The 72,089-nt window shown below is 38.3% G+C and overlaps 1 protein-coding gene across 1 annotated transcript; it reads right to left on the reverse strand.

The window, feature by feature from the left end:
* Window positions 1-19,951: 19,951 nt before the first annotated feature.
* On the reverse strand, window positions 19,952-39,241 carry LOC135479219 (ras-related protein Rap-2c-like). Its single transcript, XM_064759013.1, has 2 exons — window positions 38,350-39,241; window positions 19,952-21,873 (listed from the first exon to the last, which is right to left on the reverse strand). The coding sequence occupies exon 1, from the start codon at window positions 38,919-38,921 to the stop codon at window positions 38,361-38,363; it is 561 nt and encodes a 186-aa protein (XP_064615083.1). The 5' UTR covers window positions 38,922-39,241; the 3' UTR covers window positions 19,952-21,873; window positions 38,350-38,360.
* Between the last annotated feature and the right edge of the window lie 32,848 nt (window positions 39,242-72,089).

Here is a 72,089-nt window from a genome sequence, read left to right on the forward strand (position 1 = left end):
CATTAGATTCACAATGTCTTTAAATAGATTGTTACCTGGAATGTAGCAGTCAACAATTTCCAACGACATAATGCAGTGTTAATTTTATGCCTTTCAGTCACTATACGACACACAGGGTTTGGGTTTAAACCCAGCCCTAGGTAGAGAGTTTGTGGATTCCCCTGCTCTCGCAGGTTTAATAGCAAATAACGGTCGACGACTCTCTTGTGTCAGTTTGAGAAATCTGAAGTTCGTTTTGTCTGTGAGCCAAAACAGTAAATCAGCCGTCAACGAAGATGGACGTTTCAGATCAATAATCCCAAGGCGAATTTCCAAAACACAAACTACTCTTTCTGCTACTTGTCTTCCACCAATTTGTTATACATACCTACACCGCATGTGGGGAAGTTCGCCAGTAACTTGCCAATGGTCCGTGGTTTACCTAGGGAAATCTGGTTTGCTCCATCTGTAAAATTGACTGCTCTCATAAAATTTAAAAACTATTGCGTATTGGGTTAAGCCATTGTTAAAAAATAGATAAATAAACAATTTGCTCGCGCACTCACTTTGGCATTCAAAATTGCTAGATCCGTACAATCACAAAGTCACATTCAAGAAATTAATTTGTTGATTCTAACAGAAAGCCTGTTGCCTGAGTGATGCTAGAATGAATTCTTCTTTTGTAACAGATTATTCTGTTAAATATATCACTCATGTTCTATTAATTCTAAACATAAAGATTCTATTAGACTAACCGGATAATATGTCATATTATTATGTGATAGTAACACAATATATTCTAGCATCAGTCAGACCACAGATTTTCTGTTCAAATTAACGGATTATTTTTTAGTGTATGTGACAGTCTTGTGTCAATTCAACTATGTCCAGGAGACATTGGCCGCATGAAACTGATCTACACTTGTCAATGTTGATGCTCTATAAGATATGGTACTAGGGATCGTATAAGCTGCTACTATTTGAGCATTTATACGAAATGTTAAACAAAAAAGCCTAACTAAGGTGAACTGAAAAGAGGTCGGATTTCATTGAGGACATGACACTTTGCCCACGTGACACTTTGCCCACGTGACACTTTGCCCACGTGACACTTTGCCCATGTGGCACTTTGCCCACCATAAAACATGGTCGCGGTTGCTCAGGTTTTAATCTCCATGCCCTTGTCGTTTATATGGAATTTGTCTATGTGTTTGCTCAAACCAGAAATTGCTCACTGTCGTATTTTGCACTTTTAAGGAAATTTTTCAACATCTGTGTAAAGATGCCATTTATGCCATTAAAGTGATTGATTCAAATCGAACATTTTGCCTCTTTATGTGATATTAACACAGGCTGGATGAGAACTGTTCATTCCGTGGATTACAGCTTCTGCTCTGAATGGCGAGATGTTTCCGTGTATATCGCATGGCATTTCAGCTATAGGCTCTGTTGGCCGGTTTTGAGAAACCCAGTATATCAGTCCACGCAAAAGAGTTCCAAACTACATGAGTTCTTATGAATCGCACAGTGCGAGTGGTCGCTTAACGTTTCACGCCTGTTCTCTCAAGCCAGTTCGAAGATTTGTACGATGATATGATCTCTGGTGTTACGCTGCAGTGTGCTGACTAAATCATTAACTTATTAAGTACATTTGACGTATTGCATTAAAGAATAAAATGTTTGGGCCGATTTGTATTAGTCGGACAACGTTTCCAGCGTTTTGGAAAGAATGATTGAATGTTTATGACAATACGCCACATTTTCAGTATTGCGGTCACAAACCGTGACGAGAACGTGTTATAGAATTAAGAAACAGTATACGGTAGAGCTTCAGTCATATGCAAACGCCAACATTCAAAATCAAAACAAAATCAAGAAATAGGTGTTTTTGAAACCAGTGAAACAGAAATCTGATCAGAATATAAAAAAGTGGATAGAAAACGAAGAGAGGTGATCAGCTGTTCTAATTACACAAGACAACCACAGACGCATCATCAACGGCGCTGTCTTCTCCAACTCGCACTGTGATGTTTGGTCAAGCAGGGGGAACATCTTATGAGATGGAGTTTAATCTTGAGTGCAGCCACACCAGTGAGACAGCACTATAAATGTGTACCGTCATAGGAAACGATCCTCTCACAAGGAGACACCATAAGGGTGTGACCAAAACAATACTGAAAGCGACTTTAAGCCTGAAAAACTGTCAACGAATCTATCGTAACATAGCAAATGGTTTTTTTGTGAATCATTTTAAGATAAACTGCTTTCTCATTTCTTTCAATTAAAATCATCGTGTTCACTTCGTACCTTGTCAAATTTGCAAGGTTTAGTTGAAAGGGAGGTTATCTAACGTTACGACAGACCCATGTAGTTAGCACCTGTCTGCAAGTCCTAAATGAAAATCAACTCTGTACTTAAAACCTAACGCCAAATGTAAAAATTTTACTGCCTAAAGCAAAAATTAACTGTTAACCGATGTACGGATTGTAGACCAGCAAATGGTAGAGTTTATATAAATCATTTTAACATTGGCTACGCCCCATTTGTTTCAGTGAAAGATTTGATCATGTCTCAGTTGTTTTACTCTTATTATTAGCCTCCATTTAAGTCGTTTCATGCCATGATATAAAGGCCAAGAGAAACTAATTTTCCTGCGGATGAATTCCATTACAGCCTCATTACCTCCTACAGCCCTTAAACGGCGAACCTGAAATTGGTGTACAATACAAAATGGCGACAGGCCATGAAGCCAAAATACTTGTATTATATTTTTTGTTTTGGGCGTAAATGTGACTTACAGGCATGTGTGGAACTGTGCTAAATGACGACGGCATGATCCTGACAGCCAAAAGATTGCACAATATTCCATGGGACATAATCCAGGGCTCCCAGAGTAATTAGACAACTTTAAATTGGCAATAAGTCTTGGCGGTGGACTGTTTTTGACCCCCCTGTGAAGTGTTCAATGATGCCGTTTTTCTGTTTGCGATTAAGCGTGGGGGTCTCAGTAGGCGATTTCGAGGGTAGCGCTGGTGTCGAACTAATCCTTAATTTGTGTTCCTACCTCAAGCTGTTACCTACTTACGCAACCCAGCGGTTTCTGGCCCCACACAAATCGATTTAATCACTTTGCAAATTTTAGTATTTTCTTTCTCTAATTGCCTGGAACATATGGTCCGTAGGTTATATGGGTATGTATAACAAGTAGATATATACATAGGTATGATATATGTATAGAGCCACGTAATTGCATGCATTACACGTTGAGCCAGGCAAGACAAAATCAGCAGGTAGAGAACTACTCTAAGTAACACATGGTCTGAGCACAAACCTGGGTGAAAGAAGAAACAACGCCTAGAGTACAATATAAAAGACTTATACAGCATAGAGAGTAAAACCAGTGTGATTGTTGGCAAATGGTCACACGTAACCGGTGAAATATGGCCTCTCGTCAAATTACCTCAGTCAGGGTTTTATTCTAACTAATCATAAACAAAAGCAAATTAGAGTCCCCCTAGTACTATGGTTTTAGCAAAATTAGGCCAAAAATGCAGTGATGTTGATTGAAATTTATTAGATGTCACTGGTCTAGAATTACCCAAAATGCTGTGTTGTCACATTTAATGTATAACCACACTAAAACACTGCAAAAGGACCAGGTCGCGGGGATGCTTAGTCCACTAGCAGAACAGAGTCACCTGTGTCTCCAGGTACATTGTATCTGGGACATCCACACCGTCGTTGTGCAACTGTTCTTTGACCACGTGTTGCATATAACGGTCTTAACATGATATTTGCAGATCACTATTCGAAGCACGCGCAATAATCAATGTTTTCTCAAAGACACCTCGTCTGGCAGTGCATGAACCACATTTCGTGAATTCTTCGCCTTGTCAAAATCTCAACAGTCCCGCGGTTTTCTACATGCCCATCAAACTCTAAGCGGCAACACTTGGTGGAGTGCTCCGTGAAGAAAACAAGGGAGGAACCCAACGCCCCAGGAATTTATTGACGCAATATTTATAAGCGGGCATTCATATTAAAATTCTTAGAATCGTTTCAATTGCGCAAGTCTGTCGATTAGTATTTATTCTGAGCATGCAAACACCCACGAAGAAGCGAGTTACATATGTTAATATTTACCATTATACAGATGGAGATTGTATATACGAAAAAAAAAACAAATTTCTGAAGTAACCTTTCCTTTTCCTGACACAGACAAAACATTATTGAGAATTTTTTTCATTTGTTATTCATTTACTTATTCATATATTGTGTTTTTTTTAGTTTGATTGGTGTTTAACGCCGTATATACACTTATGAAGTTTTTCGCTTAAACGACGGAGGTTATTTTTCACTTAAACGACGGAGGTTATTTTTCACCTAAACGATGATTGTAATTTTTTTAGGCGTGAAGGAAACCGGAGTGCCCTGAGGGAATCGAATCAGTTTTCTTATTCATTATATACACTTATTTAAGAGACCATAATTTTATTCAACATTTTTTTAAAATTGGGTCTTGTATTATTATGGTCGGTGTGTAACTCCGTATAGGCCTGCGTTCGTGCATTTTTTAAAATTAAACCGTCAATGGAGGTTATTTTTCACTTAAACGAAGGAGGCTCCTTCCCTGGAAGCGATGAAGAACACCACCGCACCTTGCCAGGGAGCGAAGAGGAAAACCACCACACATCAATGGAGCAAAGGGGAAAACCACCGCACCTCAGCAGAGATGGATAAGAGGGAAAACCACCGCACCGCGTCGGAGGTCGAAGAGGAAAATCACCGCACCTCGCCGAAGATCTAAGAGGAAAACGATCGTATTTAAACATTTACATGAAGATGCAGTTAGAATACTGACTGAGAAAATTGACAAGAGGCCGAATTTCACCGGTTACGCGTGGCTATATTTGACAACTAATTTTATATCACACTGTCGTCGATGCTCTGGTTTTACTTTTTATACTGCAAGTTTTTTTATATTAAATGATTCAGAAGTTTTCAATCGTTACTACCAACGGCTTTCCACCCATAAATGTACACGTATCTTAAGTATTTAGAATTTTTAAATACCATTGATTTTTAGAATTAAGCTGTTTTCCATCTTGTAGACCAATAAAATGTCATACAGAGCTTCATTTCAATTAGTAAAGTGACTATTTGTTGCCATGTGTTTTAAGGAATGTCAAATGACAATGGTCTTCAAACCTACCCCATTTAAAGGGCGTTGATCGTAACAACAATTTAAAGCAATAGCTATTTGACATTGTTATCATTTTATAATAAAAAGTGCTGAGCTTTTGAAAACGTGCCCATCTTAATAATTCTGTTCACAGCATGTATAAATACGGGCGTAATTATTTGTGTTGAGAGTCGAAAAGGATTCCCCTTTATCTTTTTCACTTTAAAGGAGAACAATATGAATGCCAACCAAATTTCGGCCTGTGTTATTTTATATAATATTTACTACATTCATGTATAAATAGTTGTAAACGAATAATGCAGATGAGTTAAGGAATGGTGTCAAAGGTCACCGCTTCCAGGCGTGGAATAGAACCAATAAATGATAAAGCCTTCAAACTACGTTAAACATCAGTTTCATCAGCGAATAAGCAAATCTTAACAATTCATCACCCAGTATAAAGTTTTTGTCTGCAAATTTTAATTAACAAGATGCGTACATTGTATGTACAGCTGTGAAATTGTTATGTTACGTACAAAAAGTTCAAACGCGTTTATAATAGGTCATCTTTGTCTGTGCACGAGAGTATATGGGTGATGTAAAAATATGTTGTAAGCTCTCAGGCCAACACAAAAATCAAATCAGATCCGGGTTCACGAGATGTACTCATTGTAAGTAGGTTAAAGTTATATAAGGAACAAAAAATAATAATGTAAATTTGTATTTTCTAGTTATTAGTATAAAAGTTTTATACCACCCACAACCATACGTACAAGGCTGTTTAACACGATTTTAAAATTTAGATTGCTTTGAACTAACCAGCAGTAAAATCTAAACTAACCAACTTTGTTGTACAGCAACAACCTCAAGTCACGTTCCCACATGTGTCCGTTTGAGAGAATCATCACGTCTCAGAATGCAGTTTTTTCATAGAGCAACCTCTAATTTACATCTTCATCACACTACCTTTATTTACAGGTAGAAGGATTGCACGTGCAGAAGCGACAGCCTTGCTCGCCGCCCCCCCCCCCCCCCCCCCAGTTTTACCGGTCGTTTCTTTACCATACGATCTGCTGATGAGATTGTACATCAGACACTTTGTCATCTCAGCTGGTTGGGTTCATTTTTCGTCTTACACATCGAAAGACATTTTCTCTCTGGATTCCTTTAGAACTGTCAAGATCACATCATAATTTGGCGAGTTGAAGGAGTCAGGTGTGAAAGTTTTGCCTTGCAAACGTCTAAAGAAAACTCTTTGCTTAAATGGCCTTGAAGCACCCAGCGAAAGGTCATAGGTTCCCCCCTGCTCTGTTCAGTTTCCTCCCATAACAACGCTGACAGTAGTCGTATAAGTGAAATATTCTTCAGTATGGCGTAAGACACAAATGAAACAAATAGATAAATTTTGGTACATATGTTACGAAAAACGCACCCCTCTAAACACATATATGCATAATAAAGTATTTATAAACTTAAGATTTATTTACTTATTTGATTGGTGTTTTACGCCGTACTAAGAATATTTCATTTATACGACGGCGGCCAGCATTATGGTGGGTGGAAACCGGGCAGAGCCCGGGGGAAATCCACGACCATCCACAGGTTGCTGCAGACCTTCCCACGTACGACCAGAGAGGAAGCCAGCATGAGCTGGACTTAAACTCACAGCGACCGCATTGGTGAGAGACTCCTGGGTCATTACGCTGCGCTAGGGCGCTAACCAACTGAGCCAAAAAGGCCCCGATAAACTTAAGAGCGCAAAGGATAAATGCATTGATTTGTTATGCAGTACTTCCATGGCTGTATTGGTTCATTGATTTATTATGCAGTACTTCAATTGGCTGTATGGGCTCATTGATTTGTTGTGCAGTACTTCAGTTGGCTGTATTGGTTTATTGATTTATTATGCAGTGCTTCAGTTGGCTGTATTGCTTCATTCATTTATTATGCAGTACTTCACTTGGTTGTATTGGTTCATTGGTTTATTGTGCAGTACTTCAGTTGGCTGTATTGGTTCATTGATTTGTTGTGCAGTACTTCAGTTGGCTGTATTGGTTCATTGATTTATTATGCAGTGCTTCAGTTGGCTGTATTGGTTCATTGATTTATTAGGCAGTGCTTCAGTTGGCTGTATTGATTTATTGATTTGTTGTGCAGTACTTCAGTTAACTGTATTGGTTTATTGATTTGTTGTGCAGTACTTCAGTTGGCTGTATTGGTTTATTGATTTATTATGCAGTACTTCAGTTGGCTGTATTGGTTCATTGATTGGTTGTGCAGTGCTTCAGTTGGCTGTATTGGTTCCTTGATTTATTATGCAGTACTTCAGTTGGCTGTATTGGTTCATTGATTGGTTGTGCAATACTTCAGTTGGCTGTATTGGTTCATTGATTTATTATGCAGTACTTCAGTTGGCTGTATTGGCTCATTGATTTATTGTGCAGTACTTCAGTTGGCTGTATTGATTTATTGATTTGTTGTGCAGTACTTCAGTTGGCTGTATTGGCTCATTGATTTATTGTGCAGTACTTCAGTTGGCTGTATTGGCTCATTGATTTATTGTGCAGTACTTCAGTTGGCTGTACTGGTTGATTAATCAGCCTATTTAATCCACGATGCCATCTTATGGAATTCATTTTTTAGCAGTTCTGATCGAAGATTGCAGAACCTCTTGGATTCTTGGGAGAAAACAATAGATTTGAGCATGTGTGTGGAAACTTGAATAATGCCTGCAAAGAGTTGGCTCAAGTTATTATTGTGCACAATTTATTCCTGTGTAAATCATGCAAAGAAATATTGGTTCAAGGCCTACAGACTCATGTGTATAAGTCCTTCGGGCATTCGTATGGAATGTTTGCAACAAAAACTACGCTATGGCCCACAACTGTATGCACACCACCTTTCCTTCTCACTGGAGGAATATTATCCTGCCTGAATATGCACAAGTCACGTGACCGAATTTGTGTGAACCCGTATGCAAAAAATATATAGCTTATACGTAGACTATATGGCTATATCGATAAAGTATGGCATGGTTATAAGAGATCGTCATCTAATAACCTTTTTGGAGGGGGGGGGGGGGAGATATTATTTCCTCAGTGGGATAAATTATATTAAATAATGGTCAAAGCTGGGTTTATGGGTGAGGAAATATCGGCGGGGAAATATGCGCAGGGAAGCACCTGCCATATAGTACTGCAGAATTTCAGACTATACATCCTGAACAATTAGTATTGCTAGAGGAATACCAGGCGGGCTAGACAGTTCAATTGTTTACCTTTCTATGCAGGTGTGGTATAACTTTGGTGTGCAGTCGATGCAGTGTCGAACAGGTGTCCCAATATATAACGTTTAATACAGGCCCATGATGATTTCTAATTAAACTTCCTGTCTCGCAACTCAGTCGGCATAGTTATGACAAATCGTTTAATCTTAATTTACGCACGCAAGCATGGTGAACGTCATTACTTTGGGCGGGTACAAATGTGTTGCCGGTACCCTTGCGAAAATCGGGTGTGAATTAGGTTTGGTGGTGGAATTCAAACTGTGACGGGAACGGGGCCACTTTGCAATCGCCTGAAGACAGCATTGTCTTCCTGCACAGGGCGACGGTTCAAACGCGACAGGGGCGCAAAAGGAACACGGCATTGAAACACGATTAGACGAGGAGCGAACCGTGGCGGAAAATGACGACGTAACGCGGACTGGGTGTCGCGCACGCGCGTTAGACTATAGCCCATTCATAACAGTGTCACGACCCCTGCTGCGAAAGTCGTTTAACAAATGCGGAAAACGGAGGTTAGGTGAACTCACACATAAAATTAATTTCTGTTAATTCACATGGGATTAGAAGACCACACTTTAAAGCGGTATATGCAGCTTAAGATGTGGGGGAACTTTGACAGCTTCCCTATGTGACTGATCACAGTATGAATTAAGAGATGAGATGTTACAATTTTCTTCTTGCAGCCTGACGCGGTATCCCGCTTAGTTCCGCGAGAAGTATTAAAAGCTGTTTCCGTTTTAGTGTAATGTTTTTCACCATATGTTCTGTCACTTTCTTGTGTAAATATTCGCTCATACACTTGTTGATGAATCAGGAGAAATATTGTAAATAAAAATTATCCCCACACGAAATGAACGATCTATTATGTGGTTTGTTCATTTGCAGCGAACAAATTAAAAAAAATACTTCATTTTTTCATACCAGCACACCAACCTTTACACCGGCTGATCCACCAGCCAGTCATTAAATTACGTCTTTCCCCTCTCCAGTGATGAAACCAACCTTTACGTTAAAATATACTTATTTACCTTACAACCAACCTTTTAGTCAAACACTCACCTGTGAGTTACAACCAACCTTTCGGTTAAACATTCCCCTGTGAGATACAACCAGCATTTTAGTCAAACACACCCCTGTGAGATACAACCAGCATTTTGGTCAAACATTCACCTTGAGATACAACCAACCTTTTAGTCAAACACTCACCTGTGAGTTACAACCAATCTTTTTGTCAAACATTCACCTCCGAGTGACAACTAACATTTTAGTCAAATACTCACCTGTGAATTACAACCAACCTTGTAGTCAAACACTCATCAGCTTATCACTTACCAGTCTTACAGTCAACTGTCAACATATCGCACACCAGTGTTACACCCAACTGTAAACCTACCACTCACCAGTTGTCAACCTAAAACTCACCAGTCTTGCAATCAACATGTCGCTCACCAGTATTGCAAACAAGTCAACGCTTAACTCACCAATTTTGCAACTAAGTGTCAATTTTTCGCTCACCAGTCTTGCAACTGTCAACCTATCAATCACCCGTCTTGCAGTCAGCTGTCAGCTTATCACTCACCCATCTCGCAGCTTACTGCTAACCTATCACTCACGAATGTGCTGCTAACCATTCAGACTACCACTCACCAGTCTTACGGCCAACCATTCACCATATCATCACCAGTCTTACGGACAACCTTTCAGTCAACCACTCACCAGTCTTACGGACAACCATTCACCATATCATCACCAGTCTTACGGACACCCTTTCAGTCTGTCAGTCACCAGTCTTACGGACAACCATTCAGACTGTCACTCACCAGTCTTACGGACAACCATTCAGACTGTCACTCACCAGTCTTACGGACAACCATTCAGTCTGTCACTCACCAGTCTTACGGACAACCATTCAGACTGTCAGTCACCAGTCTTACGGGCAACCATTCAGACTGTCACTCACCAGTCTTACGGACAACCATTCAGACTGTCACTCACCAGTCTTACGGGCAACCATTCAGTCTGTCACTCACAGGTCTTACGGACAACCATTCAGACTGTCACTCACCAGTCTTACGGACAAACATTCAGACTGTCACTCACCAGTCTTACGGACAAACATTCAGACTGTCACTCACCAGTCTTGCGGACAACCATTCAGACTGTCACTCACCAGTCTTACGGACAACCATTCAGGCCAGCAGCGAATCATTCATCCTGAGCTAATAATATATAAATTTTGTCTCAAAGTGTGTCACTGACATACTAAACCGGATGTACTCTTGTTCTTAGACTCTTTTAAATCTGTAGAAGAACACCATCCTTGTAATTTTACCACATTCCAACTTTGTGCCGTTTCCCATGTGCCGTTTTTGCATCATAATTCTGCACTGAACATCATATGCATACATCTGCCACCGGTGCCACATTCGCATATTCAAAGGAGTTTGATAGAGAAATGTCACACCTGTTCTGAAAATATTACTAATAAGGATATAAATATTTTCCCATGTTGTCACAAGGTCCCACTGAAGGTCAGGAAACGCCTGTAGACGTCTGTCTAAAGGAATAAAACTGAATAGTTCAATCTGACTCTCTGGTGTTTAACGCAGAAGTCAGGAATACTCCACCAGTTTCGTGGGTAGAGGCAACCAGTGTGCCCGGAGCAAACCATTGGCCTTGCGCAAGTAAGTGACGATAATTCCCAAATATACTTAGACCAGTCTCGCACGGCCCTGGAAAAAGAAATCACTTTGGTGTATGCTCTATTTTCAGTGGTACCTGGTATATCAGCCTGAAACTTCCATGAATCAAAACGGTAACATTCATTTAGGACTCTCCAGACATGATAACTTATAGTCCTATATGTGCGACAGCGTTTTCCATAAGAACGCAGTGACAGATTGTTTTCTTATCTAAAATGACTTTCATATAACAACGTAGTTTTAGTCTGGTTTGGATTCGAGTGAGTGAGTGGGTGGTTTGGGGTTTAACGGTTTAAGGTTTGGAATCGACAATTAAACAGTTGTTCTAACAGTATGTCTGCTTGTCGGTATATCTGCCTGTCTGTCGGTTGGCTGGTCGAGCAGTTAGTCGGTACAATTTGGACAAACTTGATATCTTTTAACAGCTGGAGGCCTGGGTGTAAGAAAACGACTTTTTACGGGGTACTGCATCTATTACATGTACATACATTTTTTGTTTTAACGTCCTTTTTCACATTATTTTGGTGATATCACGACAGTGTCTCCGAGTTGCAGACCGGACCCAATGCCGACATACTAACAGAGTTGGCCATGGTGCTGACTAGTACTTCGCCAATCCACTTGTGCTGCGCCAATGTTCGAGCCTTAGTAGGCTTTCGTGTACGCGCCATGGGCCGTTACAAGTTCCTGTATTCCTATATCAGATAATACAGTTTAATATAATGTGTTGCATTCTGAAAGACAGCTGTAAGGGAAAGGTCTGTGCACGGTGAAATGTTTTTACATTTCGTCTTAATTCTTTTGACCGCTTACATGACATCTCTCAGCTAGGTGTACCAAACCCTTAATTAACTTAGCTATGTTTCATTCGATTAAAGGGGAACAACCACTGTGCACTGTGGGCATAATCGTGTAATCGAGTTATCTCCCATGATACTTTGTGAAACAGAGGCGAAATAATGAAAACAGACTTTTGTGTTAATGCTGTTTTTCGAATATCATGTTTTGCAAAAATCTTCAAGACATAAATCTGAGAATTCCTCAGTCTTCAAAAAAGTTATTAAGTGGAATGTACTAGTACACTGTACCTGGAACTGAACTTCGCTGCCAGTTCAGATGACTTTTGTTATTTCATTCTTAATTACAAATGTTTGCGAGATTGTTGTGATGCTTTTCTATTGGGAAATGTTCCAGTGTTTGGAATAAGGCAAAACACAGTTCCTCTTCTTTTTTTTTTTGGCATTTAATGGTACGAGATATAGTTATAATTCTTGGCTGTGGCTTCTATACACCGGTATGCTATTCAGTTTCCGTTAAGTGATGTAAGGCAATAGCATAAAGATATGGAATACAGTTTAGAAAATTTCTGACAACACAAGCATCCTGAATTGATTGCTACATTTCATACAATCAAGATCAGATGGTTTAATCTTAGGCTAAAGATTAAGTGAAATCAGTGTCAGACCTAACGGACTAAGGGAGATAACTCTAACATGACTTTTTATACCTAGCCAATGTTACCACAAGTCTCAGGTGTGCATCGTTTTCTGTGACAGCGAATAAGCAATACTTTAATTTAAGCATACCTATACAGAACTGCCTCCAAGACCAAAAGTCCAGAATAGTTTGCTATGGTTTGGATATGATTTGAACATGGTCTCTTACGCTTGAGGTCCGTGGGATATGTGTATATTGTTCATTTTGTTTCACACTGTAATTAATTAATTTATTAATTTCAAAAAATGTGTCGCTCATTGGTCTACTGGGTGATGCCCTACTGATAAAACCACGGCCGTTCAACCCTTCTGACCGAAAGCCGCAGCCAAGGTTACCAACGCCGTGTGGATTTCCGCACGCTACCTCAATCACTGGTCAATATTCTTGAATACGGCGTAAACCCCCCCCCCAATCAAATACATAGATCAATCAATCAATCACTGATCAAGGGATCGCCGTATTTCGACTGATTGATCGTCATAAATGCCCTGTGCATAAGTCCATTTTCATTTATATACGATTATTCAACTGTTTTCTTTTCATGCAATAAACTCAAAATCACTTCTACAATAGTGGTCAGTTCAATGAGTTGAGGAAACCAGAGGTTTTGGGGAAGCCTAACCAAATATTCCGCAGTAATCTGAGAGAGGTAGCGGACTGCGTTTTCGTTGATGTAACGGATTAATCCTTTTCTGGTTTCGGGTTAATTCGTTATCAACAACAGATTAATTCGGAGTCCCACGTCTTTCAAGGAACAAATAAGGGCCTATAACGACATACATGTAGAATTTTTTGTAGGGTAAACTACTGATCTTTACCAAGACTCATTTTCCCATATGCAAGATATGGACAAGTGGTCTACATGGAACGAGCTGTCTTCTGTGGCAAACCATGAGATGACTTGGACGCATATTCACAATTAAGGCTATCATGTTAAAAGGGCTATCATGTTAAAAGGGTGATATAATCCATGTATAATCTGTTCAGGTTAAACACACACACACACAAAGGCACGCACACGAACACAAACACACGCACACAAACGCACGCACACACACAAAAATACCCAGATCGTTTTCATTTACGGATACATTTTTTATTGAAATCATTTTCGAGGCGAGGATGCCATGTCCCCCGTGATGTGACCGTATCAAAACACAAAAAAATAAATAAAAAAAGTAGAGCAAAACCAAATATATAGGAATATGTAACTAAAAAAATAAGAAAACCAGAAACGCTGTCTCGAGTTCTTTAAATAACGAGTTGGTGCACAACAGCTTAGAAGCGATTTGTGGGCTGCAAATGTACATAGTACTGTAACAGGCCTTGGTTCTTCAACAACATGAACTGAATCTCTTTATGTGATAATACCTTGTCTACAATCCACTGCTCTAATGTAGTATTTTAAAGAAAATTACTACCAATAATTTGTAACATTTTTGCAGTTATAAACAATTGCCAGAGTAAAATACAGAAGTGAGATCTTGAGCCTTGGTGTGTTCCATGCACCATAAATTTCTTAAAATTGGGAAACGTTTAAAACATGAACAAAAACAAAAAAAAAATTCATCCAAAAAATTTTCATCATCTCTTGCATACAATTATCAGTTCATGTCTTATTCCCAACTGAAGATCTGAACTGAAGGCCCAGTTTCACAAAACTTCCGAAGTTCACGAAATTGCGCAGTTGGCAGTTTTTTCCGAAGTCCAGCATCAAGTGTTCCTCGATAAAACTTATCTCAAACACTTGGCAAGTATAGTATGTTATGCTGATTAAACAAAACACTTCTCTTTAAGCACAAGAACTTAAGACATTTTGTGAAACCGAGCCAAGATTCACGTGAGTTTAAAAGAAAATGAGAAGATTGGAGTGCATATGAAGACTGAACATCAAAGTTAACCACTTTTAAAGCACCTTTGATATTTTGAAACAAGTATTCAACAGATAATGTTATAGATGTCATCGATTTATTGTTAAACTGGTTTTCACCAATACCTGAAGCAGCATCTTCATGTTTTACAAAACATTTCAGCTCTGGTATGATGGCACCTTAAAGCTCTGCATGGCATATGAAGACACAAAACCATCATCTTTTATTCACAATCTTATCATAGGTAAAAAGACCTCTGTTTTCGAGATGTTACATGACATTGATGCCTAAGATATGAACTACATTAACAATAATAGCCGCAGAAGCAGTAGGCTGGCTATAAGAATTGTTTAAAGAATGCCATAGTGGTGTTTTTATTTTTATAGGGAGCAATATAAACTACATTTCTCTTTAGTTTGCCCATTTAAGTGCATATTAAACAGCAAAAAAAAAAAAAACAGAATCAAAAAAAAGTATCACTTTTGGTGTTGACAATTGATAGCATTTTTTCAGTAAAATATCATCCTACAGCTACTTTCTAACCAAACCTCAAAACATCTTTCTAAGGTTTGTTGAACTCTTAAAGTCAGAGAAAATGAGTATGGTGAATCACCTAAAATTTTATCCATGACTAACTCGGACATCTTGCCGATTCTAATGATCTTAGAAAGGTGGTTTGGGGCTTGTTTGGAAAATAAGACTATGCCCAAAAAAGGAAATCATAGGTTTCACCACTAAAAATAATGAGGTGTTCACATGCCTCTAAAAATGCAGTTTGGGGTTGAAACTTTATAGGTCCTTTTACCATAACATAGAAAGATCAGGTGAATCCAGAACATCATGTCACACTGGAGAGACTGACACACTGATGGTTTCCACAGGTATCAATACAGGTACAAAACATGGATAATTACAGGCTAATGCCATTCGGAAAACTGGATCACTCTTCAAAAATGTCCCAGGCATTATAGTAAAACAAGTGTAGAAAAGTACAAAACAAAATGGTCAGATGTACAAGTATGGTGAAAATAAATTAATGACCAAAAAACAAAATATTCAGGTTGTAATATTTGTGTTCATGAAATGTAGTACAGTTGCTTAAAAAATACAGGTATTACAAAAAGCGAGGATGACAACACTGTTTATGTCCCCTTTTTCCTACATGTCCTCATATTGTTGAAGGTGGCTTAGAAGGTGCATAGTCACTACAGGATATAAAATGACAGCTTTGTCATAGGTTAAGGACACCTGTATCCATGTTTTTACTGTTTTTAGCAAAGGTCCACACCGAAATCACCCCCTGCCCTCCCCCCATTTCCATAGGTCCCATTTTACTTTCCTTTGTCACGCAGTCATAATTGTTGATCAATAATAATAAAAAAAAGCTAACATATTATGATAACAAATTGAGCCGTATTTACATGTACATTTTCATTGAATATATAATAATAATGAATTATCACACATGGGTGGCAAGCAGGTAAAGGGAGGGAACTCTAACACAGATAATTGGTGAGAGTGGAGGACCATAACCATTGTACCTGTCTATAATTGCCTTTGTATCAGTCGATGACATACTTTTATAAAAAAGCCTTTACAAGTTCTTGTATGACTAAAACCCCCTGGCATGTAACCCTTTATCTATACAGCCAGAAGCCTGTTGACTTACCAATACAAGACATTTAGGTACTTACAAGTCAAAGAATAAAAATAGAAATAAAAAAAAAAAAAAAAAAAACAACTCTCAAAGCAAAGCTGATATGCAATGGACAAGGTAGAGGTTTAGATTGTCTTCTTTAGTTGGTGGGGATTTACAATCATGTAAAGCAAAATAAACAGTAAGTTATGATTTCAGGAATTGCCAGCAAAAATCAAACAATGCCAACACACAATGAAAATTGCATTTTCCCCCATTATCTTAGATTACAAGAATTAAGAAAACAATTGATACATAATATTTCTGTGTAAAGAAAAACCGACTACACTGTACAAAGTCTGACGACTCATTTGAATCAATCTCGTAGTAATTGTATATAGATCAAATATTTAACAGAAAAATGACATGCCTAGTTTCATGGTCTCTTATCACCAATCCTTAATCAATGCCACACATACAAAATGTATGTATACAAGTACTGTAAATACCAAATAATTTCACATCCTATTTCACCAACTGATTTACCCTGAAATACTAACTTAGTTAAAAAATCTGTGAAATTTTTGTGTGATTCACAGTAAGTAACGTAAAGCATCGAGTGATTTTTAACCAAATAATCGACACAAAGTTCGTTGAACAGGGTGAACAGTTTGTGAAAAATACATGTATTTTGTGTACAGTCCCACAGCTGCAGGTTCAGGCACTACTTTCCCCATGAAACCAGCACAGCTGTGTTTAACTTCATCCAAACAAAAATGTTTCGTGCAGAATAACTAAAACTTATATTCTGAGTATAATAATGCTGATTGGAAATTCATTATGGAAGCACAGAATAGAATACCTATAGTAATGCATGTGGGCTGAACTGCTTTTCTTACCTCATACATCAATGGATAATGTGAATCCGACATAATTTCACTTATGATTTAGATTTTATGATCTCTAAATCATTATTGTTAGGAATAGAAGCAATCCATCACACATGCTGTTTTTAACAAGCAGGTGTCTTCTTCATAGCCACTTGTGTACATATATACAAGAGCAGAGGCTTGGAGCAATGCCAGTTATTCCCAATGACAGCTGAAGTTATCTCCCTTAGAGTACCTCGTCGGTAAAAGAATGTACATGTAAAATGAACCAAGTGGTTTTCTGTGTAAATTAATGCCCATAGGCTTACAAGTAGTAAGCACGTACCGGTAACAGGTTTCGTTTGGAAATGTGAAATGTTGAAACTAACAAATTAATATGATACCTTTGATATTACAAATATTAAAATTGTTCTTAACTCCATGTGTTTTTCAATGTGAGCATTTCATGTGTACTACAGTTTAAATGTAGTTTTACAAAAATATAAAAGCATGAAATTTTTCTCACAAAAAAGTATGTGGGAAACCAACTTTGAATCATGCTACAATTTATAATTTACTGCATTATTCCCTTCTGTTATCAGAATCATCAAACATTCGTCATGGATTGATTCATAAGATTTATTCTACTCTTCAAAATATAATTCCGCCAAGTGTCGGATGTGCTTCTGGTTCGGATCGTTATTGACATTCTCAGAGAAAGATGTTCTCTGCTTCTGTGCCATTGTAAATGAAGGACATGCATAACTTTTAAGCATGAGTAAGGTGAGATGTTTCTTTTGATGACAGGCAACATCATGGCCATGTAGCATTTGGCGTGGCATAATATATAATGGTAGTATTATGTCATTCATTCACATTAGCTCAAAACTTAAGTACAACTTCTTGTTTGACTCGGAGGAACTTGCACGCTTGTTTATCTGCATGGTTAAGCTTGAATTACATGCCTAAATATGCCTGAACATGAGTAGCTATACATATATCTGGGTCCTGTGGGACCTTTTGTTAGATGCCAAGCTGGGTCACCACCTTTAGTTTCAAGACAACAGTGAGGGTGCCTGATCGCTTTAGGTCATTTTAGTCACAATGATTAATCAAGTTTTCCTGATTCAGATGGCTGATTGGAAATCAGAATTATTTTAACACGATTGTTCAAATGAAGAGTTCAAACACAGTTTTCTGTCACTATAGTTGTGAAATAGTAATGAATGTTTCTGAATCACAAAATGACAGAATTACACGGTAAAATGAACAGGAAATCCATGATGCAAATCCAATATGTTAACGACGAGTGGACTGAGTTGTCAGCAGAAACAGAAACTAATGCCTCCATGTAATCGGGATAAACAAATGAACTGTTGCAGTTCAATGCCACATTTGCAATATTTCAGCCTTATCGTGGTGACACTCATAATTATAATTTCGTCACGTGTCATTAAAATGGGGTGGTCTCCTTAAGATGCAGCAAATGCACTTAAAATGGTCCGTCGTGTAATAGTGCAAAGATTGCAGAAGATGAATGAATCAACATAACTCTACACAGAGATACCATGATTCCAGCAGCGTAAGAATACGTTCCTATTTGTGATGGTTTGTGCAGCTTATGGCGCATGTTTTCAAAAACCAGTCACAAAAGAGCAAAGAAAGCGTGAAACATTACACAGAAGAAAACAGAAAGTGTGAAAAATATGGTAGATATATTATACAGTAGAATCACAAAGTGAAATACATGTATTACATATAAAAAAAAAGCGAAAGTGTGAAATACAAGTATATGCACAACAGAAATCAGAAAGTGTGAAATAACATGCATTTGGAAATAGAAAGTGAGAAACTTGAAAAAACAGAACACAGAAAATGAGAAACAGAAACATTGTTCATAACTGTGCAAAACAGTGAGAATTAACAAACAGCAGAGAATAGAAAGACAATTACCTCATAACAGAAAATAGAACATACAGATACATACAACAGAACACACAAATTAACAAGTATCACACTGCAGAGAGTTTGAGAAACACTACAAGACTAGAGCGTAGAAAAATGAGAAGCATCACACAATACATAGCAGAGCATGGAAACCCAGATATAGGACACAACTGAACAGAGCACAGAAATTATGAATCATTACAAAACAGAACGTAGCAGTGCACAGCTTAAAACCGGCTTCTTTACATAACAGCTTGCCGACACCGATATCCATGCCTTTAGAATGGAAAATAGTACAAACTCTTATGAAAAAAATGTTGCTTCTGTTGTTCACTTTTGCAAGTTCATAGTGGGCATTTTTGTTAAAACCTGTGCATGTACACATATGTATGTAGTTACACATTCACTGCACCAGTCATTCTCCTCGAAAATACTTCACACATTAGTCATCCTCAGAGAAGTGATGTGCTTCTTAACTTATTATGCAAATGAGAGCCACCACTTAAGTCACATGATCAAGTTATCTAAGATTTTCTACAACTTTCAGATGTACCTGCACATGTAGCTGGATCACATGGTTTAATAATTTTTCTTGTCAAAACAAACAACCCTTTCTGTATTCATTTCAAAAGAGCTCTAAAATTCTCTCCAGTGTGTTACCATAGTTACTGGTAAACTAAATTGCCAATGGTGTCAAAACCTGTTTCAATGGTCTGACTGCATACTGATCACTAATTATCTCATTATTGTATATCATGATCATTTTATCATTATCAATATCACAAGTACAACCCATTTGTTGGTGCATTTTAATCGATTAATATGACGCACAAGCAAATCGTTAGGAGTTGTTACTCTAACTTATATTCACTTTGAGGACATCACCTTGCATTTATAACAAAAAAAAAATTGGACACAGAAGAAAATTAAAAAAAAGTCCAAAAAAAAAAAAAAAAAAAACCATAAAAATATAAGGAATATCTTTCAGGATGTACAGGTTACAGAGTAAATTTGGCATGAGCCCAAATGAAATTCACATGATCATCTACAGTTATACTCCATCATCCTGAGGCCTCCAAATCCGGGATTGTTATACTGTTTGTTTTGTAACAGACTTAAGGCCAAGTACAAACAGTACATGTGTTCATGTATCAAAACAAACAAATCAGACATTTATCACTGTGCATGTACATCATGCTTCAGTCCAAAAAGCCCACAAGTAAAAAATTAGAGGAAAATGTGGATGGCCACCTGTCATTACTGCTGTTCTTACAGAAAAAAAAATTGAGAGTCAAGGGATATGCCTTCAGCCATTGCTGGATAAAGGCAACTGATAACAGCAAAAAAGCAGGATTGTAAATGGTTCAAGTACATAGTAAATCTGTCAGAAAGCGAATTCATATTTCTCTGAATGTCTACAATGGCCTCTGTAAGAAAATCTTACAAGTATTTCTATGCTACTCCCAACACAAATAGCTGTTAACTGCATATGTACGCTTGAAGACATCTCAGATATTAAATGAACTAGACGTTCATACATAATAAGGCTGAATTAAAATATAAAAGAATAAATAGTGGCACAGACTATTTAAGGTTAACAGTTACCCAGAGTAAGACTGATAATGAAGCAGAGTAAAGGCTGATAATGAAGAAGAGTAAAGACTGATACTGAAACAGCGTGAAGTTGATAATTGACAGAGAATTTGTTTAAATAATAACACCTGGCAAGGCTGATAATGGCAACAATACAGGCTGATAATGACACAATGCCAGGTAAATAATGACAGAGTAAAGGTGATAATGACACTGGGCTGGTTGATACAACCGACCGCAAGGCAAGCGCCAAAAAAATGGTTTACATTTGGTTGGTACAAAATGAGTTGAACCAGAATTAAAAACTGTGCATGAGGGGATGGAAACAGTTATTGCTAGACTTTCCTTTTCAACACAGAGGCATATAAAGCAATAAACCATAACACCAAAACTGACAGGAACATGCATTTCACTTAATTGAAGATCTGTCCAGGCTGGATCTACCATGTAGATACCTCCAAGTGAGGCTTCGTAATTCCGGTTTTTAAAAGACACAGGGTCTCGGGATTGAGATCTGACATGCAAGTCTGCTTACATAACATATCCAATAGATGGAAACAGTCGAGAAGGCAGACACTGGCAATGACAGTGACGTAGGAACTCCCAGGCCTTGACAACCACTGACAGGTTTTCAGCTGTACGAGGAACAGTAGCCGAAAACTGAAGTCACAGACAGGAAGCTTATACGAAGCTGTGAATTAATTAAATTAAGCTTACATGTACATGTATATTCACATGAATTCTGAAACTAATCGGTGACTGTTGCTTCATTTTCTTCTTTTCGGGGACTGAGACTTTTGTCATTGTTAGAGTGATCGTTCTTCATGTATTCTGTTCTTATTGTCGTTGTGCACGCAAAATATAATAATATCCAAGTGTTAAATGTCACTTGTGGAGAACGGGCTTATTTGTTTTTTTCTTCTGTGAGCTCTTTTAAAATCAGAGCTAAGAAACTTCCAGTTTGCTGAGGTTTAATAATCATGTGACTTACTGGATGACTTAACAAATCCAATACAGGACATGACCGAGTCAAAATGACGCCCAATCATACTTCTAATCCTGAAAACAGCAGCTACTACATACACACAGATGCGTGATTCGGTCAGACTTCCCACAATGCATCATCATCCTCATCCTGACAGCTGGTTTGCCACAAGGAAATATTCATCTGTGACTGTCTCAATCTTCAAACAGGGCACTCTCAGTCACCATGATCCACTCTCAGCCACACATGGATGTCCATGTGTGTAACGTGTACTCAAGAATGGCGTCTCTGGTATGAAAAAGGCTGGTAAAAAAGTATGGATGAATCTGTAAAGAACAAAGACACAAGACCCAAATTAGTCAAAACTGAAATGAAACTGAAAGCAAATGAATTTACTGAAGTGTTCCACTCATAACAGCCTAAATGATCACAAATTTCAGCCCTCACTAACTTGCCGATTTTTTCCTAATTCTGAGAGTTCAAAGTTTAAAGTGCTGTTTTGAGTTTTGCTTGGAACGTGGAAATGATAATAATAAGTTGAAAATTATAAGTTTCAGCACCAAAAATAGTATTTTCTGACATTAATTTGCCTCTAACAATGCACTTTTGTGAATGAAATTTTTAGGTTATTCAGGGTGTGAAGTCTTTTATTCTTTTTGCTTGCAAACATGTACAAAGTACACGGAAGATTAAATGTTGTCTTCAGTCTAACATACACATTCATGTTCACAAAGTTAAATGTTTTCTAACTGTTTGCATTTCACACATTTCTGGTTAAAAAAAGATATCATATTGCTTAATAAGTTTTGGCCGAAACACAAAATTTGCTATTTCGAGAAAATTAACCAAAATTAATGAGACCTTAATCTCTGAATTTTCAAATATTTCTGTAAAATATCAGTTCCTAATGAGCAGCCCTCTCAATTTACTTTCCATAACCTTTTATTCTTAACCTGGTCACCAGAACTTAGGTGTAAAGCAATATTTTCACAGTAATCATGTACAGGGCATACACTGTACACTATGTTACTTTGTAGATGTACATGTACTTATAAGATTACAGACATGTACTTGCACACTGGCAAGTTGAACTTTGTGTATTTTGTGGCTACAGATTGTACAAATGCCCAATGGGTAATTTACTAATCTAGATTAAATTATGTTTCCATAATATGTCACAAAGTAAACATTTACATGCCTGATAATGACTGGCAACTTTATACCATAGGAGACACACACACAGTGCTGTACATGCATACAGGATAGGCATGTACGAGGGTTATGATGAGGGGGTATCGACTACCCACCATCCTAATTTCACAAAACATCAGGATAAAAACCACGCAGGTTCTTTAAGGTTTCAGAGTATGTACGCATGTACATGTATTAACTAGTAAATGATAATGTGACAAAGATAGACTCTTAACAACACACGAGGAAGTCTACCATGATCATGTTATTAGTATTAAACTACCATTAAGGCTAGCAAAGCCCTGCCCTAATAATGACTCCACCACAGACTACAGCACACACTGTATCTCTGCACGTGCCCCTGACAGCACGGACTGTGAGAGGGTCAGCTAGTTGATACAGATGGAATGAGATAGTAGATTAATGCTATTCCTACACTAATAAATTCAATAAGGTCTTGGTGAGAGCAAATCCACGGGATAGAGCAATATGAGTCATTGCTTCCCCACCTCTCCCTCGCTCCCAACTGCTCTCCCCACCCCACCCTGAATAAGTGGGTCACCTGCAACTAATGACCATGTTGTTGACCCAATATTATAGGTTTCACACTCCCACTGCCATTGATCTACAGCCTTTATGATGTCAGTTTACTTTTCGACACTCTGACCCAGTGACCTCCCTTTGAAGCGACACCAATGGACGTAATGAAGGGAATGCTCTGATAGTTAATTGAATGAAATTGCCACTAATCAGTGGCAATTGGAGTTGTTAATGGAAGAAAACACTGATTAAATGAAAGCAGATTGAATTGACCAGTACAGATATAGCGCGCTGGGTATGCATGGGAGGTATGGTAAGCAATACATTACACGATCAACTGAGGTTAAATCAAACTTCATTTGATCTGTAACTGAAAAAGATGTGCAACAACAACACAAACCAAAGAATGAAATGTCAATGAAATTCTCTTAAAGTTTCAAATTCCATGAATATATGAAGACACATGCATGCACATGAAATGACCAAGTCTTTAAAAGCCTATGAAATCAAAGTGTATCCCACATTCCCACCTCCGGCTTTGTTTCATTCATGTCAGAGGCCTGTATCACAACAAAGCTTGCACCTTAATACACCTTAACAACAAAAATGTACACACATGTACACAGAGAACAACAGACCTACACTCTGTTCAGTCTACATATAAATGGTACAATGTAACATTTGTGTGTGCGGGGGGGGGGGGGGGGGGGGGAGTGTTTCTTTCCAAAGCTTGGAAATAAGCAGCAGGAAAAGAACAATGGCCTGCATCAAGGGGTTCTAATTACAGATATTCACTTAGAAATTCATGGAACTTTCCATCCATTAATAATCCCGCAGTAAAGAGTTTGGTGAAAAGTCGCGTAAAACCAAATGTGATTACAACAGTAAGGCATATCGCTTCATGAGATTTTCATGCAGCGTATAACAGGGTTATAGGTTTGTGCTAGGCTTTTAAAAGTCCCACAGGTAATACACTTTGGAACAACTGGGTGATAAACATTTGTTTCCAGCACGTTATTTTAAGTGATGATGAAAGTTAAAACATGCTACTAAATTTGACATCCGTATTTCGTATTACCCTGGCATAATTTTAAGACCATCAACAGTAAATAATAGGACCATGACATACATACATGTACATGTACAAATATTAAGACTTCAAGTGAGGGCACACATGTACATGTACAAATACTAGACTTCAAGTGAGGACACACATGTACATGTACAAATACTAGACTTCAAGTGAGGACACACATGTACATGTACAAATACTAGACTTCAAGTGAGGGCACACATGTACATGTACAAATACTAGACTTCAAGTGAGGACACACATGTACATGTACAAATACTAGACTTCAAGTGAGGGCACACATGTACATGTACAAATACTAGACTTCAAGTGAGGGCACACATGTACATGTACAAATACTAGACTTCAAGTGAGGACACATGTACATGTACAAATACTAGACTTCAAGTGAGGACACACATGTACATGTACAAATACTAGACTTCAAGTGAGGACACACATGTACATGTACAAATACTAGACTTCAAGTGAGGGCACACATGTACATGTACAAATACTAGACTTCAAGTGAGGGCACACATGTACATGTACAAATGCTAGACTTCAAGTGAGAGCACACATGTACATGTATGCATGTATCTCTACATTTACCTGCCCCATTAAGGCCTTGATTATATATCCCTTTTACAAGCAGGTAAAGTGTACAATCCTGCAGCTGTAATTCTTCAACCTTTTCACACGTTTGCAAGGCGTTTATTTAATCATATTCTGAAGGCACTTTTCTGTGCTGACTGATACAATTATACTTTTTATGAAGCCCAAAATCAAACAAAATCAAAAGAGTTGCACGGAAACTTGCTTTTCACTGGTGACATGTTGAGGAATTAGTGTACGTAGGTGCATGAATAAGACTCTTCTCACAGGTACACATAAATGTATATTATACACAGGCAGATGTCAGAGACAAACAATGCAATCTGGCCTCAGTATAATTGGTGAAGCAAACTGAGGGATAAGTGTTTACTGTATCTATGTACTATACACAGGCAGATGTCAGAGACAAACAATGCAATCTGGCCTCAGTATAATTGGTGAAGCAAACTGAGGGGATAAGTGTATACAGTACCTATGTACTATACACAGGCAGATGTCAGAGACAAACAATGCAATCTGGCCTCAGTATAATTGGTGAAGCAAACTGAGGGGATAAGTGTATACAGTACCTATGTACTATACACAGGCAGATGTAAGAGACAAACAATGCAATCTGGCCTCAGTATAATTGGTGAAGCAAACTGAAGGGATAAGTGTATACAGTACCTATGTACTATACACAGGCAGATGTCAGAGACAAACAATGCAATCTGGCCTCAGTATAATTGGTGAAGCAAACTGAGGGGATAAGTGTATACAGTACCTATGTACTATACACAGGCAGATGTAAGAGACAAACAATGCAATCTGGCCTCAGTATAATTGGTGAAGCAAACTGAGGGGATAAGTGTATACAGTACCTATGTACTATACACAGGCAGATGTCAGAGACAAACAATGCAATCTAGCCTCAGTACAATTGGTGAAGCAAACTGAAGGGATAAGTGTATACAGTACCTATGTACTATACACAGGCAGATGTCAGAGACAAACAATGCAATCTGGCCTCAGTATAATTGGTGAAGCAAACTGAGGGGATAAGTGTATACAGTACCTATGTACTATACACAGGCAGATGTAAGAGACAAACAATGCAATCTAGCCTCAGTACAATTGGTGAAGCAAACTGAAGGGATAAGTGTATACTGTACCTATGTACTATACACAGGCAGATGTCAGAGACAAACAATGCAATCTGGCCTCAGTATAATTGGTGAAGCAAACTGAGGGGATAAGTGTATACTGTATCTATGTACTATACACAGGCAGATGTCAGAGACAAACAATGCAATCTGGCCTCAGTATAATTGGTGAAGCAAACTGAAGGGATAAGTGTATACAGTACCTATGTACTATACACAGGCAGATGTCAGAGACAAACAATGCAATCTGGCCTCAATATAATTGGTGAAGCAAACTGAGGGGATAAGTGTATACAGTACCTATGTACTATACACAGGCAGATGTCAGAGACAAACAATGCAATCTGGCCTCAGTATAATTGGTGAAGCAAACTGAAGGGATAAGTGTATACAGTACCTATGTACTATACACAGGCAGATGTCAGAGACAAACAATGCAATCTGGCCTCAGTATAATTGGTGAAGCAAACTGAGGGGATAAGTGGATACAGTACCTATGTACTATACACAGGCAGATGTCAGAGACAAACAATGCAATCTGGCCTCAGTATAATTGGTGAAGCAAACTGAGGGGATAAGTGTATACAGTATCTATGTACTATACACAGGCAGATGTCAGAGACAAACAATGCAATCTGGCCTCAGTATAATTGGTGAAGCAAACTGAGGGGATAAGTGTATACTGTACCTATGTACTATACACAGGCAGATGTCAGAGACAAACAATGCAATCTGGCCTCAGTATAATTGGTGAAGCAAACTGAGGGGATAGGTGTATACAGTACCTATGTACTATACACAGGCAGATGTAAGACACAAACAATGCAATCTGGCCTCAGTATAATTGGTGAAGCAAACTGAGGGGATAAGTGGATACAGTACCTATGTACTATACACAGGCAGATGTCAGAGACAAACAATACAATCTGGCCTCAGTATAATTGGTGAAGCAAACTGAGGGGATAAGTGTATACAGTACCTATGTACTATACACAGGCAGATGTCAGAGACAAACAATGCAATCTGGCCTCAGTATAATTGGTGAAGCAAACTGAGGGGATAAGTGTATACAGTACCTATGTACTATACACAGGCAGATGTCAGAGACAAACAATGCAATCTGGCCTCAGTATAATTGGTGAAGCAAACTGAGGGGATAAGTGTATACAGTACCTATGTACTATACACAGGCAGATGTCAGAGACAAACAATGCAATCTGGCCTCAGTATAATTGGTGAAGCAAACTGAGGGGATAAGTGTATACATGTACACACTTATGTTCTTCACGTACAGGGTCAGGTGAAGTAAGTCAACCATGACCCATGTGGTCAGGCGGTTCCCTGAAGGTGTTAGGAAATTTTGACATTCATTCATTATAGCATAAAGCTCGGGGTGTTTGAGACCTAGATGACTCATGAATATGTTTAGAGTGAGTCAATGTATTCCGTTCAGAGACACTCTACATGTATCTTTGTTTTAAACATTTTAAAAAGTGTTTCAAATTTTTTAATGACATCACACATTATAATCGTCAAGGAAAATAAACAACAGAAAATGTTTACTCTGTTATCAACAGTGCTGAGAATTAGAAAAGTTCATTACAAAAATGTAGGCAGCTAATTTCAAAAATATGTGCAAATAAAATTTTAGTCAACTTACAACTGTAATAAATTAATTTACTATAAATTCCAAAGTACTCAGCTACCGTGACAACCTAAGAGATCTTCTGGCAGCCTACTTTACCTTGCCCATTTACAGAGCCTTATGGCACTCTACATAAAGACTGATAATCCGTATACCCTAAATGACCTAAAATTTTGTCCATGACCAACTTACTCAATTTACTGTATTCTGAGAATTCTAATGACTCTAGAAAAGTACTTAAAGGCTGGTTTGGAAGGTATTATGATATCCTGCTGGAAAAACATATTTTTAAGCACCAAAAATGATATTTTCTAATGTTTATTTGCCTCTAAAAATGTACTTTTGTTGGCGAAAATTGGGGTCATTTAAGGCACAGATAATTATACATACAGAACATAGACAATGAGATCTTTAATAATTCATTCATTCATATCTGTCTGGACATTAATTAGAATACACTCATAAGTCCTTCTCTAATCTACAACCTTACTCTGATAAATCCCCACCTGGTATTAATTGTACCTTTACTTTGCATGTATTTGTACAAAGATGTGCAGTAAGTGATTTAATTTGGTCACACAGTGACTACTAATGTGTGCACAGAGTACTGTTAACCAGACTGTCCCACAGGCCTCTTTACATGTACCTGACAGTCAATCAGTGTGCTAGCAACACCAATTCTACTTTGTGTTTTAAGGGCCAACATTAAAAAAAAACCAGAAAGTGGAATAAAAATAAAACTGAAAATTCTCCTTTTTATATTGTGATGTTTTTCAAGATTTTCCAAACATGTAAATAAGTTCTTTTCAAGTGTAAATAAAAAAAGAAAAGAAGAAGTTTAAAATGATGTGGCCTTAACAGTATTAGGTACTTCTTTCCGTCTCTCTGAAAGTTTCTCGAGACCAATCATACTTACTAATATTTCAACCTTTTGGCATGTTTGCAAGGTGTATATTCTGAAGGCATCATTCTCTGTTAAGTGATAAAATTATACTTTTTGTGTAGCCCTGAAATTGGCCAATCCAACCAGTGTAGTTTTGTCTCCAAAAATCATATTTAACATGAGCATAAACTAAAAGTTGGTCTTCCATATGCGGAAAGGTTGACGAGTTAGGTATATGTACATAAAGTTCTATGTACAGTTGCCGCACAAAATAACTTGATTAGATGTACAATTATAACGTTATACAAGGATTGCAAATTATGCAAACCTTAATATCACTGGAGAGAGCAGCTGTTGTAATTTGATCCATAAACTATTTCATAATACGCGTGATAATGCAAGATCAACATCAAATTAAAAACACAACTAGAAGATGTTTCAATTTTTTTCACTTTATAAATTCCATCTTGTCTAATATTGTTTAATATGTTCATGTCAGGCATCCCTCCTGCACATTCATGGAATGCGAAGTACATGTATATGTATGATTGATTTTAATACACAATTTAGTACGCAAGCATGCAATCTTAACATGGACTTTTTTGTTTTTCAGGGGCTTAATGGAAGAACAAATGTTATAATGGAACATTTTAATGACAGAAGTTCATTGCCTCCTGTGATGAAAAAGCAGGTGTCCTATATTTAAGTAAAATACACCTGTGTACACTGTACATGACTTTCATGGTTACAACATTTTAAGCCTGATACAAATATATACATGTACACTGTAAACATGCACCATATCTCTATCTCTACATAAAACATCTTTCAAAGGATAGCCCACCTGTAATTTATTAACACACATATATCCACTGTAAAACCTTGCAGGCTTCTATGTACAATCCTTTACTCTAGGCTATGTATATATATATATGCTGTAGTTTACCTGATTTTATCTCCTGTCCATGGACAATCAGATGCAACATAAATCACTTAAGGGAAATGTCCCAAGGTGATACGCTGAGTTTAACTTGAAAAGGTCAATTAACACAGAAGCGTTTGCAAGTGTCTAGATCCACTGTACCATGACAACTGGCTTACAATTTAGAGGTTAGAATGCTCAGAGTGAAGCCTTGCTCTTAAGTATCAGTTTGCAGATGCCACAGTCAGAGCAGTTGAACAGATTTCAGTCAAGACACTTCGTGCACTAATTTCACTTGTACGATGGTGGCCAGCATTATTCCGGGAGGAAACTGGTGAAAACACATGACCATCCACAGGCTGCTGGCAGACCTTCCCATGTACAGCCTGAGAGGAAACCAGCAAGACCTCAACTTGAACTCACAGCGACCGAATTGGCAAGAGGCTCCTGGGTCATTGCAGCGTGCTGGCGCGCTAACACCCTCGGCCACAAAGGCCCCACAACACATTATCCAAAAAAAGATGACTTTTATTGTCTGTTTTACCTTACAAATCAAATAATTAAAATTTTTCACCACATTCAAGTCATCTTTTATGGATTTGCAGGACCATGCCATAAATCAAACAAGTACACTGACTTTATACAATAACTTTGTGTACATATGATACACCATATGTTTACATTTGTAAACATTGTGCACATAATGTGTGGGATATACATCAGTTAGGAAACTTTGTGTACATATTTTTTTTTTTTTTTTTTTTTTGGATTGGTGTTTTACGCCGTACTCAAGAATATTTCACTTACACGACGGCGGCCAGCATTATGGTGGGTGGAAACCGGGCAGAGCCCGGGGGAAACCCACGACCATCCGCAGGTTGCTGGCAGACCTTCCCACTTACGGCCGGAGAGGAAGCCAGCATGAGCTGGACTTGAACTCACAGCGACCGCATTGGTGAGAGACTCCTGGGTCATTACGCTGCGCTAGCGCGCTAACCGACTGAGCCACGGAGGCCCCTTGTGTACATATGATACACCATATGTTTACATTTGTAAACATTGTGCACATAATGTGTGGATATACATCAGTTAGGGAAACTTTGTGTGCATATGATACACCATATGTTTACATTTGTAAACATTGTACACATAATGTGTGGATATACATCAGTTAGGAAACTTTGTGCACATATGATACACCATATGTTGACATTTGTAAACATTGTACACATAATGTGTGGATATACATCAGTTAGGAAACTTTGTGCACATATGATACACCATATGTTTACATTTGTAAACATTGTACACATAATGTGTGGATATACATCAGTTAGGAAACTTTGTGTACATATGATACACCATATGTTTACATTTGTAAACATTGTACACATAATGTGTGGATATACATCAGTTAGGAAACTTTGGGTACATATGATACACTGTATGTTTATATTTATAAACATTGTACACCTCATGTGTTGATATACTTCTGTTAGGAAACTTTGTGTATGTATGATACACTGTATGTTTACATTTGTAAACATTATACAACTGATGTGTTGATATACTTCAATTAGGAAACTTTATGCACCTAATGCACTCCTGTCTGGATATACTTCAATTAGGAAAATTTGTGTATGTATGATACACTGTATGTTTACATTTGTAAACATTATACAACTGATGTGTTGATATACTTCAATTAGGAACTTTATTGCACCTATGACACACTGTACTGTATGTTTACATTAGTAAACATTGTACAACTGATCAGTGGATTTGCTGTAGTAAGACACTTTTTGGACATGTATAATGTTGTACACTGCACAGATTTGTAAGCACTGCTCTATTCCTTTGTCCAGTAAATAAATATATATTTGATCAATGCTAAGAACTCTTTTAGCCATGTTGTACAAACCCTGCACAAATTTATATTACAAGGTGATGCTACATGTTTTCACAGAGTTGTTCTACATGTATCATGTTCCACATTCTGCATTATGGCCGAACATTTGCAGCAAATTATCTCACACCTACTTACAGCTATGCGGTTGTGCAATGTCTATTCCACATTTCTAAAAATGCACAATGCACACATTCCAGAGAAGGCACGCATGTTTTTAGAGAGTGTCTGAAGTCTTTGTTTTTGTTGACAGTAATACAAATACATGGAGGTGTATCTCTTCTTTCTCTGTTACAAATATGTAAGCATGATGTTGAAGGTTGAGGACTGTATGTGGATACTTCCACGCAACACATATGTACAATGTGCAACTGTGTCTGTATCTGCTTCATCGTGCTGCAGATCTGAATGCATCAAGGTCAAACCATGCCAAAAAGAAGAGCTGTAAAGTCAGAAAAAAAAAACAAAAAGTCTCAAAGCGTCGTGCGCGCTCTACCTGACATGTTGTCACCCCAGCCTATATCAGCTAAACAAAATCAGTGGGTTTTATCCTTGGCAGGAATCTGTATTTTGCTTGAGAAATGCTGCATATAGAGCGCAGTCAAATCGAAGAGGTATCACTCCTATCAGAAGAGACCCACATTTACATGCACCGGATGCCAGGAGTAAAATGTCAGGAAGAATCTTATGAAGAGAGGCGTTAACATTTGCACACCATACATGTATGGGCAATCGACACACAGACAACTGGCCTTTCTACGTTTAGCCTATATATACTACAGACCCAGTTATTTTGCTCTGTCTGTGTTTCACATGAAGAACAGGGACATGTGCTCACAGTCAAGTGGAGTCCTGACATCCTTGAAAGTGAGATCCGTGTTAAAACCACAGGTCCAGTTGTACATGGCAATGCAACTGTCATTAGGCTTTCAGCGGCCAGCATTTTCAATTTTACAGTCACACTGTAATCAAACAGGTACACTGAACAGTGAACATATTTTAAAACTGCCTCGATATTGGCCCATATTGGTATGAAATGTAAAAAGTTGCCCCAATGGCTTAAAGCTGCATTAATTACATGCACAGGCATTTAGCCTTGAAGGCATGTGCTGCACATACGTTACATGACCTCAAATTTAACACCAAAAAGTGCGTTTTTAGGCAAGTTAATGAAAGTCATAAAATACTACTTTTTGCCCCCACCTTTTGAAAAAACTTCAAAAAGTCTTTCTAAGACAAACAAACTTGTCAGAATCATGCAAAATATGCAGATGTGTCATGGGAGATATTTTAGGTTCTATATACGTGAATACTTTAATGTCACTATATACACTGCGAGCAGAGAATATTACAAGAGAAGTTCATCCTGAATACAAGCTACGTAATTTATAAAAAGGACTACATATATTATATTCCTGCACATGTACTGATCATCATCAAGGGTTCCACAGCCATCTGTAACCCTCATCACCCTTTGTCATACCAGCATATGAGGGTATACAGGCCTGCATTACCCATGTGTTTGAGACCCAAGTATGCACATGACTGACAGACAGTCAGCCACCAACATGTGGAAATGGACATGCAATTAGGGAGTCAGGAGGACAGTGTGAAATCCACATCTGTCAGTCTGTACATGGCTGACACCATGTGGTGATATATTTCATAGTGAAGCAGATCTGTGCAGTGAGCCATCAATGTGTCATCAATCATGTACAAATGTCATGACTTTAAATGTAAAAATGATTATTTTCCAATACAAAGAATCCAGTAGCACATTGTTACAACAGGCAGAGAAAATAGGGGATTAACTGGAACATGTGTACTGACTGCTAGTAGAAGTCAGAAAACAACAAATGACACACAGAGAGACACAAAGTTACAATTAAACTTTCTTAGAAGTAGTCATGGTATTATTGTTATCAAAGACTCTCACTCACATTATCTATAAGGATTTGCTACGTAACATTTTCCTCTTCAGTTTAAAAAAAATTAAGGATTTATGCCCATGTGATCATGATAAAAGGCACAATATACTGTATATGAAGAATTAATTGTACAATATTCATGTTCAGTAATGTAATTTTATGTCTGTAGATCAAACTTATGTTCGTTCCTTCATTAAAAGCAAAAAGGTTTCAAATGAGGATTTAAAAAGGTTTGATGAAGTAATGTGAGGTAAGAAAATCTTTTCCCATGGATGATCAACTGTCATCTTTCATGGCCTTGCATTCAGTTGTACTGTAATGATCTAATGAGGGAGAGATGTACATAAGACATACATACTTTACATGTACTGTTACACTTTTCACTCAGAGTTTATTTATGGATATTTTTTTATGACACCATTTGATCCAGACCGATAACATTGACATGGCATTTACACACTACACATGTAACTCGCACGTACATGTAGGCAGATGGCTAAGTTAGTCAGGTTCAAGGATGAGAATCTTTTCCATGCAAATCAGCTGGAATTTCCTCCACTAGCTGATCCTCAGTAGTCAAAACCATTAGTTCTAGCCATTTTGCTCAAAGATTCGATACTTGACAATCATGATTTCCCTGAAATCAGCTGATCAGCTGAAAATTTTCATCTCTGTAGGGTACAGGTACTTGTATGTACTGACAACAGAGGAAAGCAATGCAGATCCAATTTCAACTAAATATTGTTCCACAACAACCTTTATACATTTATGTACACACCCTGTTCGGGTCTATGAATCTTTGCTTTACAACAAAGCAGATGCTTTTGCCAGCATCCAGCTAAACCACACAGAAGAGTAACTCAGGAAGGAAATCAGCCGATATGTACAGCAGAGTTCACCATGGTGAAGTTCATGTACCTACACACAGTACTGTGCGTTGTTCTAACACTGCATCCTGAAAGTGTTATGCTCAAAATATCCATTTGAACCGAGGGAAACCGAGGCGGACGTTTAGGATGGAAATTAAGCCAGCGAAACATGCATCAAGAACTTTGTATGAATAATAATGAAACTTCACAACTAAGTCAAAATTTTGGATCGGAAGTTGGTTGATGTAATGAGAAGAAGTCACTTCCACCTATACATGAAGGTATTCTCTATGATTCAATCTGCAAGTACATGTACATGTAACACTTGGATATTTCCATGTACATGTACACACAAGCCTGAAACTAAGGAGGAGAACAAAGTCAATGTACTACCCCAAATCTTCGACCTTTTCAACCTCTAATTTCTCGAATGCAGTCTTTCCAGTGAAATTTATACATACAATTATTATGAAAATAATGCTAAAAGGATTTGCTTGTGTCACCAAAGATGACAAGCCTACAAAAACTGTGCAAATATTTTCTCTACAACCAACAGTCCTCACAAAAATTAAATGTTTCAAAATATTGGTTGCAGAGGTAGTTGAAAAAGTTGAAGTATTAGGGTATACCCCTTCATATTAAAACTGACAGGGGTCATCATTACTGTTTAGTTCGTGACAAAACTGTCACTTTACACTAAAAGTGGGTACAGTAGTTGGACAATTTGCCAATCCTGCCATGCACCAAATGAAAACTTTTTTCCAGGATCAACTGACACAGTTTAAACAAGGTGAAGACATCTGAAATATTCAAATCATGTTAATGGCACATGCCTTAGGGCTCTTCTCGATTCCCCCCCCCCCCCAACCCCCATAATTCTGGCAATTGGAGTATAAGTGAAATATTCTTAAGTATGGCGTCAAACACCAATCCTATAACATGTACATACATAACTTAAGCTCACAATGCAGAAACCATCAGTATTTGTATACATGTAGATGTCCATGTGCCCCGAATATATATGCATGCAGTCTCCATTACATCACGAATATTCTTCATCCACATTGCTTGTACTCCGCATAACACATCAGCTTTTATAACCTGTCCCAGTCACATAACACTGTATCAGTAGGATTCATGCACGTATGTATAGCCAGACAGCCAGTGTAGCTTTTGTATGGAAGTACAATACATGTACCTCCATATATAAATTTTGTACAACCACATTAGACTGTATTTCCGTACTGCTGTACTGTGTACACATCAGTACACAACAGTAGTGAGACATGTTAATGTGCTGAGCTAGTGCACCTCAAAACCACTCAGCTGTGGTCCATTAGCTCCAGCACCTACATATAGGGTACAGACAAGTGCAGCCCAGGAGCCACAGTGGTCTACTATACTCATTAGTGAGGACACATGGAATAAACTGATGAACGGCTACAATATAGCCATACTATCTACATGTACCTAAATGTACATGTGAAAAACAGAGCAGAGATGGCCGAGTCCTTTTGTCCCAGGATGTGGCCATCCTTAGAAAGTTTTTGCTGGGCATAACCCAACCCTTACAAAATAAACTTAGGGTTGTTGTTCAGTCAGGAATTCACCATTTTTATTTTTACTTAGGAAAGAGAGAAATAATACTGAAAAAAATTTTTTAAAGAAACCAAACAAACTTCCAAATCACAATATACTCTTTAGAGTAGTTCCCTTTTTCGGACCTTCTGTGGTGTCACGTCCGACAAACACATTTTTAATGCAGCCTGAATGGTATGACTGAGAATAAATATGGTAATTCAGACAGGCCAGCAATCAACTTTGTTGACTATGGCCACATAGATACCAAACTGTCAAACTACATGCATGCATACAAATTGCAGTTTAAACCGTTGTGAGAAATAACACATGTCCAGTGAATAATGGCAGGGCCATATCTAGTACCATTTCAGTTCCAGAAAATGTTTGGGCTCCTAAGCTGTTGTGCTGCCAAACACATAATATTGAACAAAAATATGATGGTTTACCAATTAAATGTTTTGACACAAGCCCCCTTCAGTCACAAACCTAAAAGCTCTCAGAAAACATGCATGGTCACAGAGTCACAGTTTAGGTATCGTTAGCTACACACGCCACGTGTATGTTGTCAGAACTTACACATACCAGAGAACATGAAACTACATGTACAAGTACATGTATGATGTAAGTCTAACTGACCAGTTAACAGTATAAAAGTGAATGCACATGTAAGTGGGAAGAAGTGCAATGCCCATACAGTATGCATACATGTATTACGATATATAGGTACTTGTACATATAAATGTATACATACATGTACATGCTTTATAAACATAACAATGGCTAAACAAATATTGTTACATGTACATGTCAATAAAGAGGTTCATGTGCATATGTGTAAGCCGTTCACTGAGAACAGTGAGTATAGCAGGTGCTGAACACAGGTACATAAATGCAAAAAACTTGGCCTTTTAGCAGAAAGTGGATTACATGTGAATGTCACTGTGTTTCTAGTTTCTAGTGTTACATGTACACATGTACACGTAAGTTTTGCAATAGGTTATTTCAAAAGCTATAATAATAACAACCTTCTTTATGCCAGGCTCACATAGTGTTTGTGTGTGTTGTGTGGATCGGGAGCGAGGCTGGGCGTGTGTGTGGGGGGGAGGAGTGGGGGAGGTTGTTGGGGGTAAGAATGAATCCAGATACCTGTACTGAAGTTCCTGCCAATACAGGCAAGAATTACCCTTTCTAGAACACCTAGAAACTAACCCAGCCATAGAGGATTTCAAACGGTGGAGAGTACATGTAAGTACGAGAGGCAGAGCTCTTATATCTCCTCTACCAATGTTGTGACAGAGAATGACAATAACCAAGCCCTTTCAAAACTTTACGACGACGTATATTTGTCAAAATTTATTTCAGCTTAACACCGCATAAGCCGCTTCAAAGCCATAACGTGAACAAATATTTTTTACAAGCACTAATTCACCCACCATTCATATGCTTAAAATGAGACAAGTAAACAGGCATAGCTATTCACTATACACTGCATTTACTCTACATGGCTAGCATTACATAAATGTATACACATGACTTCATTATGTCACAATGGCATACACACATGCACTGGTATCATTAATGAGATTACATGAACGTGTAATGCATGGATGTCTTAATGATGCCATAAAATTTTTACTTCGCCATGAACTTGTAGCACAGTTTGAGGTGCACAGTGTTGCGTGTGTGTCCTACAATAAGTACAAAAGACTCTGTATCACTGTATCACAGATTATGTGACACAGATTATATAGGAGCAGTTCCTATGTCTGCACATACAGTACATGTACTAGACCTGTCATCAGACTACCAATGACAATTCACTACTAGTGTATGGCCATGTGTATTACAAAGATTAAGAACTCCACACACATATACTTGATCAAGTCATTTTTCACTTTTTCCACTTAATATGCACAGCATGTTGTTTGCAAGTTATTCACCACCACATGTTACTTCCCTCCAATAACAGGAGGATACATGTACTACTCACAAATAAAGAGTATAATTTCAAAAAGCTTTCTGAATCAGTTTCACTTAAAACCTATCCTGTAAACCACATTACCTTTTAAAAAAAAGCATTACCACCCAGACATTGCAAGTCTATAAAATAAGTTACAAGAAAATAAATCCACGAAAATTTGTGAAACTTTGGGTCATAAAGCTTAGGTTGCTATCCATAGTTTGAGGCTGACCCACATTTCAGATGTTTACTCTGAAAAACAAATTTTTCACTCAACCAACACCATACCATCTGCCACTGTGCAACGTGATGATCAGAGCAGCCCCAGTTTTACAACTTCCCAAACTTTTAAGTGGAATCATGGTTCAAGTAAACTAAATATTTATTATGAGGATATTTGAAGATCTGCATGTTGAAGGCCACAATGAAGATGTGGCTGACAACAAATGACAATCAGGCCATCATCTATAAGTGTTCAAATTTAATTTAGTTGCGCTAGCTCATACTATTTGAAAGTTCGTTAACTTTTAAATTTCAAAGAACCTCACCATTTAATTCCTCAGAGTATACAGCAGCACCGACCACCCCTCTTCTTGACAGGACTAGTGTTCATCTCTCGAACTATTTCTATGAACACTTCGTTCACATTTTGAGTATTTTTAGCGGATGCCTCTAGAAATGGGCATCCCCACTGTTGAGCCAAACTGCTCGCCTCAGTCGTGGGGACTTCCCTCTGATGTTCTAAGTCACTTTTGTTACCCACAAGTAACATTGGGATTTTTTCTTCACCTTTTACTCGAATGATTTGCTCTCGCATAGTCTTGATGTCTTGGAACGTCTGTAAACTGGTAATGCTGTAGACGATTACAAAACCTTGGCCGTTTTTTATGTACAGGTCCCTCATCGAGGCGAATTGTTCTGTGCCAGCCGTGTCTAATATCTCCAGCACAGACGGAGCGTTGTCTACTTCGATCTCTTTACGGTAAAAATCCTCGATTGTCGGGTCATATTTTTCCATGAACGTCCCAGACACGAATTTGACAGTCAAGGCGCTTTTCCCAACGCCACCACTACCTAACATCACCACTTTGTACTCCCTCATACTGACTATTCCTGCCATAAAGGCTTTTTACCACGCTGGAATTGACTGATCCCAGCCAAGACACACTACAGGAAGAAAAAGAACTGGACACACGGCCGTTTAACTGATTGACTGATTCAAGTGACGAGGAATGTTTCAAAGTTTTCGAAGCCCCTTTCCGGATACGCGTCTCATCCTTAGCCGATCCCTTTTTTGTTGAACAATAAATCATCTACAACAGCGCGGTAAAGTAGTCCATAGGTCAAGATCGGTTTGAAATGGACTCGAAAGCACCAGCGCACGATAGTCAACCTCCCCTGAAAGCTGACAAAAACTTTAGAAAACGACCTTTTCCAACAACCCCCTTTCTCCAGTCGCCATTATGGGTGGGCCTATACGGGTCGTTAATAATTTCCTCCAACACAAGAGAGCTCCACTCACAACTCTACGGAACTGAAAGAAATATCACCATGGGCAAATGAGAAAACAAAACACAGTGACGTTCTAGACAAACTACCAGGCGGAAAAGTATGTGATTTTTGTGTAAGCTTACTATCAAATAAGACTCACTAAAGAAATGTATGAAAATCTTACGATTAAGTGGCAGACGCACACCCCCAGTGTGAGCCTCACTAATCCCATACCCCGTTATAATGTGGAAAACAAAAGATGCATGTATACGCCGACCTCCTTACGTGCCCTACCTAATAAGTAACTCCCGCAAGACCCGGCATGCTTCTAACAGGCTTTGTGACACTCTATTCGGGTCACATCTTACCTTAGGTACCTTACACATACCTTTCAGGGTGACATTTAGAGTGGGTGGTACATATACAAGATGACTAGGTAAATGTGGGGAGGGGAGTTTGGGGGGGGGGGGGAGTTGTAAGGGATAGAAGTGAGTGCAGGCCTACTTATATAATACATATAACTGTCAGTTTAAAAACCCACGCTGTTCTAAAGTCTACGTCACAGATGTGACACAGAAAATATAATCACGTGTACACGTATGTGTATATGTATAGTCCGAATGCCTGGCACCAAATTTCACGTATAGGCCCCCCTATGTCTCTCTTCGCATTTTTTTTCACTCCTGAAGAAAAAAAATTATTGAATAGCCTTGCCAAGTGTATGTTGGCCTACATGTTCACTGCCACTTGTTAACCCGGTTTCCTCCCGTCATAATGATGGTCGCCGTGGTGTCAATAAAATATTCTTTATTCTACTAAAATAAAAAGATAAATGATAAATAAATAATAACTTGTTAGAAATTGTGAAATGTACGATACATATATTTATTTGATTGTTGTTGAACGCGTTAGACCAATGTGTTTCCATCACCTGTTAATAGATTGCCGGTAGTTTTTAAGGTGAAAGAAGTCTGAGTTTCCGGATTATTTAAGCCATGCGGCGACCTGTAGCAAGTTACTGGCGAACTTTCTTACGTGTTACCATATAAAACTTGCACAGTCATATTGGTGGACGACACGTGATCCAAGGGATACATGAAATGGTACTATAAAGCGAAGAGTGTGGCTTTAAGGAAAATGAAGAAAGATATGCCAACAAAATTAAAAAGAAAAAGAAATGTTCCCTTCTGAGGCATATTTTATTTTTCGTAATAACCCATCTGATTTATGGATATATTCCGTCAATGGTCGGAAATATTCGGAAATGACGCCATCGATGATCATTCTAGGCAAACTTTACCAGCTTAGCCATACTTCTTTACAACACATGTGTCGCGCTGTACTTTCGTTTTACATCACTGCCACCACTGGTAAATTTTGTACACAAATCTTGAACAACGCCGAGGTCATTGGGGTCACGGTGATGGGGCAGGAAGTGATGTCAGAAAACACAAACAATCCGTCTCAACGTTTGTTTCTAATAATAGTTTACACACATACATTCTCTTTATCTCTTTATCTATAAAGTAGGCCTTATGTACAACAGGATTCTAACCAAAACCTGAAACAATTTTATTGTTGAATACTGATTAAATAGTTTCTCGCGAGGGCGCAAGTGCATGGTGACGCTAAGCCTAAACTAGCCTAAAACGTTGACGTCACAGCAGGCTACTTCATTCCCAGACTGACCACTGGTGCCTATAAGGAATACTGTAGTTTAAAGCGATTTTAACTCCCCAAGAAGAAAGATCAGACGCTTTATTGTATTTCCACGTGCTAGGCTGCACTATACACTTCCTATTAAGAGATAAAAACCAAGCATTCCATGTATCCTTTAACGAACGTTAGATTACGTAATCGGCCACACGCGCCAACGCCTTACACACTGGGGGGGGGGGGTAAATTCCTTACAATTGGGATATTCTGTGTACTACAATGTACTGTAAAAGGATTAAAGAACGTCAATGTCCATTCAGCATAAGCGAGGCACGCCAGGCGACACTCCTTGTATGCTATAGGCCTATGTACAGTTGGATATTGGGTGTTGTAAAAGTCAAACTGTGAATAAATATGGCCGAGGACAGGTAATTAACTTTTTTGGTTTGATCTAATCAAAACCATCTGCGTCGTTCCATACAATGTCTCATAAATAATGCCCGACACTTCAGTTTAAAACTTCACGCGTATCTTGAGGACAAACAGCAAGAGAAAGTTCTTATCAATGGGCCTGGAATGATTTAAACCATATATAAGGAATTTTTCGCGCTCATTAATTTCATTTTCTTTCTTTGTTTAGAAAAAGCTAATAGCGTGTCCAAAAATAGATGTGCTGACTTCAAGTGGAGGAAAGCAATAAAACTGATGTCTGAATGGGATGCTATGGAGAAAAACTCGTTGTGAATAAACATTTCGTCTTTGCCCATTACATATTCTGCTTTGCACGAACTCTTATGAAGAACTTGGATATAACGAACACTGATAGCTGTAAGAAGAAGTAGAGGACAAAGTGAGTATTCGTTAATACCTGATTACACACAAAAAATAATGTGTTAATTTTAAGTGAATGCCTTTTGTCTGGGCGACGGTAATATGTATTCTGTTAATATAACATATAATACTGTGTCATATTCAACATAACATCCTGTTAGTTGAATTCAGTCTTTATGTTTTGAGTAAATGAATATGTATGCTACATTTAACAGGATAATCTGCTCGAATAATAACAAGCATTGTAGCATCACTACAGCAAACTTTCTGTTAAATTTAACGGATTATTTTTCTATTTTGAGAGAATTCGCAGGGTGGCCGAAACATTATATGAGCGTATGGTGAAACCTCCAATAGATAAATATTTCACATAGTCCAATTGTCTTGATAGACAACAATATGCATGGGCCTAAATATATGCAAATGACAATATGAAAGACTTACAGCACCGAGAGTATAACACCAGAGAGGCGACGACAGTACGTGAGAGTTGGAAAATGGTCACACGAGAACCTTGAAGTATAGCCCCCTGACAGTTTACCTCAAAGTTTCATTCTGACTGCTCATGTAATACTTAAACAACAGCAACATACACGCTGCCTGGCATAAACCTATACACAGCTTGCAGCAATATCAGTTGCAGTTAATGCAAGTGTCTGGTGGAGAATTACTAAAAATGCTATGCTGTCATCACGTAGATTTCATAAACATTTACATCAAAACAATGCTTAGGGATCGAGCAAGAGAATCCTGACTTATGCAGGAGTGCAATCAAAAAGACAAAATGCCAACACTGTTGTAATCAGCCTTTTCGTGATATTGATATAGGCTGTGGCAATTTGTAGTGCTGTCTCACTGGAACACGGCGCTGAAGACACCGGGTATAAGGCAATGCAGATCATAACAAACATCAAGCTCAGCTACTGCTGGCTTCCTCTCCGCCCGTACGCGAGAGTGTCTTTCAAGCAACCTGCGGATGGTCGTGGGTTTCCCCAGCGAGGATTTATCCCACCATAATGCTGGCCGCCGTCGTATAAAAGTGAAATATTCTTGTGTGTTGTAAAACACATCAACAAGATTCTCACAAGCACGTGCACACAGACGGCATCATACGCCAATCAAGTCAATGAATCAATCAGCCAGTTCGTCAGTCATCCAGTGAACAAATCAGTGAAACATGCTGCATGAGCACTTACATAGCACTAAGATTATTCTTTTCATTGCCTGTCACATAACCCAAATATATCGAGGTGAGGCCCAGTCCGCAATATCAAGTTTGTCTCATCTATAAACATGATATGTTTCCTATTTCCAATGGTTTAACACAGTGGACCAAAGTCACGACTCTGAGAAACCATAAGCTAACCACGTTTGTCTAGATAATTTGTTTTATTCCGATATTTTAGGCTCATTTCGATAGTTCGGCTTATTCCCATATTTCAGTTCATTCCCATATTTCGGTTTATTCCTATATTTCGGTTTATTCCGATATCTCGGTTTATTTCTATATTCCGGTTTATTCCCATATTTCGGTTTACTCCGATATTTCGGTTTATTTCCCTTATTTCAGTTTATTCCCATATTTCGACTTTTTTCCCATATTTGGGTTTATTCCCATATTTCGGTTTATTCCTATATCCCGCTTTATTCCCATATTCCGGTTTATCCCCCATGTTTCGGTTTATTCCCAAATTTCGGTTTATCCCCAAATTTTGGTTGATTCCGACATTTCGGTTTATTCAATCGTCGTCACGAAGCGATTTTTGAATGAACCTATATATTAAAACAAAAATGCTTTGGTTAACGTTTCTGTATGAGTTTTACACGAGCTTGGTGGCTGCATATTTCAATTATCATTAGTTCTAGGCGATATATAATTCAATTAAAAAATCAGTCTTAATTTTAATTTTAACTGAGAGTCTGTTGTCTGAGTGATGTTAGAATGTATTATGTTATTATAACACAATATTTTTTTTATATTCAACAAAATAGCCTCTTTGTCGAATAGAATTTTTATGATGAATTAATAGAATGTGTGTGCTACTCAGATAACCACTTAGATAACACAATTTCTGTTAAATTTAACAGATTATTTTTTGAGAGTATCTACGTATATGATTGACGTTGACTCATATATAAAACTCTGAGTCTTAAAACGATAGATTTCGTGATATGCTCTATTCAGACATTGCGTGGCTGTCACCCATATATAATTCATTTATAGCAATTATATATACACGTCAGATTCGCACACAACACAAGGCACATATGTATAGATAGATCTGTGTACTGCATGCCCTCTCTCCATGTAAGCTATTGACAGAACTTAACAAGGGGAGAAAATGGGTCGGTCATCTTTATATGACCTCTAGAAGTTACGGTGCGCTATTCCTTAATTGGATGCCGACGGACATGTATGTATTTAAGCTTTTTGTGCATGTTTATCACCATATTCAAGAATTTTATCTCATGCACAGTGAGTCATTATTATGCATTGCACATGAAAGTGCTGGAAATAAACCACCGACAGTTGGGAAGTTACTGACAAACTTTTCATCGAGTGAGGTAGAGTTGTATACCAAATTGCTGAATGTCAGCAAACATTCAGCTGCATGCGCCAAGGGCCACACGTGCGTCGACGATTGCTTATTGACATCATTATCCCAACGAACAGTGAGAACACGATGCTCCACAAATTCCCTGTCCAAGGCTAGAATTGAATTCAATCATCGAGTGGAGGCTGTTACAGTGTACTCTAGTAAAAGCTGTTAAATTTGACAAAAAGTATCGAACGTATAGATGATGTCTTCACAAGGCAGTATATATCGTCAAGCGACTTTCAGTAGTTATTTGTTTGTGTTCTGCAGTTATTGTTTACATTTCGTTGCTTATGTATACCTGTATATTGTATATTTGTTGTATGGTTTTCATGTATATAAACATTCGTATGCGGATCCCGTACGTTTGCATACAATTGTCCATAGGTGTTTGTTCATTGGTTTGTATAAATGTAATGTTTTCCGATCACTTCAGTGAAATCCCGTTACTATCTACCAAACCATATATGTATCCATACATGCAATAAGCGTACTGAACGGGACCTGGCCCTGGCCGACTGCTTAAGGTGGTAACCTTTTGTTCCTTAAGTCGCTCAGTACGTGAGTTCAGTCTCGTACTCGGACAGGAAATGTTCAAGACACTCCCTCCTCACCCGTCTTTCCGATTCAAATTTTTCCTGAGGCACTTCCGGGCAGATAGCCGTTAACAGTGCTGTCTCGCCATCGCAGAAGTGAAAAGTTCTTCCGTAATGCTATAAGCAGCAATTAAATAGACAGAGACACTAAACTAACTATAAAAACCACTCTAACAAACAGAGTTTATAGGCTGTAGTGTCTAACGAGCCTAACGAATATAACTTACCGTTTTAAGTTAATCGTTCTAATCGCTTTAAGATTACGAATTATATTAACAGAGAAGTTAGTTTAGTTTAGAAGTTACAAGTTACATGTTCAACTTCTAACTCCATCTAAAGGTTTCCAATATGTGGCAAATAACGACTGAATGACAATACTTTGCAGTACATGTATCCTATACACTAAAATATCTCTGTGATGTATTTCATTTTCACTAAAATGTACAGGTAGATCTCAGAGTGTCATCTTTCAACTAAAGTTTCTCCGTACTTTATCTTATATGGTATTTGCATGTTAATATCTTTTTGTGGCGTGTCTTATTTCCCCTGTATACTGGGCCTCATTGGCCGAGTGCTAGCACGCTAAGCACTCACCCATGCGGTCGCGTATGCTGGCTTCCTCTCCTCTACTATAACGCTGGCCGTCCTTGTATAAGTGAAATACCAGAACTTGAGTACGACGTTAATCACAAATTATATAAATGAAAAAATGAATAAATAAATAAATTAGTGTATTTCCACTAAAATCGGATATTAAGCCATCGTATAAGAGTCTAGAAAGCATGTATAGATGTCTGTTGGGATATTACTCAATCAAATAAATAAATAAATAAATAACTAAACAAAATATGTATCTTTCCACTAAAATCTCACTGCAATAGGTCTTCACGATCACTTGTCTCCGTGTAGTGTTTTTGATCTGATTCTGCGCCACAGGTAAGCCTAAATGTTTGTACTATATGTTGCTACAATCTGGTCATCAAACGTCTGTTGGGATTTGACTCATCCAGCCGTCAAACCTTCCCACACTTGTATGACCACAAAATATTTATTTGCGCATTACAATAGTTATCCTGATCATTAGTCTGAAAAACTATACATGCAAATGAAAATAGAGCTGAGGTATAGTTTAGCACAACCTGACCCCAATCTGCCGGTGCACGTGGTTGCACGTGACATGAAGTAACGACATACAATTGCACTGTGTAGTCTATAGGAAAAGTCTATCAACTCAGTGTGATAAACTGGTGCAGGAATATATATAAATATATATATTTATATATATATCGGTTTCGATGGAAATAGACACCGCTGTCATTAGTGCATAACAAAACAACAATGGACATGTTACTAATCATATAAATAAATGATTTGTAATATATGCTGACGTATTAATGTATGCAGTTAAGACTCTAGGGAAAGTGATTGCGTTGTACTATTAAGAGGCCCAAGTTCGATCCCCAGTACAGTAACTTTTGACACTTTTGGCATTTTTAATTTTTTTTTTCTTTTTTTATCAAACAAAGCTTGTCAAACAAATACATGTGCATTTAGAGTACCATATACATACATAAACAGTACTCATATACAAAATATACAGGAAGATTATTGCTTTTGAGCTTAATACTTCATATTTTAGCACTGTAATTATAGTGTATGTAATAAATTTTCATTTTAACTCTACATTTAAAAAATGGGATAACTGGATATTCCTAGAGATTTATTAATACCACGTTTAAACAACTCGACCCAATGTTATCGCGTTGAGTTCAAGTCCATCTCATGCTGGCTTCCTCTCCTGTCGTACGATACTTGAGTGGGAGCACTTTGGTTGTATGGATTCGCCCTGTCACAAGAAAACAGAGTGTATACATGTTAACACATCTAATGGCTCCTCGTCGTCATATGACTGAAAAATTGTTATGTATGACTTTAAACCCCAAGCATTCATTCATTCATTAATTCCGGTCGTAAGTGGGAAGGTCTGTCAACAACCTGCGAATGGTCGTTTGTTTTTCCCAGGTTTCCTCCCACCATAATGCAGGCTGCCCGTCGTATAACTGAAGTATTCATGTGTAACTCCAATCCAATGAGTGCACAATTGACGATCTTGGTACACTTCCATGCAGCCTTGTTTGACCTCCTGCTAAATGACATTACAACTGGTTCTTGCGTGACGCTCTGCTTGATTATGTTATGCACCCATACCTGTTTGACGCTCTGCAGAATGACTTCGCGTTTGGCAATTTTGGTACATATGTATCTCCATTCTTGTTTGATACCCTGTCAAGTGACTTTATAAGTGTCTATACCTTGGTACACATAAACTTCCCCTTGAAATCACAGCGACCGCATTGGTGAGAGGCTTCTGGGTCACTGCGCCTTGCTCGTGTGCTAAACGGCCCATTGAGGTCCCGATGACCTATATAGATCGACTCCATAATTGCTAATTAGTCATCGTATAGTTCCATCCCCGTTTTCATGCTTTGGAGATTGACTCCACAATCGGACATGTGTATACCTTTATGTATCTATGTTTTATCATGGCTCTCTGTAAAACGATTCATCAGTTGAAAATCGTGGTATATACTTCTTTCATTTCCTTGTTTTATGTAGGCTGTCTGCAAACGACAAGTGGCAATCCTATTTAATATACTTCAATCCTTGCTCTGCAGAACATCCTGGCTTTCTGCAGAACGTCTCCAAAATTGACGATCTTGGCATGCGTCTATCTTCGTTTAACAATTGGCAATCTTGACATGAGTCTACACTTCCACCTTTGGTTGACAACTGGTGAAGTTGGTGTACTCCCATCCTTATCTGAAACTCCAGAATTGCCAATCCGGGTATGCTTACATTTATTTATTTATTTATTTGATTGATGTTTTACGCCGTACTCAAGAATATTTCACTTATACCACGGCAGCCTGAATTATGGTAGGAGAAAACCGGGAAACCCACGACCATCCACAGGTTGCTGCAGACCTTCCCACGTACGACCGGACAGGAAGCAAGCATGAGCTGGACTTGAACTCACGGCGACCGCAGGTATGCTTACATTCCTGCTTGTCAAACACCAATCAAATAAGTAAAGAAATGCACAGTTTGCAGAGAGGATACTTTTACGGGTGGCTTTTAAAGGTTGATTTGTATCGCGATACTGAAGGCCTCAGTAAATAGAAAAGAAATACGGTACGTGTCTAATCGAATTACTGTGATATGAAGTCAAGTATTTTTAGAAAACGACACTTTCTATTTCTCTCCCTGACTCAACTGTATGACTCACTGAATGTCACGAAAGCTCTTGGTATACATGTACGTACAAACTTACTCACCGTGAACTAGAACCGTTATACGTGTAGTATTGTATTTACGCTTCATGCGCTTGCGTGGTTTCCTGTACTGTGCATGATTTCTACGAAACTTTATAGACAATTAAGAAACATGTATGCTCAGAAAAAGAAAAACAATCCTTGCACGGTGTCATTGTCGTTTGTTTACATAACAACGTGTGAAATATAGGCCTGTTGGTCTTCTGTAATCTTTCATATTACTATATGTAAATGTACGTGTAGTTCGTGGTAAATACGTTGTCCCCAGATACATTTATGCGCTAGTTCATATAAGCTCATAAAATAGCCAATAATCTACTGTCACCACTAAAGCTCATTATCTATATCCGACTATAAAACCCCCACAAAACTGTCCGTTGCAAATATAATTCGCTTAATGAATCCGATAATTATACAGTGTATCACACGTTTGTATTTAATTAGCTATCAGTCCGCATGCTAATTTCATCGTAATTATCTGCAGCAATTCATATATAGCCAGCATAGGCTATATCCCAGACGTCGTCACCTAGTCAGAATCAACTTGCTAGCGGCCATGCATCTATCTCTTTTTGGCCTCTTATATAGGCGGGTTTACTTAATAGCAAGTATCATATACCAATTTGAAATCACAGCATGTATGTGAAACAACGAAAGCCGGATAGTATCAGTTTCATTTTACTAGCGGTCCTGTATGTAATGTTTCATGATTTTTGCCTCTTATGTGGGTACATTTTAATAACTATATCATCAGTACATAACCCTATGTATGTGAAACTACTGAAACTAGAAGACGCCTTACTGAATCAGCTGAATTTAGGGTGCAAGTTTTCGCGAAAGAATAGGCCATCACTTGATACATGATATATCCTAATTGTATAGTAGATATATACAAGTGTAATAAGAGAGTGAGAACTTCAAGTTTATTGACGGCTTTTTACGCCGTACTCAAGAATATTTCACTTATACGACTGCGGTAAGCTTTTATCGTGGGAGGAAACTGGACAGAACCCGGGGGAAAGCCACGACCACCCGCAGGTTGCTGGAAGAGCTTCCCGCGTAGGGCCTGCATACGTACGAAAGATTTCTATATGTATACAATTTTACATATGTTGAAATAGAGTGAGTGAGTGCTTGGGGTTTAACGTCGTACTCAACAATTTTTCAGTCATATGACGACGAAGGAATCATTAGGGTGCATGCACGTGTAATGTGCCTCCTTGTTACAGGACGGATTTCCACCGCTCTTTTATTTAGTGCTGCATCACTGAGACGACTTACCGAAGGCAAGTAAGTCGCCCCGCCCGAGCCATTATACTGATACGGGTCAACCAGTCGTTGCACTATCCCCTTCATGCTGAACGCCAAGCGAGGAAGTTACAACTTCCTCTTTTAAAGTCTTAGGTGTGACTCGACCAAGGATTGATCCTGGATCTACCGGTCCCGAAGCGGACGCTCTACCAACTGTGCTATCCGGGCCGGTCATATGTTGAAATAAGCCGAGGTTATTAGACATATGTACACATATCGGCTGCCCCCAAAAAAGTGAACCACTTTTTAACAAGTATTTTCTTAGTCATAGATAAACCGAATTCGTATAAAATTTTCACACAAATTCTTTTGTATTTGTACAAAATATATATGATACAAATATATATCGGGTGTCCCGAAGTATTTTCTCAGTGACAGATAAACTGAATTCAATGAAAATTTTCACACAGTAACTTTAGTGTATCATAAACAAGGCTGCAAAATACCTAAAGGATCGGACTCAAATTATTCCAGTATTGTCAAATTCAAAAGAGCATGTCAAAAAAATCCAGTATCAGAGCTGTACAATGTGACCTTCATCATGGTCATGCCAGCTTCCAGGTGTTGGCATCTGTCACTTCATGTCAGTCCAAGATTAGCATGTCTGGCTGTCAAGTCTATTGATATTTTATTGTCACCTGTATTCAAAATCAGTTCTGCCCAGTGTTTCATTTCGAAGGATCAACCATGCCTTTGAGTGAAAGTGTATGAAGCTACCATTGAAAACTGTTTCAAGGAGAAAGGCTGGGGTGGAAGAAGGTGTGTAAAGGAATTTCCTGACAGGGAATGGAGTCATATAAATGCAAACTGATAAATATTTAGTTCGCTAAAATACGCACTACAGGATCAGGTAAAACTGGCAGCGGTAGACCCACGACTGCATGTTCGTCGGAGAACAAGGACCGCGTTGAGGAACTGATTCAATCACAGGAGGACCCAGGGACCCACAAATCTCTTAGAAAAGTTGCATGAAAGTTACAAGTGAATAAGTCTTCTGTGCAAAGCATGGAGAAGGAACTGGAGCTGAAGCCCTTCAAGAAGATTATGGGTATCAAGGAGGGATCAAAATGTTAGAGGGAAAAGAAAAACTCGATGCCGTAACTTGAATTATCACTACCTGGCCACTGATGTGAAAAGGACAATTTTCACACACGAAAAAGACTTTACTTTAGAGATAGCTAAAAATCGTCAAAATGATCACGTTGATGGGACACGGAAACGAGAAATTCAGCAATCTCCCCTCTATCAAGAGATGTCTAGATTTTCAAAAAAGATAATGGTTTCAGCTGGAATATCCTGGATTTTCAAAAAAGATAATGGTTTCAGCTGGAGTATCCTGGAAAGGAAAAACAAACATTCGTTTTATTGACACAGATAGAGCAAAGGTTAATAGTGAAAGCTACATTCAGTCACTGGATGGCAATCTTCTCCCTGATTGTAGGCGTCTTTATCCCGGAAACAATTTAGTGTTTCAGCTAGGTTACAAGTAGGGCAACTCAGGCCCATCTGGAGAGGGCTACATCAGAATTGATCAAGATGGATGAATGGCCTCCACAAAGTTCTGACTGTAACCCAATGGATTATGCCATATGGGAATCTCTGAAGAAGAAAGTTTACCGGGGAGTTAGAGACAAATTGACCGAGATAACGCTAAAGGACAGGATAATTATGTCATGGGAGGAGATATCGATGGAAGAAATATGTAAAAGCATTTCTGATTGGAAGAAACGGCTTCGTTTAGTCGTGGAGGAAGATGAAGGCCACATTGAGCATAAACAGAAATAACGGTTTTCCTTTGATATTTGATTTTTTGACATGCTTTTTTGAATTTAACAGCACTCGCATAATTTGTGTTCGATCTCGTAGATATTTTGCAGACTTGTTGATGATACACTAAGGTGACTGTGTGAAAATTTTCAGCGAATTCAGTTTATCTGTCACTGAGAAAATATTTCGGGACACCCGATATATGTGCAAGTACAAAAGAATTTCACGTATGTCCAATTGCTTTGCGCATCTGTATAATTCGATCATAAGTATATATCAAAACGGCTTTGGCATTGACGTTAGGATGTAAGTTTTCGTGAAAACATAGGTCGTCATGTGATACATGATATATACTCATTATTTAAAAAGCTAAAGTTGAACTTCTCATAGACTTTCCGCCTATTGCATAACGGATGTGCCAAGATGTGTCCACTTTCTTCCGAACTCTATACGTGTCTTGCCTGATGCATTTCTTTATTCATTTCACTGTTTATAACACCATGCTCTACAACTTTTCACATCAACAAATTCAATGAATGAAATTTTGGCCTAAGCCTAAGACAGTTTCCCGGGGCGAGGGTCTCTCATACCAGCGCGGTCGCTGTGAGTCCAGCTCATGCTAGCTTCCTTTTTCGGTCGTACGTGGGAAGCTTAGCAACCTGCGGATGGTCGTGGATTTCCCCTGGGTTCTGCCCGGTTTCTTCCCACCACAATGCTGGTTGCTGTCGTTAAATATAAATGAAATATTTTTGAGTACAGCGTAAAACACCAATCAAATAAATAAATGAATAACTTTATGGATCAATTTTCAACAATTTGACAATTTTCACATAATCATAGTACTTTGACTTTTACCGCTTTGTTTCACCTTAGGCGGTGTTCTTATGACGTGTAATTTGTGTTCAAGCATGTACTTGTCATGTAGTCACGTCATATATCTTTCAGTTGTATGAACATTAAATATAAGTTGGTAAAGTCACTGACAGCACAACACATTTTGCAGAATTTAATTCAGTGAAACAAAATTCTCTAACAAAAATTATGGTCCGCTTCAAATAGGTTTTTCTTAACTGGCATTTTCACTGATGCTTACCTCATGATTTGTTTTCTCCCATTTTTAGGCTGTAAGACTTTATATTCTGTGTTTATCGTCTTCTAAGCTACAGGCAATTGAGCAATCTTATCTACAAGGGTGGACAATTAATACGTTATCACTATTCTGTTTCATAATGAATTCTTGGACTTCAAAAATAACACACTGTCTCGTAGATTTACAAATATCCTGCACGTTGAAATTGGTAGATTTACAAATAACCTATACGTTGACATTGGTAGATTTACATACAACCTACACGTTGGTATTGGTAGATTTACAAATACCTTACACGTTGATATCGGTAGATTTACAAATACACTACACGTTGATATTGGTAGATTTACAAATACCTTATACGTTGATATTGTTCGATTTACAAAAAACCCTACACTTTGATATTGGTAGATTTACAAATACGTTATACGTTAACATTGGTAGATTTACAAAAACCCTACACGTTGATATTGGTTGATTTACAAAGAGACTACATGTTGTGAAACAGTGTAGTGACATTTTGAATTACAATCTACATGTAATAGATATATACGGGCCTATGGCCTAAATACTGTTAATAAAGGGATTTGTTGTGGCTAAAAATATCACGCCCCTAGGTTTATCGTCCTGTATTCATGAGTTGCAACGTTTTGGTACTTGCACAATTAACTTGCTTAAGGTAAGGTCAAGGTTATTTCAGGAAGTTGTTTATACTGAAACCGAGACGTTTCTACCGTCGCAATTGATAAAACTTTCTGTTCGTAGCAATGTTTTGATGTCATTATGTAGTAACACATTTTACTTTCTAATGCAAACTGGTTAGTTTGAGAAAGGCGTTGGTATGGGACTACTTGCAGCGTTACTACTTTAAAATACAAAATGAAATTAACCCAAAATCTATGACTGGATTAATCTCCTTATTAAACAACTTCTAAATCTCATCTAAAAGACATTATTGCGGCTGAGCTCATGTAAAAGATGTCGTTTGCTTTCTTTTTCATATATTATTTTACTAATTTGTTAATTTATGGATTTTATTTATTCGTCTGTTCAAATATTTATTTATTTATCTATTTAGTTACTTATTTGATGATTGCTTAATATCATACTCAAGAGTTTGTTTTTTTTCTCAGTTAAATACTAGTCGTCCAGCTTTATGGATAGAGGAAACCGAAGTGCCTGGGATAAACCAGCAACATTTGCAAGTTACTGACGAACTTACCCACGTGTGAGGTACATATATGCATACCACATTGGCGGTTCTGAGACAATTAAATGTTAGACTGTGAGCGTCGTGTTTCCTAGCACGTTATCAATAACGTCTGTAACACGTTTTTATGACTGACTGACTGACTGATGTTGAACGCTAGCTGTGCACAAGAATGCACAAGTAAACCGGAGTGCTCTTTACTATTTGTCAGACAACATGCAATTCTTTCGGCTGTGCAGTGATGCACGGGGATACAATTTCTGAGGTGCAAACACTGGCCATTTGTGGCTCTATCATTTTGTGTGAAATGTATATTTGACGTAGACAGCGCTTTTTTGTATGGTATGACCAAAAAGGTTCTGTCATAGTTTTCCGTAGGCATGTATACAGAAGAGGCGTACAGAAAACTTTAAAACAAGGGGTATAACTCTAGCGATCATATAACCTTATTACAGTTGTGAAATTTCTCCAAGTTAATATTTTACGGTGCGACAGTCGTCACCGTTAAATATCAAATAAATAATCAAATATATAAATAAAAGAACGTAAAGCGAACGAGTATGCAGCGGGATCATTTCCGTGTAAGGAGTGAGGGGTGGGTCGAGGTGGAACGTGGGGAGGGGTGACGCTAAAAGCATAAGGGTTCAAGTGCCGCTTAAGGAAAGACGTTGTTGTCTGCAAAAAGGTGAAGATGCAGAGCCATAAACTTTTAATCCTAGAGTTTATGAAGCCTTGTGTACTAATTCTGCATAAGATCTGTACGACGGTAATTATTGCCGAGTGCACCCCTTTAGTTTCATTCCGAATCCTTTTGATTTCTTTCAAAGGTGGAGGCCGGATTGCAGGCAGTGTTACACCAAAGCACAGATACTATACGTGGCTCGAGCCACGCGTAAAACAACAATCGACCAGAAATCTTCAATATATTGAAAAAACAAACAGAGAATACTAGTAAATAAATAAATAACAGTGTGTTTTAATACTACATACAGTACGTATTAGATAAGAAGAAAAAACATGTTTCTGGACCGAACATGTTATTTCTGACATTTACAGGAAAACACTTAACATAGGTACGCTTACATTTACTGCCGCCTGTTATATGACACATAACCTTGATATTTAAATATACGAGACGTCTTCCGTGAATACGTCTAAATATACATGTACATGTATATTTATTGAAGAATGAAAGAGCCCCTTTAAAACGACTTATAGGTGTATAGGATGTGTAGTCGGATGGGATCATGGGATTGATGTCATGAGTATACAGTATAGACGTTCATATGCATGAGAATCAAGGCTTTCTATAGGGCTACATAAGGCAAGTATTTTGTTGTTTGTGGAAATTTTAAATGTTTACAACAGGGTCGACCCGATTGTAATTTTTGATAGTAAGTTACGATTCTAGTAGCTTACAATCTCTCCGTACAAGAGGATGTCCATTATACATGTAAGTTAGGGCTACATATATGATCTTAGTGATTTACAATCAACCTACAGGCTTTCGATTCCCTCTGAGCATTTTACAAACCTAGTAGACCTATACCAGTGGCCTTCACTCCTCCAACCACAATACTGGCCGCCGTCATAGTAGTGAAATATTCTTCAGTACGGCGTAAAACACTAATCAAGTAAGGAAATAAATATACCCTCAACGCCGCTGTACAGTCATACTCAAAGGATGGAGGGCGGTATATGTAGTTTCTCCAAGTTAACGAGATATTCAGTTATTCAGAATCATTTATATGTTTTACATTTGTAAGGCTTGGAATTTTCTTCATGGATCTGAATAAACCAAAAAATCCATGTCATATCAATGTTTAAAGTCAAGCTTGTGTCTGCTTTCAACATGGGTCTGCAAACAAGGTCGGTGTAAGCATAGCAGACATAACACTGACCATCATTCAGTAATTCTCTCCAATGAGGTAGATGATGTGAGTTCAAGTCAAGTTCATGCTGGTTTTCTCATGAAAGTCTTCCAGAAAATTATTTGCGGATGGTCCTGGGTTTTCCGCCGGACTCTGGTTTGTTTCCTTTGATCATAAGGAAACGGATGGCCTCCATCATATATAAGTGAAATATTCCTGAGTACGGCGTATAACTATAATCAAATAAATCGTTAAAAATATTTAATGTCTTAACTATTTTAAGTTGAAAAAATTCACTTGTACTTCTATTGCATGGACAGCAGCTTAAATCTCTGCCTGAAAATTGCATATGCCTGCACGTAAATTGAATAATAAATGTACTTACATAATAAAATTTTCTCACTTTGTTACCATGGCTACAGGTAATTCCGAGGAACCATGTACGTAGAAGCAGGAATGTCAAACATCGTTCTATATATTTTATATATAACAGCAGTAATTCTATGCCTGCTCGAAGTATTGATAAAGGCATATTGTAAAACATGTTCTTATACCGTAAACGAAGTGTACAGATATTTACTCCTTTCAACTTGTCGGTCCGTCCCTCCCAGATTTCGTTTCCGCAATATATCTTCGTTCACATATGGAATGATCGCTTTAATAATACGTGAAACTCTTGTCTTCATACCTTACCTTTAGGATTGCGTTTGGTGTACAAATATAGGTTTGTTAAAGATATGTTAAAGAGCCTCTACCAAAAATTTTAAGTAAACAATCCAGATTCACCATAATCAAATCAAATTCTGTGTACTAATGAAGAATAGCTCAAATTATTACCTTTAAATATCACACTATACCTGTACTATTAATGCGTTAACCTGATTCCAAAGTTTGAAAATGCTTTTCTACCGACTTTGAACGGAATAAACCGCGCAATTTGATACAGTGACCACTTCTCATGAAACTTTCTTTGTACTGGGATTGTGTGCCTCTCATGTTTATTCCTCAGTCCTTTTGCGCACTGCCTTCGTGGAAACTCTCGTACGATGTCCCTTCAAACCCGATGGACTGCTTTCAGATTAGTAACAGGTATTCTTTGCCACAATACTTCCCTTGAAATAGCAATATATTCAAATGTGTTCACCTTTTCGGCTCTCCCTTATGCGTTCCTTTGCATTTTCATATTCGCACGATACCTGCGTTTAAATTTGACAGTTTATTCTCAGAGTTCATGGAATTCTGTTTTCCCCTCTTTTCTCTACGTTCCTTCAGTCGTCTGGGCACTGTAGTGGGTGTTGTGTTTCGTTTACACTTTTGTTTTCTCATGATATCTTAGTTTAAACTTGACCGTATGAGCACAAATCTGGGCTCTGCATGCATTGTCAGGATACATCTCTTGCGGTGATAAACATTGCTGAATGTCCAGGTTCGTCCGTCTATCCGACATACAAACGTATCAAATAAATAAATCAGTCAATAAATAGTATGTGAATCCCCTAATTTTATCGAAGCTTTCATTTTGAGAACAATTTGTGTCAAATGACAAATAATATCTGAGTTATACAACTGAGCGAATTCAACTCATAAAAGTGAGTCATATCACCATATCAGCTGAGTCGTGAAAGACTCAAGTGAAACAGCAATATAACCAGATGAGTTTCATGACTCGGCTGATCTGGTCAGTTGACCCAAACTTTTTTCTGAGCATTGTATGAAAATAGGAGTATGAAAATAGGGGTGTTCAAAGCATACCATGGATATCTTAGATTATGTACATCAAAAATGATGTGTTCCTCATTGCATATTGCTAAGGAATTATATTTTGAAAACAATTTGCTTCACATACTATACTCTGTTTATATTTGATTTATTTGATTGATGTTTCACGCAGTATTCAACAATATTTCACATATACGACGACGGTGAGACGAAACCGAGCAGAGACCGGGGGAAACCCACGACCATGCGCAGGTTTGTGGAAGACCTTCCCCACGTACGATCAGAGAGGAATCCAGTCGGAGCTGGTGACAGGTTCCGGGCTATTCGTCTGCGCTAACAGACTAAGCACTCGGCGAAAGATCGTATATTTATTTATACAGATTGATGGTTATGCCGCACTCAAGATTATTTCATTTACATTACCGCGGATACCAATATATGGTGCGAGAAAATTGGGCACATACCGCGCACCAGAGGAAGGCAGTCTGAGCTGGACGAACTCACATCAGCGACAGCACTGGTGAGAGGCTCCGAGGTCATTGTGCTGCTGTAGCATGCTAACCACTCGACCACAGAGCTTATATTATACAATTACACTGTGGATTGTATACATGCTCTGTGGATGGATTGAGAAAATTTTCCTTTCTTACACGGAAAAACATGTATGGCTTTAGTAGTGGAGTGCCTCCCTTTGGCGCAATGCATGGCGCGTCGGGTCGGATAACGTCATCTCATAGGAAGAAATGAATAGCTGCACAGCTTGAGCCGGTTTTTTTTTTTTTTTTTCCCGCGGGAAAGGGTTCCATTATGCAGGCTTTACACAATTGGCAACCTTGATAGTCCCACTTGACACTGAGCATGCATGATGATTCAGGTCGAGTGGCTGTCAGGGTGGTTGTAAGGCTTAATGCACGGGTGCACATAGAACAGATCTATACGTCACATCCACCAGCGGGGAAAGTTTGTCATTAGGTCTATACACTGGGCATGCACTCTGACTTCCTCCAACCATAATAATAGTGTCTATATATAGGCCTATATGCCTGCATGACAGTGGAAAATTAGCCACTATGCGTGGCGTTAAGCAACAATCAAAATAATACAAAATAAATAAAACCTGAAGAAACTGAAGAAACTTAGGCCTAACTATGTTGAATATCTCGATCGGGAAAATTGGGTGAATTTCCTGACGAAATAAAGCATATGCCAACTCTATCCATTCAGCACTTCATTTCTATACAAGTCACAAAGCTCTTGTTTAATTTTTTTTTGTTCTTTTTTTTTTTTGGTTGTTTTTTTTTTTTGGTTCTGTTTTTGTTTTTTTTTCTTCTCTCCAGTCCACTTAACAATACGATACATATGCATTTCTGAGAGAATTTCTGTTTTACTTCACTTCATGGAGATTACCTTTGAATAATTTTACATCTGCTAAGCAGTTGATCTAACGAATTCTCCTCCACGTTGTAATTATAGGCTATGAAAAAAGCAAGCACGCAGAATTAAATAGGCCTATACCCAACTGCATGAGGCCTATATTTTGTTTACATGATTTTTGTTTCTGCTGCTATAATTAGTACAAGTGTGACTTTAAATGCACAGTAACTTTTTTGTGTAAAAAGGAGGGAGTAGAAATATTTCTATGGTAAAACGAAGTAGGCGCACGCCACGGCCTGCCTAGCGGTAATTACATGATTCTATTGATTGCATGTATTAAGTTCGAACCAGCCCGGTTTAGCCTCGTTTTCATTCTTCTGAGGAGACGATGAGTTAGCCTAGCGACGTGCGTTGTTTTAAGAAACTGTTTGAGTGAAAACCGTCCAAGTTCAGGCTAAAGTAAGTATCAGTGATAAATCAGTGGGATGACACATTTACACATGAACGTAAAATCTGCCTAGTCCGTGTTGGGGGCGTGACTGTCTACGTCAAGGCGTGGTGAAACTCGGACGATCGTGAGTCACCAGAGTTAGAGGAACTGTCATTGCCAAGCACTCAACAACAACAACACTATTGTATCGGGCTAAACAGACGTAGAGGTATTTGTGGTTAAGTTAGCGAGTATTATTTTTCAGCTGTTTTGTGTGGTTTTGACAGTTTACACATCAGCAGTATACGGTTTCAAATTTAGTCCTCACCACTGTAACATCTGAATTAAGGTAAGTTTAAAGTTGTCATCTGCGAGGCTGGGACATGAATTACATTCATGTACATGTGTAGGTCTACGTGCATATGTTTACATACAATTATACAAACATGTGTACATACGTAAACATATGAGCTTCATATAGTAAAGCCAGACAAGCTCTATGGGGCTGTGTTTATGTAAAAACATAGCCTTAGTATATTATGGGGTATACAGGTAGATTTGGATAATATCCATACTATATCCCAGGTATATATAGTCACTGACTTGTATGTACCCGTCACTCGGTCCTTGGTCATGTTGGTTATTAGTATGCTGTCCACAACATACTGATGTTGTTTTCTGTGTGACATGGCTGTCTGTAATCCCTGTCCAACTCTGTATCCAATTTTTGTCATTTTAGTGGTATGCTTTGCTTTCTAAACGCACAGTGGATGAAAACTTGTCTGTGTACATGGCTAATACACCTCATCACCCATATGCCATGTTTGATAGTGTTTACATGTCATGTATATTGCACGGATGTTCAATCGGCAACACTTGAAAGCAGATCGCCATGCCTTTCACTTTTTCCAGGTAGGCCTCAGTATGGGGTAACACAGGAAATACAGAAGTTCCAACTATTCCCCAATGATTGTTAGTTCATTAGTACTTTTCCAATGAAAGGTCAGCAGTTTCCTCCACCCGGAAAGCTGACTGCCATCACATACATAGGCCTAAATGAAAATTCTTGAGTATGTCATTGTAAACAACAATCGAATAAACAAAGGGATGGGTTTTGGGTGGACCCATTTCTCATCTATTTGATTGCTTGTGGGATTTTACTGACATTTTTTTTATTAAGAGGTTTTAGATAATAGGATGGGACCCTTCTCCATCACCCCATATTTGTGTAGGTATGTCAAAATATCTAAGTACCCTAAATGACCTAAAATTTTACCCACAAAAGTGCATTTTTAGAGGCAAATAAAAGTCACAAAATATTGTTTTTGGTGCTGAAACTTACAAGTTTCCAGTAGAATATCATCTCATGTTCCAAGCAAACCTCAAAACACCTTCCTAAACTCAATAGAACTCTCAGAATCAGGAAAAATGGGCAAGTTGGTCACGGACGAAATTTATAGTCATTTAGTGTAACCATTGGAGATTAAGAGAAGTACATGTACATTTTACAAAATGAAAATTGAAAATGCATATAACGTGTTCAATTGTGTATTGACTGCAGAACCATTGCTGAGCAAATTAATACATGCATTGGCTTGATCACCCTACATAAAGATGAACCTAATTTCTTATCAGTGTAAATCCCTTAATTATGCATGCATGCAAGTACATTAAGTTTCAGCATTATGATTCAGGTAACCTCGGATTTGGGCTCCTTTGTAATCATAGCAGTTATTGTATGTGACTCACCATGTTATTAATTTAACTGTACGTTCCTCCTAATGGCCTTACCATGTCAGCCTGGTGTAATTGTGGTCACAAGTACAAGTATTTTATAAATATGAGGGGAAAGTCTGTAAAAAAAAGATACATTGTTGTGGAAGCTTAATTCATTTTATGTGCATCAATCAGTAGCATAATCAGAAAAAAAGACTATCTTACTGAAGACATAATTGTGCATACATGTACATATACATGCGTGTAGAGCCTGATGGGAATCAGTGTGAAATATTGACAAGCTCTGCGTGACTACAGTCACATGCAGCTCTGCTTTTATGCCCTGGTCTGATTTGTTTAAATCTGAAACCTTCACTGATTGATTGACTGACTGATTGAACCAGGCAGGCTATAATCTGTATAAATTTATGTAAGAATGGATTCTGTGTTCTGGTGTAAATATAAGTGTGGTTGTATATGTTTAACGTATATATGTATAATGTACATGTATGTACATGTACATGTATCTGTGATTCCCTGTTTTCCACAACTCCACATCTGATGGACAGAGCATCCAGAATCTCTGACACTCTGCTTCATGAATCTGTCTGATTCCGGGCTTAACCCGGGGCTAGGGGCCGTTTATTCATCATGTTGAATTAGAACGCCACTTTGGACCTATGAACAGTTGCAATCAATGCGCTAATGAGATACATGTTTTGTTATTGACAACTTATATATTCTAGCATGGTACATGTACATGATTTGAATAATAATTTCACTCCTTCATCAAAAACATAGATACATGTACCTTGCATCTTTCCAGCATCATTGAAAGCTGTGGACTGTTTCTCTTTGCATGTTTCCGTCCTATTTTTGTACTTTATATGATTTCTCAGTTCTTTACTAGTTGGTGTTAATTTAAACATTGTTTTGGGAATTGGCCTTGCGATTATTGACCTTGAACGTCCATATTGGGTGATGGCTGGTATATGAATGTCTGTTTGGACGCATATATTCACACTTGTTGGTTGTATTGCTGAGAAACAAAGGAAGTGTAGCATGGAGTTTTGCTGAGGACCAAGTGAAGTCTAGTGTGGTGTATTGCTGAGGACCAAAGGAAGTGTAGTATTTAGTATTGCTGGGGACCAAAGTAAGAACAATATGGTGTATTGCTGGGTGCCAAAGAAAGTGTAGTAAGGTGTAATCCTGGGGACCACAGGGAGTGTAGTATGGTGTTTTGCTGGGGACCAAAGGAAGTGTAGTATGGTGTATGGCTGGGTACGAAAGGGAGTGTAGCATGGTGTATTGCTGAGGACCAAAGGAAATGTACTATGGTGTATTTCAGAGGACCAAAACAAGTGTAGTATGGAGTATTAGTGAGGATCAAAGGAAGTCTAGTATGGTGTATTGCTGGGTACCAAAGGGAGTGTAGCATGATGTATTGCTGAGGATCAAAGGAAGTGTAGTATGGAGTATTGCGAAGGACCAAAGGAAGTGTAATATGGAGTAGTGGTGAGGACCAAAGGAAGTGTAGTATGGTGTATTGCTGAGGACCAAAGGAAGTGTACTATGGTGTATTTCAGAGGGCCAAAAGAAGTGTAGTATGGGGTAGTGGTGAGGACCAAAGGAAGTGTAGTATGGTGTATTGCTGAGGACCAAAGGAAGTGTACTGTGGTGTATTTCAGAGGACCAAAAGAAGTGTAGTATGGAGGATTAGTGAGGATCAAAGGAAGTCTAGTGTGGTGTATTGGTGACGACCAAAGGAAGTGTAGTATGGGGTAGTGATGAGGACCAAAGGAAGTGTAGTATGGTGTATTGCTGAGGACCAAAGGAAGTGTAGTATGGGGTATGGCTGAAGATCATAGGTAGTGTAGTACAGAGCATTGAAAAATTGCACAATGTCACAGTGGGCTCTGCCTGTGGCATGCTGGGTTTGTACTCAAACCTTCATGTGCATTCTTCAGATCTTCAAAACATGACAGCTTATAGTGACTGTTCCTTTGCTGTGGAATGAATATTACATGAAGTAGAGGCATATACCGACGGTGGCAGATGTGAATTATTTTGAACAGGTACTGCACCTTGGAGCATGGTAAATGATTGATATGGCTACTCCGGCAATCACGGCCTCGATGTCGAAGCTCATCATACGCACGCACACTGTTGTACGTCATGTGTTATACATATAACCTTTTAAGACATACATGTACTATGCATGGTGTGCTTGCTAAGCTTGATCACTGGTATATATACATATATAGATACATTACCTGGTGATGTGGTGTAGCTATATACATTTACATGTAGTGTAGATTTCAGCTGTATCATGGATGTAATGTTGACCTTAACGTTTGTTACTTGTATGCCGTACCAGTCACACGTTGTGGATGTGATAGTACCTTCTGTCTTGTCTATGTAGTCATGATAAAAGGTGATGTAAATTTCATGTTCGTGCACTAATCAGTTTCTAGAGATAAATCTCCTTTGTTCATGCTTGGGGTGAATGAAATCTGATCTGTGACACCATACAGGGCCTCAATAGGATGTAGAGATTATCTGTTCATTAGATATTTACATGTAAATTTACTTATCTACATGTAGCTTACACTGTATCAATGATATAAACCCCCTACCCCACACCCCACCCCACACCCCACACCCCACCCCCTCCAGCACCCAGGATCCCCAACCCAAACTACCCTTCAATCCATTTGTTTGGGACCTTCGTGGCAATTTATTTCCAGATGTTGACGTGTGGTCATTTGTGCAGTCTTTGTATGTCTGTATGTTCAGTGAAGACGTCTTGTCTTCAACCAATATGGAGTGCAGTTATCTGTATGCCGCCAGTTACTGAAAAGTTTTCATGTCACTTAAATTATTTCACCAGTGAAAAATTCTTGGGTATGAATTGACATTATGCAACAGTGGAATAAATAAATAAAATAGTAACCCTTTGGGCTTTTCAACATAAAGACAGCGTATTTACCCACAACAATGGTGTCACTATAAAGAAATTGGTAATATAATACAATCAGTACGTGTACATGTATGTACTCACAGTGGTATTATCTAGAGCAAGTAAACATGACTGGTTGGCCCGATGTCGGTGTAATGTGACTGGGTGGGGTGTCATGTCAGTCATGTCATGTCATGTCATGTCATGACTGAAAAATTGTTAAGAACGACGTTATACCCCAAGCACACACACACAGAGGTATAAGGTACACATATTATAACCAATATTATGTATTATATTTCAAGTTTGACTCTTCTTAAAGACAGCATTAAATCTTAATCAGTCAATTTAGCATTGCTCATTATTGTCATTGCTCACTGTATTGCTCATTATGCATGCATTTGCTTCATTTGTGGGTGTTCTCCTAGATAAAAATAAAGGCATCCCGGTGCATGTATGTCTTGTTCGCATTTGATAAGCAAATTCATGTACTGGTGTTAAGTGCACTTAACAATTATCAGGTTGTTTGCTTGAGTACTTTAAACATCTTTGATGAAGATTAGCATCAGTCACATGCGTACATGTAGGTCGACTTCAGTGCATGTTTACCTTAAACTTCTAAATTGTTGTACTGTAATTCTTCAACCTTTTCGCATGTTTGCCAGGTGTTTATTGGAGCATATTCTGGAGGCATTTCTGTGTTCACTGATTTAATTATACATTTTGTGAAGCCCTGAAACAGGCCAGTCCAACTAATATAGTTTTGTCTCCAAAATGAAATTAAACATGTGCATAAATTGCATTGAAAGTTGCTCTTTCATATACGAAGAGGTTGAGGAATTAGGGTACATGGAATGGTGACATTTATTTTGTACATTCTTTCACTATCATTGATAACCCTGTAGTAGTTTATAAAGGACAGTCAGTCTTCAGCAGTGTTCATCAGGCAATTTACACTGTCTTAATACGATTGCTGAAGTTAAAGACAACACATGTCAGAGCGTCCAGAATCTCCTCTCCATGATGCGTCTGATTCTGCTTAACCCGGTTCAGGGGGCCGTATGTTCATTGTGGTGAATTAGATCGCCACTTTGGATATATGGATAACAGCTGCAATCAAAGCGCAACTGAGATACATGTTTTATTTATCGACAACTTATATTCTAGCATGCATGGTACACGATTTGAATACTGATTTCACCCAGTCGCACTAGAGCATATCTTGCATCGTTCCTACACATCACTGAAAACTGTTGACCGCTTCTCTTTGTATGATTCTGTGCTATTTTCGTACTTTATATACTTCTTAGTTCTTTCGTAGTTTGTGTTAAACGTCGTTTTGGGAATTGGTCTTGAGAATGTTGACCTGGAATGTCCTTCTTGTTTGACAGATGGTATACGAATGTCTGTTTTGGCGCATAGATTCCACCAATATTGCCCTTTAACCCTTTGCTTTCTTTTATGTATTTAACATTTTATTCGTTCGAACATGCAGTGTTTCTTTTGATTTGACTGAAAATTAACATTTACAACATCCTTCACCAATAATAATTATGATCATCAGATTTGTTTCCAAACGTCAGCCCAAGGCTTTGCTGAGTGAGGTGACTGAAGCAGAGAATAAAACGTTTTATGTCAGTGTAATGATAATGTACATGTACGTCTGTGTGTTTATTTGTAATGGGATTGTTTGTAGAATGCACATACATTTATGTAGCTTGGTGTTCTTGGATACTTAGTTCACACAGCCAAAATTTAAATGAGATCTAATGTAAACCAGTTTAAATTTCAGCCAGTTGTGAAATTGTGTGCATTCACATGACCTTGTCATCAAGCTGGTTTCACATGTTAAAGCCAGTTCGGCAATTTTTGTGTTTATGTGATGTAAAATTTAAACGAGTCTAACAATAGCAAAAATATAGTCAAAAATGTATATATCCAAATGATTCTGTCCAGTTACATGTTGTACTATTGACACAGCACATATAGTCCAGTCTCCAGCCCTGTCCAATTAAAGGCATATCAAAATCAGGGCCAACAAATAACTAGATTATACATGTGAAGACTCATGTTTCACATTCAAATGGGCAACAAAAGGGTTCAAAGTAGTTCAAAGCCACTTTGACATTTAAAACAGCTTATGGCTTTGTGTACCAAATAAATATACATGTACATGGAAGGGAGAATTGTAAATCTGTACATATTAAAGTATAATTGTAATTCTTCAACATTTTGTGTATTTTAGCAAGGCGTTTTGAAGGCATTATGTAGACTGATAAAATTATACTTTTTGTGAAGTTCTGAAACGGACTAGTTCCAATCATTGTAGTTTTGTGCATAAATTGCGCTGGAAGTTGCTCTTTCAAATGCGAAAGGGTTGAGGAATTAGAGCGTGTTTAGAAAACAACCAGACTGCAGCAGCATGTCAGTGAATTCCTGTTGTTCCTTCAAAATGTACATACATGTGCGTTTTTCCTGCACACAATATGCGTATTAACAGTATATGCATAGAGCTGTTAATGTTGTGGATTTTGTTTTGTCAAAACATAATGTAGAAGCCTCAATAGTGTTAATGGGTTGTTTTCAAAACATAGCCAGTGTACTGCTTGTTGTGGTTGACTTTGTTTACATGTGTGTGTCCTTGGTGGCAGCCACATGGAGGCTGCTAGTACTCTCATGTAAATCTAGTGATAAAAACAGTTTTAGAAGTTCACCCTTACTGCCACATAAATCCTGGTGTTTTCTTGTAAACAGCATTGCCTTTAGTGCCACATAAACGGTGGTGTTTTCTTGTAAACAGCATTGCCTTTAGTATTCTGGGAATTACCAGTATTTACATATTTTTTATGATCACAGAGTCATATTTACATTGTACTAAGGTGTAAACTGTATAACAGTGTAGTTTTTAAGTGGCTGTTCCATATCACAGATAATATTTTTGACTGCATGCAATTAAACCATTATATCATTTTTTTTTTAAACCATTGTTGCAGGAAGTAAGCTCACAGCATTTAAGTTTTTCTCACAGTGATAACCTCCAGATGCAATCCTGTGCAGAAAGTCTTCCATTCTTTCAAAAAAAAAAAAAGGGATAAAAATTTAATTGAAATATTTTCTCTAGGAACAAATTAGCGGCACAAAAATAGAGGAAAGTGCAATTACAGTGCATATACTCTTATTCATGGCCGTAGTTTTCCAACGCTGATCAGACTTGGATACGTTGTCTCAAATGGTGCACAGTCTGAGGGACTTTCCTAATCAAACACATTACAGTAAGCAAATAAAATGGATTAGAAAATGAGAATTTTTGCGATGATAACACTCTTTACATGTATGTCCCAGTTGAAGGGCAATTTTGACGCTAAAACCTGGTTTTACGTTGCCTAAACTCAATAGTTTTACAAGTCTCTGGATTTTGCACGGGTACATGCACACATCTATTTCACAAACATTGTCCAGCATACAGTGTATAGTATGTACATGGTATTTTAGTATATTTGTGAATAACGTGTATAGATACAGATATTTATGATCCGTCACATCACAGTGATTTACATGAACTGGCATATAGAGTACTTGCTGGTACACAGTCAAACATTTATATTAGTGCCTTTGCATGCACATGTATATATTTTTATCCTTATGCATATACCTGTGCCACATACAGAGCAAGTACATACATACCATGTCAGAAAGAAAAATGAGAAAATTTACAAAATTGGCTAGTCTAGTATGGCCATAAATTTGTAAAGTTAGCTATCAACTGCCATGAAAATAGCTGGGTGTTATGAAGGCATATAGATGTAGACATACATGTATATGAAGAGGTTGTTTGTTTGTCAATTTATGATTTCCCACAAGTGTGAGTAACATTTATGTGATTACGTGTACATGTGCACCATATTGCTACAAACTTCATGTAAGATTACACGATTAAGTAACATACAGCTGCAACTACAGCAGAAATAACTTCCGGCATCACACTGCTTCAGGTCAGAGGTTATAGCGCATTGTATATATCATCTACAGTGTGCACAATGTGTATTGTATATACACATTAACTTCAGCAGAGATGTATTATGTAAGCTCAACAGAAATATTAGTGTATATGTGGTGAGTACGTATGAACTTGCAGTGTAGTTGGGGACATTCAAAGCACACATGTACAGCTTCAGCAGAATTACATGTAAGAAAGTACAATGTACACGCCAACTTTGGCAAAGGTAAAGAATACAGTAATCACATCAACTTTTTCTTCGACAGAAATATTTATAATAGTACACTATGTACTTTGTTGAACTCTAGGGAAAGAAGGTACAGTACCTGTAGGCTGGTAATTTACTGGTATAGATATGTCTTTTATGGGAAGCTGCACATATGTGAAAACCATACAGAAGGCTTGAATGGATTGGGAAGTCTGTGGCTGTTGTATTGTACCTATCTTTATATATATATATATTTACATATATCTATATAGATGTACATGTAGGCCTAAATTGTATACAGGGCGAAGTATACTATTAACAGAAATTCATGCGACCTAAATATTACAGCTGTACATCATTCAATTCACATATTTAAACAACGAACGCATTTTGTTACTGTTGTAGTTTTCAAAAAACTAGAATCGTTATGTAAAAAATCTTGCATTTTAGCTGATACTGATGGAATGAAGTCCAGCTGGCATTCACACACACTACAGTTGTACAATAGAGATATACATCCATGAATTCAGGTATGTGCCTGAGTTAAGTAAGCCTATAGTGTGTATACATGTACATGTCCTAGTTAGAGGCTTTATGTTTTGTATGGTTTGATGACAGAAAACCCGGCTGTCCGTCACCTGATGTTGATTGATGTCAATGTGACAGGCACGGCCCCTGTCACATACCTGTGGTTTCGGGTCAGCAGGGCAGGTATGCCCGGCTGTTGACTTTACAGGTAAATCCCAGGTGTTATAAACCTCAGCCAGCTCCGGATGTACGCACAGTACACATAGTTCATTAGCACACCTGTGGAATCTACCTGTTCTGTCTTAATATGTTGAGCTGCTGTTTGTAAGGATGCCCGTACATGTGCACAAGTACAGGTAAGGTGAACAGGATGTTAAGGTCCTTGTGAGAAATGGCTTCTGACAGGTCTTAAAATGCTGCGCACATGTACAAACTTAAGTAGTCTTACAGTTGTATTTAAGATTGTGGTTGATGTTGGTATCACTGACTTGACAGCTGGCTCATAGAAATGACTGTTACATCTTGTAAAGTATTTTTTTCTGATTTTATGAATTTAAAGGATACATGAAAAAGGACACACTGAAGTTGATTATGTTTTTAAAGGTGATGGGAGCACTGGTTGGTTTGGGGTGATGAGAGCACCAGTATTGATTTGAGGTGATGTGGGCACTGGTTAATTTGGGGTTATGGGAACACTGGTTAATTTGGCGTTATGGGAGCAGTGGTTAATTTGAGGTTATGGGAGCACTGGTTAATTTGGCGTTATGGGAGCAGTGGTTAAGTTGGGGTTATGGGAGCACTGGTTAATTTGGCATTATGGGAGCAGAGGTTAATTTGGGGTTATGGGAGCACTGGTTAATTTGGGGTTATGGGAGCACTGGTTAATTTGGCGTTATGGGAGCAGTGGTTAATTTGGGGTTATGGGAGCACTGGTTAATTTGGGGTTATGGGAGCACTGGTTAATTTGGCGTTATGGGAGCAGTGGTTAATTTGGGGTTATGGGAGCACTGGTTAATTTGGCGTTATGGGAGCAGTGGTTAATTTGGGGTTATGGGAGCACTGGTTAATTTGGCGTTATGGGAGCAGTGGTTAATTTGGCGTTATGGGAGCAGTGGTTAATTTGGGGTTATGGGAGCACTGGTTAATTTGGCGTTATGGGAGCAGTGGTTAATTTGGGGTTATGGGAGCACTGGTTAACTTGGGGTTATGAGAGCACTGGTTAATTTGGCGTTATGGGAGCACTGGTTAAGTTGGGGTGATGTGAGCACTGGTTGGTTTGGGGTGATGAGAGCACCAGTATTGATTTGAGGTGATGTGGGCACTGGTTAATTTGAGGTGATGGGAGAGCTTTTTGTTTGGGGCAATGGGCGTACTGGTTGATTTGGGGTGATGTCGGGCACTGGTTAATTTGTGGGTGATTGGGGCACTGTTGGGTGTAGGGTGATGGGGTCCCTGGTGGGTTTGGGGTGATGGATGGAACTGGTTGATTTGGGGTGATGCCAGGCTCAAGTTGATTTGATGTTGTGGTACTGGTTGATAACATACTCTATGTGGGTGTACCAGCCAGTCCCAAAGTCCCACATCAGCCCAGCTTTTGGATACATACATGTACATGTGCGTGTACCGGCCAGTCCCAAAGTCCCATATCAGCCCAGCTTTTGCATACATACATGTACACGTGCGTGTACCGGCCAGTCCCAAAGTCCCACATCAGCCCAGCTTTTGGATACATACATGTACATGTGCGTGTACCAGCCAGTCCCAAGTCCCATATCAGCCCAGCTTCTGAATATATACATGTACACGTGCGTGTACCGGCCAGTCCCAAAGTCCCATATTAGCCCAGCTTTAACATACATGTAGCATTCACAAACTTTCCACTCTTTGGAGAACATGGGCATGAAGATTTGTATATTCAAACACAAATCCTTTTTGCGAATTAATATATAAAGCTACGTACAGTGCCCTGTGAGAAAGGGTCGGCACTACAGTGTTGTAATGTACATCATACAGTACATTTAGCTGGAAACTCCCATATTGTGCTAATGCTTGGGATCTCTAATGAGGTCTACACGTGCACTTAAGATAACAAGGTGCATGCAGGGCAGAGGTTTTATTTTAGTTGTTGAGTTTGCATGTGAATTAACACATCTTTTGGGCTGTCCTGTAGAGACACGATAGGAATGCAGGCCTATCATGTGGGTATCATTGAATATGTTGAATGTGCATTTGCCGAGTTGCTTTCTTTTTCTCTCTGAGTTTAAATATCGTCAGACTGAAGAAATGTGACTAACATACTGGACGGTATTAATATTGGTTTATAGATTGATGTGACAAAGCCACTTTTCTCCGTGTTTAAATATTAACTGTAAAGAGACTGTTCGCTGTTAATTGTTAAGCAAGTGTTATTTTTGTTGCCATTAGCACACTGTTCACTTGCTGTTTGATAGCTGCATGGACCCAATGCATGGACATAAAAAAAAACTCGTAAATATGCCATTGATTTTCATGACCCTGATCACTCTACATTATGCAGGACTTGTGCCATATTACAGTGCCCAGAGAAATCGATAGCAGAGTGATCATATTTCAGTATATTTTGAAATGTGTGGTGAAATATTGATGAGTTTGATACTTCTATAGTTGTAGGATACATGTAGGCCTGAATCAGGCTAATAATCTCAACGGGGCTGAGTCGGCAGAACGCGAAATAGTTTGTCATATTTTTATATCGTGGTCTTCTCCACACGTTAACCGAAATCCGACGGCCAATGTGCATTTTTTTCTTCTTTGTACAATATTGGAATATTCCGCAGTTGTGGCAATACCTCATCAAGAACATATTTGACCCTGACCAATCAATGTGGTTGCCAAGCATCAGCCCAAAACTTTAATATCATTGGCTGTTACTGCATTGACACGCCAGCCTTGGGGGTTGATTGGCAGTTTGGGTAGGGTAATAATGATGCTAGCGGCTGTCGTAAAATCAGTTAGCACTCAGCTTGTAACATTTCTTGTAAATTGTTTGGCATGTTTTGGTCATGTAGTTTGGCAGCTGTGTAATAAAGAATGATGGGAGTGCAGATTTTTTCCCCTTATCGCCCTTACTCTTTATACATGGAACTAATATGTTTTCATTATTATTAAACTCCAAGATAGCAGTACATGAGGTAAATGTCAAGGTTCTGTCAGTCATTTTAGAGACAGGTAGCTCTTGTAGCGCTTGTTAGCTTTCTGTCTTATTCTTAAAGCAGTGTTTTTTGAGATTGGTCCAGAAATTGGACTGACTTGAGGTTTTGTGTGGAGAAACCTTTATTGACCATGTGGGTTGCATGTCCTTATATACTACAGTACACAATATTGTACAGCTACATGTGCACGCATGTGTATCAGTGGTAGCAGGATGGTCCTCTTACATGGAGTATAGGCGTGTAATGATTGTAGTAGAATGGTCGGCAACCATCCTAGTGAATGTATAGATGACGGCTGTACTGAGCTGATGTAGCCATGGCAGAGGAACCCTAACACCAACCCTGTTTCACCATCTCCCTGACATTTCCCACCTTCAGGGTTATTTTTTTTTTCAATCCCTTTTCTTTGTATGA

The sequence above is a fragment of the Liolophura sinensis genome, chromosome 12 (assembly GCF_032854445.1).
Source record: "Liolophura sinensis isolate JHLJ2023 chromosome 12, CUHK_Ljap_v2, whole genome shotgun sequence".
Classification (NCBI taxonomy): Eukaryota; Metazoa; Mollusca; class Polyplacophora; order Chitonida; family Chitonidae; genus Liolophura; species Liolophura sinensis.

Coding starts and splice junctions, on each gene's coding strand:
- LOC135479219 (XM_064759013.1), bottom strand. CDS start 38,921: ATGGCAGGAATAGTCAGTATGAGGGAGTACAAAGTGGTGATGTTAGGT.